General features: G+C 41.4%; 1 protein-coding gene across 2 annotated transcripts; it reads right to left on the minus strand.

The window, feature by feature from the left end:
- Window positions 1–14,766: 14,766 nt before the first annotated feature.
- Window positions 14,767–48,972, minus strand: LOC136767578 (NLR family CARD domain-containing protein 3-like). 2 transcript variants are annotated; one of them, XM_066721460.1, is made up of 4 exons: window positions 47,270–48,968; window positions 32,153–32,326; window positions 22,272–22,445; window positions 14,767–14,960 (listed from the first exon to the last, which is right to left on the minus strand). In XM_066721460.1, the coding sequence occupies exons 1-4, from the start codon at window positions 48,925–48,927 to the stop codon at window positions 14,783–14,785; spliced, it is 2,184 nt and encodes a 727-aa protein (XP_066577557.1). In that variant the 5' UTR covers window positions 48,928–48,968; the 3' UTR covers window positions 14,767–14,782. The 2 variants fall into 2 exon arrangements, with proteins under 2 accessions (XP_066577557.1, XP_066577558.1); XM_066721461.1 differs by lacking the exon at window positions 32,153–32,326 and having other exon boundaries at window positions 47,270–48,972.
- Window positions 48,973–72,089: the final 23,117 nt, after the last annotated feature.

Here is a 72,089-nt window from a genome sequence, read left to right on the forward strand (position 1 = left end):
ATATATTCCTGTTATTTCCCATGGAATATTTCCACCTTTGAATATTCTCAAAATTGTACAACCCTAATCATTATGCATGCGTAGTAAAAGCTTTACACCCTTTAGAAAACTATATTGCTAATATAATAACTATCACAATATTTAATCAGTGCCATGTAGATTGCATCCAACTTTCAATAACTACCTTCTACAATGAAAAGGACATGATTCAGACATACCTGAAGCTGTTCAGAGCCCACATTATTACAGGTTCCGGTCCCCGATCAGTGAGCCTACTTTTCTTTTCAGATAACTATTTAAATCCAGTAATGTTTAAAGTATATTCAGTATTATTATATATATGTATGAGTATCTTACACTTTCTGTGAAAACTCAAAGTCAAGAGTAGAGAGACTCAGGGCCGAACATATTGTCTGACCTCATGTATGATACTGAAGGCTAATTGATAACATGTCAAAATGTGTTGTAGGTTAATAACAAACTAAATTTGGATAGAAATTAATTCCATGTAAATATTCAAAATAGTCTTGAGGATATATTGTTTTTTCCAGCTGTCTAGCTGTATCTGTAGGAGAGTAAAGCTCAGCAGAGAGAGGCCTGGATTGACCATATTTTAAAGATGCGTCTCTTTCCAGGGCAGAAATGCTCACGGCTCAAGGGCAACAGTTACTTGTTTTGTCAGAACATTATAATTTATAAATTATACTGAAGTATGCACAGAGTGGGTTCTAACAATGACATCTTTAGTGTATTTTCTTGCTCCTCAGTGCTCAGCTCAGTGTTCCTTACCCCAGTCTCTGCAGTTTACAGTTGGGATCCCCCAGCCCAGCAGAGAGCAGCTTCACTCCTGAGTCCCCCAGGTCATTGTGTCCCAGATCCAGCTCTCTCAGCTGGGAGTGGTCTGCCCTGAATGCTGAGGCCAGAGCTGCACACGACCCCTCTGAGAGATCACACCAGCCCATCCTGTGTAGAGAGAGAACATAATCAGATATATTTACAAAACACCAGAATCAGAAAAAACACAACTAATTCTATAATTACATCACAAATTAGATCAATTGGTAGTTCAAATATGGATTTTATTTGCTGTTAATTTATGTACCAAAAACATCCCAGTAATTTCCAACCAGAAAACACCCCAAAAATCACCACAGATGGCAGTTTTTGGTTAACTTAAAACACAATGAAAATACTACATTAACAACATGTTTGTTCACCCATGTGTAATTATTCTAAAAATAATTTAGAATAATAAGAAACAGAACAGACACAGGACAGTACAGGTTAGAGGCAGCTATCTTGTTGTGTTCCTAGTTTCAGACAGTATTCGCATTCCTGATTTTATTTGACCTTTGCCTTAATTGAAGTCAGGGGACAAAATTATCTTTTTTGGCCACTAGCCACTGTGTCTGGTAGAAGGAAAAAACTTACCAGCCACTTGTTATTTTTACCAGCCGAAGGCTAACATCACCAAAAATGCATGAGGGTGCGTACATGTGTGGTGAACATGTTAAAACGTGGCATTTATTCAGGTAATTAATCAATCACTATAACAAAAGCTAATTGTACGATGGAAAAGGATTTGGATAGAAAAACATGCTCCCACACAGTTTCTACTTGAAAGTGTTATAAGGTCTTTGATCAAAACATTGCATTCTGTTGAATTATAACACTTGCTAGTAGAGACAGTGTGGGAGCATCTTTTTCAAATTAATCAATCACATATGCAATAACATGGCAGCTAATGGGGATCTGTATAAACACACTAACACATGAGAAGGGGTGTTATATGGTGACACATTATTGCTCTTCTTACTCCTCTTCCTCTTCAGTGCTACTCCCTTCTCTGGGTTTTTGCACATCATTAAAAGGATTTCCTTGGATTAGCTAGATATTCATAGAGTCACGGTCTATGATTGGGTAAAAAATACATAATCTCTAGAAATGATGACAGACAGTAACATCCTTTCCATTGGTCAATACCATGCACGCCAGCAAAGACTCAATGTAAACAAACCTCACGTTTCTCTTCAGCAGAATTTGTGCTGCGCAAATCGTTTCCATCAATTGCATAAATTCGGAACATGTATCTAACACACTGTGGCATGGTGATTAGCACTGCTGCCCTACAGCTCTAGGGGTCCTGGGTTTGAGTCCTGGCTCTGGGTGCCTGTGTGTGTGGAGTTTGCATGTTCTCCCCATGTCCGCGTGGGTTTCCTCTGGGCACTCTGGTTTCCTCCACCAAAGACGTGTGTTAGGATAATTGGCTATGCTAAATTGCCCTGTAGGTGTGTGTTGCCCAGCGATGGCCTGGCATCCCATCCTGGGTGTTTTCCTACCTTGCTCTGGTTTCCCGTGACCCTCACCATGATAAGTGGTTTTGAAGATGGATGGATTATCTAACACAACAACTTTGTTAAATCAATCTCTAGGTAAAATTAAATTATTAGAAGACATATGGAAATGGCATAATAACATCAGACCTGTCAACTCTCACACATCTCGTGTCAGACTCTTGTATTATTGTCCCGACATTATCACAACTGTTTATTGTCACAATTTCAAATTAACTATAAAGGTTGTGACTGTTTATTTAATAAAGGAATATTTTGCAATTACACCTGTAATTGACCGACCAATATGTGTTTCTTTTTCATTTTTTATACATTTTAGCAGTTTAGCAATGTGAGCTGCAATGAAAATGCCTTACATTAGTGTCCTTGTGACCATGTTTTCCAGTCACAACAGCAAAATAAAAAATGTATAAGACCTATCTAGCTAACTGATACAATCTGCCTGACTAAATGATTTACTTGTCCTGTCCAAACCACACATGGACTACTGCTCTGCGTACAACTGTGCGTTCGAATTACAGCGAATACAAAATAAATAGCAATAGTTGGCTCTGTATGTATTAATGTGTTTGTTGCGGTCCTTTCCTTTTCTGACATAATTCTGAAACACTTTGATCCAGGCAAATAAAAAGTTAGTAATTAGGACTATGAAAAGAAATTAAAGTAATTATTTTTCCACATCTTTAACCACCTTACTTCTGCTTCATTGCTCTTCATGAAATATGTCCTCCTGGACTGAAGACGGAGCCGGATGAAATCAAAACTTTGACCCACCCGCTAATAGAAAACTACAGAATTGTACTTAGTTGCAGCTACATTTTTAGTAAGATGCCACTTTCTTCTAATCATAAATGTAACCACTATGATGAGCAGGTTTGCAGTTTGCTATTAGTGGGTGGGTCAAAGTTTTGATTTAATCTGGCCTATGATATTGCCAAATCAACAAACATACCAACACTACAACTTCAACAGATTAATTCAAATTTTAAAACATACCGACAAATACTCTATCAGAAACTAAAAGTTGAGTTCCCGTACACTTGTTGACTACCACCAAAGTGGCTGGTAAAATTGTCAGATTTATCCACCACTGACTAAATCTACCCACATTTGGTGGGTGGCGGGTGTTAATTTTATTCCCTGATTGAGGTTAATCTTATCTCTAGTTTGCCTTAATTGACGTCAGTTCAGTACAGCTGCTGAGTTGGTGAAAGTAAATAGTTAGGTCCACAAATATTTGGACAGTGACACAATTGTCATCATTTTGGCTCCGTACAACACCACAATGGATTTGAAAAGAAACAAGTGGAAATAAGATGTGCTTTAAGTGTAGACTTATCTTTAATTTGAGGGTAGTTACATCCAAATTGGGTGAACGATGTAGGAATTACACAAATTTTTATATGTGGTCCCCACAATTTTAGGGGCTCAAAAGTATTTGGACAAAGTAACATCATCATGAATTAAATTGTGAGTTTCAATACTTGGTTGCAAATCCTTTGCTGTCAATGACTGCCTGAAGTCTGGAACCCATAGACATCATCAGATGCTGTGTTTCTTCCCTGGTGATGCTCTGCCAGGCCTGCACTGCAGCTGTCTTTAGTTCCTGGTTGTTCTTGGGGCGTTCTGCCTTCAGTTTTGCCTTCAGCAAGTGAAATGCTGCTCAGTTGGATTCAGGTCAGGTGATTGACTTGGCCATTGCAGAACATTCCACTGCTTTGCCTTGAAAAAGCTTTGGTTTCTTTCACAGTATGCTTCAGGTCATTGTCCATCTGCACTGTGAAGCACCATCCAGTGACTTTTAAAGCATTTGGCTGAATCTGAGCCGATGATAGAGCCCTGAACACTTCAGAATTCATCCTGCTGCTTTTGTCAGCAGTCACATCATCAATAAAAACAAGTGAACCAGTTCGCTTGGCAGCCATACATGCCCATGCCATAACATGCTTCACAGATGAGGTTATGTACTTCAGATCATGAGTAGTTTCTTCACTTCTCCATACTCTTCTCTTCTCATCATTCTGGTACAAGTTGATCTTCGTCTCATCTGTCCATAGGATGTTGTTCCAGAACTGTACAGGGTTCTTTAGATGTTTTTTGGCAAACTAATCTGGTCTTCCTGTTTTGGGGGCTTACCAATGGTTTATATATCTGTATTTAGTCTTCTTGCTTCACTTTGGACTTCATATTGAGGGTTAACAGTGACAGATTCCAAATGCAAATGCCACACTTAAAATCAAATCTAGACCTTTTATCTGCTTACCTGTAATTGAACTAATGAGGGAATAACACACACCTGGCCATGGGACAGATGAGACAGCTGAGCAGCAAATTGTCCAATTTCTTTTGATACCCTAAAATTGGGGGAACCACAGATACAAATGGGTGTAATTCCTTTGGATTTAACTACCCTCAAATTAAAGATGAAATTCTATAGTTAAAACACATCTTGATTGTTTCCTTTCAGATCCATTGTGGTGCAATACCTAACTGTAGTAACAGGACAGTACAGGTGAGAGGCAGCTATCTTGTTGTGTTTCTAGTTTCAGACAGTCTTAGCATTCCTGATTTTGTTTTAACTGTGCCTTTATTGAAGTTAATCTTGTTTGTAGTTTGCCTTAATCTAAGTCAATTCAGTACAGCTGCTGAGTAGGTGAAATTAAATAGGTTGAAGGAAAGGTGATTGAGTCTAGGACTAGCAGGAATTCTATTAAGTGAGTTGTGCCATTTGGAGCCCTTTGGAGCCAGTTAGGTGTGAATTGGCAGCAGGTAGACAAAACAGTACTTAATGCTGCTGTTGAGAGACAAAAAAATGATGCAGGTGAGCAGGGGACAGAAACCAAGAGACCAAAAGAAAATAATAATAATAATAATAATAATAATAATAATAATAATAATAATAATAATAATAATAAAAAATTGAAGCATGTGGCTTCCAGAGCACCATGATGTCCACTCCCCCTCAGAACAGGGAGGTAGTTGTAGTAGGAAACTCGATTCTTAAAGGCGTAGATCACACAGTGTGTTCTAGTGATAAAGAGACCCGCATGGTATCTTGCCTGCCTGGTGCTCAGTTTGCAGATCTCCCTAAACTAGTAGACTGACTACTGGCCAAAGCCGGGGGAATCCAGAGGTAGTGCAGAGGTTTTGCAAGAATTTAAAGAGTTAGGAAAGAAATTAAAGAGCAGAATCTCCATGGTAGTTTTCTCCAAAATACTTCCAGTACCACGTATCAGGACAGGGAGACAGGCAGAGATTAGAAAGTTCAACATGTGGTTGAAATCCTGGTGTAGGGAAGAGGTCTTTAGGTTTATGGAGCATTGGTCTTTCTTCTGGGATAGATGGGACCTGTGCAAACCAGATGGTCTACATCTAAACAGAAGGGGGGCTGATGCATTGGGAGAGCGTATGTGCAGAGAAATTGAGAATCTTTTAAACTAGGGACCAGGGGGCAGGGAGTTCTGACAATGGGAGATGTTCCACTAACAAAAGAAACAAAGGGAAACTGCTAGTAGGAAAGTCCTGAAATGTGTGTACCTCAATGCCAAGAGTATAAGGATCAAGATGTTAGACCTAGAAGCTACAGTGCTGGCATGTGACTATGATGTTGTAGAAGTGACAGAAACATGGCTTACAGAAAATGATGGGGATGAATACAAATTGAAAGGATACACAAAGTTTAGGAGGGACAGGCAAAATTGAAGAGGTGGCGGGTTAGCATTATCCGTCAGAAATTACATTAAAGCAGAAGAACTCAAATTAGATCCTGATTGCGAAACAGAACCATTGTGGGTTAAACTTTTGAATAAAATATCTGGATGATTAGTGGTAGTAGCGTTACAGACCACCCAACTCAGATATTCAGAAAGATGCTGCATTGTCAGAGGGACACTAGTAGAGAACCAATGGCAAACTGTGATCACAATATGGTTAGCTTTGAGGCATTCTTTCAAAAATAAAGGACCAAGTCTAAAACAATGGTCTAAAATTTTAGAAAAGCAAACCTTGAAGGTATGAGGCGGCACTTAGAAGAGATAGACTGGAGCACACTGGATACAGATTCAGTTGAAAATGGATGGGTATATTTTAAGAGAATACTACTTGAGGCTCAGGAGAAATTTACACCAAAACTCAGCAAATTGAGGACCAAAAAACACTGGCCAAAATGAATTAATTGAAGTATGCAAAAAAATGCAAGGGAAAGAAAATGTTGTATAGTGCATAAAAAAGGGATAGAGACTAAACAAAATACAAAGAATATGTTGAACTGCAAAGAGATCTTAAGAAAGGGATCAAGAAAGCAAAGAGGGAAATAGAAAGAAACATAGCTCTTGGAGCTAAGAGTTGTTTTCAATACTACAACAGCAAAAGGTCAATAAAGGAGGAAATGAAACAGATAAATGGCAAAAAATGAATTATCTTGGATGTGCCAAATGTTCTAAATGAATATTTCACAGAGGTGTTTAACAAAAGAAAAAACGGATTACATGCCACAGGCTAACAATCAGTCAGGTCAAACCCTGAGAGATCAGGATACAGTGAGGGAAAAAAGTATTTGATCCCCTGCTGATTTTGTACGTTTGCCCACTGACAAAGAAATGATCAGTCTATCATTTTAATGGTAGGTGTATTTTAACAGTGAGAGACAGAATAACAACAAACAAATCCAGAAAAACGCATTTCAAAAAAGTTATAAATTGATTTGCATGTAAATGAGGGAAAAAAGTATTTGATCCCCTATCAATCAGCAAGATTTCTGGTTCCCAGGTGTCTTTTATATAGGTAATGAGCTGAGATTAGGAGCACTCTCTTAAAGGGAGTGCTCCTAATCTCAGCTCGTTACCTGTATAAAAGACACCTGTCCACAGAAGCAATCAATCAATCAGATTCCAAACTCTCCACCATGGCCAAGACCAAAGAGCTGTCCAAGGATGTCAGGGACAAGATTGTAGACCTACACAAGGCTGGAATGAGCTACAAGACCATCGCCAAGCAGCTTGGTGAGAAGGTGACAACAGTTGGTGCGATTATTCGCAAATGGAAGAAACACAAAATAACTGTCAGTCTCCCTCGGTCTGGGGCTCCATGCAAGATCTCACATCGTGGAGTTTCAATGATCATGAGAATGGTGAGGAATCAGCCCAGAACTATATGGGAGGATCTTGTTAATGATCTCAAGGCAGCTGGGACCATAGTCACCAAGAAAACAATTGGTAACACACTACGCTGTGAAGGACTGAAATCCTGCAGCGCCCGCAAGGTCCCCCTGCTCAAGAAAGCACATGTACAGGCCCGTCTGAAGTTTGCCATTTTTGGAGGAGGAGGAATGCTGCCTATGACCCCAAGAACACCATCCACACCGTCAAACATGGAGGTGGAAACATTATGCTTTGGGGGTGTTTTTCTGCTAAGGGGACAGGACAACTGCACCGCATCAAAGGGACGATGGACGGGGCCATGTACCGTCAAATCTTGGGTGAGAACCTCCTTCCCTCAGCCAGGGCATTGAAAATGGGTCGTGGATGGGTATTCCAGCATGACAATGACCCAAAACACACAGCCACGGCAACAAAGGAGTGGCTCAAGAAGAAGCACATTAAGGTCCTGGAGTGGCCTAGCCAGTCTCCAGACCTTAATCCCATAGAAAATCTGTGGAGGGAGCTGAAGGTTCGAGTTGCCAAACGTCAGCCTCGAAACCTTAATGACTTGGAGAGGATCTGCAAAGAGGAGTGGGACAAAATCCCTCCTGAGATGTGTGCAAACCTGGTGGCCAACTACAAGAAACGTCTGACCTCTGTGATTGCCAACAAGGGTTTTGCCACCAAGTACTAAGTCGAAGGGGTCAAATACTTATTTCACTCATAACATGCAAATCAATTTATAACTTTTTTGAAATGCGTTTTTCTGGATTTTTTTGTTGTTATTCTGTCTCTCACTGTTAAAATACACCTACCATTAAAATTATAGACTGATCATTTCTTTGTCAGTGGGCAAACGTACAAAATCAGCAGGGGATCAAATACTTTTTTCCCTCACTGTAAATGAGGAGGAGGTACTAAAGGGACTAGTGGAATTAAAAACAAACAAATCACCTGGACCAGATGGTATATTTCCAACAGTACTTAAAGAAATTTGATAATTTTTTTATAGGCCGCTAAGTCAAATATTCCAAATGACACTTAGAACAGGGGATGTGCCAACTGACTGGAAGACAGCAAATGTCATACCAATCCACAAGAAAGGGGACAAAACTAAGCCAGGAAATTACAGACCAATCAGTCTCACCTGCATTACTTTAAAATGTTGGAAAAAATGATTAGACAGAAAATAGAGGAGCATCTTAATGAAAACCATATTCTTGGAGATAGTCAACATGGGGTTAGATGAGGCAGATCATGTCTCACTAATTTATTAGAGGTCTTTGAACATGCAACTGCAGCTGTAGATCACGTGAAAACATATGATATGATATACTTAGATTTTCAGAAAGCTTTTGATAAGGTTCCACACCAAAGACTGATCCTCAAATTGGAAGCTGTAGGTAGTAGGGGTAATGTAAGTAGATGGATTATGAACTGGTTGATGTATAGGAAACAGAGGTTGTTAGTGGAGTTCCACAGGGATCAGTACTAGGGCCTTTGCTTTTTCTAATTTATATTAATGATCTGGACTCTGGGATAGTTAGAAAACTTGTCAAATTTGCAGATGATACTAAAATAGGTGGCTCAGCAGATACAATCTTGGCAGCACAGGCTATTCAATGGGACTTAGATAATATTCAGTTGTGGGTCGACACCTGGCAGATGAAATTCAATGTGGACAAGTGCAAGGTAATACATGCAGGTAACAAGAATTTCCTCTATAATTACACTATGGGAGGAACAGAACTAGAATAAGTAAAGAATGAGAAAGACCTAGGAGTCTATGTGGACTCCTCACTCTCCCCAGCCAAACAATGTGGGGAAGCAATAAAAAAGGCAAACAGGATGTTAGGGTATATTGTCAAAAGTGTAGAATTTAAAACAAGGGCAGTAATGTTCAGACTGTACAATGTGCTAGTTAGAGCTCATCTGGAATACTGTGTACAGTTCTGGGCTCCACTCTTCAAGAAAGATATCGCTGCTCTAGAGGGAGTTCAGAGGAGACTACGTGGGGACATGATTCCAGTCTACAAAATCATGAACATTTCAAAATAGACTGGATAGGATCCTTGGATCACTTAGTTATTAATGGACACCAAACGAGCACGATGCATTGAATGGTCTCCTCTTGTCTGTAAACTTTCTTATGTTCTAATATGAAAATTCAGATTAACATATATATATTAATATCAGTTAGCACCAGCATCAGCAGCACTGTGGAGTAGTTGCTAGGGCTATAGATTCAGAACTAGAACGTTGTGAGTTCAAATCCCTTGTTGTACCCTTAGATTGTTGCAGCAAAAAATACCCATAAATAAATGGGTACAAATGTAAGTTGCCCTGGATAAGGGTGTCTGCTAAGTGTTGATAATGTAATGTAGTTAGGGTGTGTGGAACCTAAAATGAATGAATCTGAAAACCCTCATCTAGAATACAATTTGCAATTAATAAAATAATCTCAAGTCTTCCTCTGCCTCTAACTATGTCAGCTGTTGCTGGGAACCCTGGATAGAAGTCAGCTGTGGAGAACTTGGGTCTCTGAATACAAGTGACTGTGGTTCAGGGTTAAATCTTCCTATTTGTGTGACAGAGACACTGTGGGGATTAGCTGGCCATGAGAGTCATTTGCTTTCATTAATTGTGCTATGTTAACAAAACAATAAATTCAAAGTGGAATTAATAAAGGTTCACATGGATTCATATGACTCTGGGTGAGTAAGCAATCAGGCTAATATGCCAAAATACTGAGGTATCTCTAAAGTCAGGGGTGTCAAACTCATACGGCCCTCCAATGGTTTTCCGGCCCCTGGGAAGGTGGTGTTTCATTAAGTAATTAGGCCCGTGACAGCTTGTGAATGCAGCCATTGGCGAGAGGTAGGGTTTTAACTGCCAATCATAGGCTGAGTCACTGTCCGCGCTCCTGTTCTTTCAGTCATCTGCAATAAACTCAACTCAAAATGTCCGGAAAGAAAATTTGACAAGGGAGGTAGAGTGTTTCAGGAAAGGTGGCAGTGGGAAGATCTGTTTGTGGAGCAGAGTTTAAAACCTGCATGCCTCATTTGTAAGGAGAGTTTAGCCGGGATTAAATAATTCAATATACGGCAGCACTACGAGACTAAACACAAAGAGAAGCACTATGGGTGTTTGGAGAGAGAGTAAAGGCTGTACAAAGTAGCTGAATTAAAAAATAAATAAACTACAGCAAACCATGTATAGCAGGTGGCTACGATTTAAGACTAATAGGGTTTCTCAGTTTGATGCATTGTTCCCTAATTTCAACCGGTGTCCTAATTCACTAATTGTCAAGTTATTGCTATTTAAACTTGCTGTTATTTTAAGCAAGAGATGCTATTTCACAGACATGGGGCCATTCTAGCAGTGTTGATTTCTGCTGTTGTTGGTAAGCCTGGCTGCATCGCCTAAGTATTGTATTATATTCTGTTAAATCACATCTATATACTAGTATCGTAATGTTGTCTATTTATAGGGCAAGATTTGGTGGCGCATTTCGCAGCCCTGCTGTGTCTGCCCGAGGTATATGTTTTTATTCTCTTTAGTGATGATAAGCAGTTGCATTTGAGATCTGAATGTATTCAATTGTTAATTGCATGTGTTTTTATTCTAGCCAGCATCAGTCGCTGTTTTCACTATTGGGTTTAGAGCCCTGCATTTCAGTCCGAGCCCGATGGGCCCCGACTTATTTACGCCCCTAGGGCCGGGCTTCGGGCCAATTTTCACGTCATATTTCACACGTGGGCCGGGCATTGGGCATGTTTTAGGCTCCTCCTCCTATTTATATTTTAGACATTAATTAATTAAAAGAAACTATGAGAAGTTGATGATGGTAAAACAAACATAGAAAGACGTTTTATAACCTATCACACTGACATGCATGACACAGTCTGCTCATGCACACACACGAACACAGATTTTCCACGGACAACACGAGAGCATGCTACCGCCACTGTCCACACTGGCTCGCACAATGTTAGTGTCCCCGCCAGCGGCAGCAGCAGCAGCGCGTCTTCAGTGCAGCTGGAAGAGGACAGAAGAAACAGGACTGGACTGAAACCTTCCACTGTGGATGCTGTGCTTTTTCTCCACAATGCTCTGTAAGAGACTGTTCTTCTGGCTGTTCCATGTTAAGACTAGGAGGCTGTCTTCTTTTTCGTTTGATTGGACTTTATTGTCATTAGTCTAACTGTTGGAAACTATTGGAAATAAGAATGGCCATGTTCTGTGGTGACGCCTTGATTTTTGAGGTAAGGTAAGATAACCTGTGCGTTTTATTTTATTTGTTTAGATCATATAGCCCGTTCATTGGTTTTTTCCGCAGCAGAGCAGCCTGCCTCAGCTTGTCAAAAATGCCTTTTTACTGTGGTGGTGATAATGAACATTTAAACTAACATTGTGTGATATGCTTGAAGTGTTTTATATCTATGGATTTTATTGTAGGCAAGTCAAGTGCTGATTTGACAGGCTAAATTGATCAAACGTGATAAACTCACTGTCGGCCGCTGTCCGCTTGGTCGTCACTTTAAAAAACTAAAACTTTAACAAACAAAAAATGCTCCAAACATTTTTCTAAATTAACTTCATAAAGAAACTAAAATAAATAACTATTTTGCCATTAAAAACAAAACTGAACTATTTTAATGGCTGTAACAGTAGTATAGGCTGTGTAAAAAAAAAAAAAAAATACATTGACAAGCTAATCTCACGAAAATAGTGTTGGGTCTCCTCCACAAACGAACTCCCTCAGAGCAGCAATTAGGTCAGATTTGTGTTTTGAATTATCGTAAATGTTAAAAAAATAAGTATAATTCTAACTAACTATTTTAAATTGAGTGTTGCCAATTTTTTTTTCCAATTGACAGTGAAATAGGGATGAGCAAATATTTATGCGGCCCACGAATGAAACTTTAAATTATCATATGGCCGAAGGCAAAATTGAGTTTGAGTATCTTAAGTAATAAAATGTGCCAAGATTCAATCTAAAATCTCTCACTAGGAGTAAGGAAACAGTCAGTGCAGGAACAGCAGCTTTGGGCTTCTGTGCAAATACTTCAAACACTCCTGGAGTGCAGAAGTGCTCTCAAAGACATGCACATGTAAGACAAACACAAGACATCCAGCTTTGGAAAAGCCCAAAAATCAACACTCTTGTCAGTCCACCACAGGAACTACTGCTTCACAAGAACACATCTGACAGTCCTGTTATATATTCAGGGGTTCAATATTAATTAACCATCGCACACTTCGTTACGTCTGAATAACCATTTTATTGTTACAAACCACTTCTTCCTTAAACATGCACAGGTGCTGTACTGCTAAACACTGCTGTCCCACAACAATTCTACTGGTTCATAAGGTTCCTACCTAGAACTATATTACACAACAAGTCCCATTGTGATTACCCAGCAATTTGCATAAAAAGCTAATTCCTTATTTCTGTTTCAATACAGTCTACAGCTAAAGATATTAAGAGCAGACTGAGCAAGGCCAGAGTAGACTTCAAAAGACTTCAGAACATCTGGAAGTCTAAACAACACCAGCTCAAAACCAAGATCAGACTATGCAACAGTATTGTTAAATCGGTGCTGGTGTATGGTAGTGAATGCTGGAGAGTGACTCAGTGTGATATGAAATCACTCCCTGCCTTCCATAATGCATGTCTGAGATGAATCTGTCATATTTTGGCCAAATAAGATATCTAACACTGACCTGATCAGATGGTTAGGACACGTCTTGAGGACAGAGCAAAGTTCTGTGGCTAGGACCGCAAAAGACCTAGAGACCGCCCACGGAACACCTGGCACCGCACAGTTGAAAAGGAGCTGAAGCAGATGAATTTGAAGTCGAAGTAAAGATGAAAGACAGAAAAGCACGGAAGTTTCTTGTTTCGACCTTATGCTCCTTATGCGAAGAGGATAAGTAAAGTAAGTAACAGTCTACAGCACTCACACACAGATGAGAGGGGGAATATCTTTGCCAGTCTGTGTCTTGCAACGTAGTTGGGGTTTTGTTTAGATATTTACAGTTCCAGCAAAACAAAGCCACAGACCCCTACCACAGTGTAATTGCACTGATTAATGCCAAGAACAAAACAACTTGGCTTCTTATCTGAACAGTGTGAATCCCCTGGTGCTCCTCCTGCTGCTCGACATGCAGACTCCAGAATCCACATATGACAGACGACAATAATGCTGTCCAACACGAGCTCAGCCAGCCCAGCCGCTCTGACTTATTCAGTGTGAATGTCTCAACCATTATATAAAACAAACTCAAACATTTTTTCAAGTTGCTTTGCAGAGAAAATAAGAAACCTCCTGCCACAGATGTAGTCAACCTGCTCACCACGCTGTGTGTGACTGGGCTGTTTGACTCGTATGAGCACAACCCCGCCAAACACACACACATTCAAGGGATCTTCTGTCTGCACAACTTCACCAGCAACATCTCTGCCTGGAGCAGAGCTTTCTGATGGTTCACACAGAGGACCTTCAGCTACTAATCCCTGCCTGTAAATAGGTCAATGACACTATCGATTCCCTAATGTAAATACATACACATACATACATACTGTGAATACAATTGCAGTTAAGGAAGCGGTAGACTTTATGGCGAAAGAATCCGAAATACAGAGCCAAGGGGATAAAGCAATAGTCGTAGTCTGGGTTACAGGCAGAGTGTCAAATGATTGAGCCAACAGTGCAAACCAGACAATCCAAAAGGCGTAGAACAAAGCAGGTGTAGGTCAAAACACAAGGAAGCAGAAGAGACAAAGCTTGGTAATGCTGCAATGGGGCAAACAATACTTTGCATCGTGGGAAGGGAACAATGGAGTATATATTAAGGCTAATGACCAGGGGTACATGGATACAGGTGGAGGCAATGAAACAATCAGATGGGGATTAAGATATAATAAGATATAATATAATAAGAATAATGAAAAGCGGGAATACGGGAACAGAGTCTGATGAAAGGGAGACTCTGGTGGCTGACTTTGGGAATGCTCAAGAAGTAGACGTGACAGATACACACATGAATACAATAATCTGTTTCAATAGATAAATCCATAAATCAACAGTCTCGTCCTACCTGCCCTGTGTAGGGTGAGGAGGACACATTATAATCAGGGAATGAAAGATGAATAAGGGACAGCAGGTTTGACAGAGACACAGTACAGGGAGAGACGGGGTTAGAGCAGCGAAGAGGAGGTGAGCTCAGAAACCACAGTCTCTCCCTGTCAGTGACTGAATATTCACACAGTCACGCAGCCTCTACTTACCGCAGTGTCTCTAGTTTACAGTTGGGATCCTCCAGTACAGCGGAGAGCTTTGTCACTGCTGAGTCCCCTGGGTGATTGTAGCTCAGATCCAGCACTCTCAGAGTTGAGGGGTTTGAACGCAGAGCTGAGGTCAGGGCTGCACAGCCTTCCTCTGTGATCCCACAGTCTGACAGCCTGGAGAGGAAAGGAGACACGTTAGTGATGTATTTATTCGTCCCAGACCTTTAGAAACAGTCATGCTGTTGTCTGTACTAACAGAAGTGGAGGCTCCACACAGAAGAGCAGCTGAGCGTCACACTGTTGATGTCATTCATCTCACATGAGACACACATCCAGCATGACAAGCAGGACAACATGTGAGTCTGAATAAATCTGTCAGTTACAGCCTCATCACAAGTGAAGGTCCATGTAGTTCTACTGTCACATACGTGACTCAGAAGTGCTGATTCAAGACAATGTTTGACTCTTCCTTTAAAAAGCATACCAAGTATAGGGTCCAGGGATCCAGGGATCTGCAGCTGCCCCTGGTCCCTGTACCCCCACTTCTACCCCAGAGTCTGATTCTGCCAACAGCTTGTCCGCCACTGCCAGGGCTGGACTTAGGGGGGTGGGAGCCCCTGGGCTTGAGTCATTTTCGGGCCCTACCTACTCTACAAATGACTTTAATTAGAATAACATGTATCATAGAGTTATGTATCATAGCTCTAAAGCAGGTACATAAGGCCAGTCAAAAACGGAATAATTTATTTATATGACAACTGATTGAAGCTCCCCCTCTCCCCCTCTCCCCCCTTGTGGCTTGTCAGCCTTCTCTACAAACACTGCACCTGGGTCCTAACTCCCTTGCCCTGCGGTCCTCTCCTGAGACCGTGACAATTGTGGATCTCAGTCTATTTTTTACTAATCCCAGTTTGGAGAAACTGCGCTCCCCACTTGCATTTGTGACTGGTAATGTCAGGTAAAGTCTGAGAGCAACATCCACATTTGGGAAGATGGTCTGTAGTTTTCTTTTTCTAATGGACAATAAAAGTTCCCTTGTAGATGATGGCTCATCATAGTAGATGAAGTCTTTGAACTGTATGATTTCTTCACAAAATTAATTTTCCAGGTCAGTGTGGTAACTCCTCTGTAGATCTGCTGAATTTTTCTCTTCCTGACAAGTGAACCTCCAGTGTTGCAGACTCGCCCACATGAGTCTTGCGTTTTCTTTGTGTGTCTTGTTTGTATGTTGCTGAAACCGTGGGTGACATTGCTTTTGCTTGGGCCTCAAACATAAAATTCCTCTCTCAAACCAACAATATATTCCTGCAGTGACCTCACCAAATCAACAGCATTGCACAGGTCCAGCTCCACAGCTTGTAGTACAACACTTGTCCCCTGAAAGCGATGGAGGACATGATTCCACATAGTGCAAAGAAAAGCAGTCTCAAGCTTGTTAATTTTTTTTTATGCAGTGACCTTGCATCATTTTGTGTTGTCAGGTTCTGTTTGCTGCAATGTTCATCATTGACTCTTGAATATTGGTTTCATTTCTGCACAGTACCTTGGTGGCCTGTGCATGTGCAGCCCACCTGGTGTCAGAGAGAGATTTCAGTGTCTCAATGCGGTGGTTTTCATTAGGCTGCAATCCTGCAGTTACCATCTTCCATCTAGCTGTGGATTTGGAGCAGAAGTTGAACAAAGTTTGCATGAAGTTAAAGAAATCAGCGGTCTCTGTGCAGCAGTTTACACTATTAATATGGAGCGAATTCACTGTCAAAATTAGCGAGCACAGAAATACAACTTGTAAGTTCAAAACTATTATTTTACGCTTACAATTAAATTCTGCACTCGTTCAATCTCGTTTTCACATTTGCAGTTCTCGCTGCTCGCTCACACTTCTCTCTACATGCTCGCAGTTCTTTTTGACAGTGTTTTCACACCGACTCAAAAAACAACACGTAAAGCAGGCATCCTAGATGATCATCGCACTATCGATCTCCATTCTCATCACACGTGGCTAAAAGTTAAAAGTTAAAGTTAGGCACGTCCTACTATGAATAAAGGATGGATATGTTTTTGCTAACATATCCAATATGATTATGACCTTACTCTGTATATAATAATTCACTTAGGTGAATATCACTTAGAAAACGCTCAACGTGACTTACTGTACTAAAACATAGCTGTTTACATCCCATCTATAAATGACAAGACTGACACTTTCCAAAGTGTTACACAAAAGATTGGATGTTTAAAATGACATTGAAATCATAACTGTCTTGTCTTTTCTAAGCCCTATTGTATTGTAGCCAAGCTGCATTGTGCTTAATGTCGTTTACTGTACTTAAAACTTAACCATTGATATCCAAATTTAATAAATGACAAGACTGACGTGATGTTGATATTGACTGTGTTAAGTTAAAAGCCTCTTCATTTGTATAGGCCTGGTAGGTGGTGGTCTTGTCGTTAGTAAAGCTAGGATCTAAGTGCTTTACTTAAGTACAATCACCACATACAGTGAGGGAAAAAAGTATTTGATCCCCTGCTGATTTTGTACGTTTGCCCACTGACAAAGAAATTATCAGTCTATAATTTTAATGGTAGGTATATTTTAACAGTGAAAGACAGAATAACAACAAAAAAATCCAGAAAAACGATTTCAAAAAAGTTATAAATTGATTTGCATGTTAATGAGGGAAATAAGTATTCGATCCCCTATCAATCAGCAAGATTTCTGGCTCCCAGGTGTCTTTTATACAGGTAACGAGCTGAGATTAGGAGCACTCTCTTAAAGGAGTGCTCCTAATCTCAGCTCGTTACCTGTATAAAAGACACCTGTCCACAGAAGCAATCAATCAATCAGATTCCAAACTCTGCACCATGGCCAAGACCAAAGAGCTGTCCAAGGATGTCAGGGACAAGATTGTAGACCTACACAAAACTGGAATGGGCTACAAGACCATCGCCAAGCAGCTTGGTGAGAAGGTGACAACAATTGGTGCGATTATTCGCAAATGGAAGAAACACAAAATAACTGTCAGTCTCCCTCGGTCTGGGGCTCCATGCAAGATCTCACATCGTGGAGTTTCAATGATCATGAGAACGGTGAGGAATCAGCCCAGAACTATATGGGAGGATCTTGTTAATGATCTCAAGGCAGCTGGGACCATAGTCACCAAGAAAACAATTGGTAACACACTACGCCGTGAAGGACTGAAATCCTGCAGCGCCCGCAAGTCCCCCTGCTCAAGAAAGCACATGTACAGGCCCGTCTGAAGTTTGCCAATGAACATCTGAATGATTCAGAGGAGAACTGGGTGAAAGTGTTGTGGTCAGACGAGACCAAATTCGAGCTCTTTGGCATCAACTCAATTCGCCGTGTTTGGAGGAGGAGGAATGACCCCAAGAACACCATCCCCACCGTCAAACATGGAGGTGGAAACATTATGCTTTGGGGGTGTTTTTCTGCTAAGGGGACAGGACAACTGCACCGCATCAAAGGGACGATGGACGGGGCCATGTACCGTCAAATCTTGGGTGAGAACCTCCTTCCCTCAGCCAGGGCATTGAAAATGGGTCGTGGATGGGTATTCCAGCATGACAATGACCCAAAACACACACAAGGCAACAAAGGAGTGGCTCAAGAAGAAGCACATTAAGGTCCTGGAGTGGCCTAGCCAGTCTCCAGACCTTAATCCCATAGAAAATCTGGGATCTGAAGGTTCGAGTTGCCAAACGTCAGCCTCGAAACCTTAATGACTTGGAGAGGATCTGCAAAGAGGAGAGGGACAAAATCCCTCCTGAGATGTGTGCAAACCTGGTGGCCAACTACAAGAAACGTCTGACCTCTGTGATTGCCAACAAGGGTTTTGCCACCAAGTACTAAGTCAAAGGGGTCAAATACTTATTTGAAATGCATTTTTCTGGATTTTTTTGTTGTTATTCTGTCTCTCACTGCTAAAATACACCTACCATTAAAATTATAGACTGATCATTTCTTTGTCAGTGGGCAAATGTACAAAATCAGCAGGGGATCAAATACTTTTTTCCCCCACTGTATTAACTCCAACCAGATTCAGCGTGTGCACGGCGCACGGCACCCACTCTACTAGTGGATTAATATTTTTGATGTGAGCTTGCAGCCCGTTGTACGCTCCTGACGTGTTTGCAGCATTATCATAGCACTTTCCTCGGCAGTTACACATGTTTATGCCCATCTCATGTAAAACTGTGAGCACTGCATCACACAGTGCCTTCCCTGTGTGGCTAGCTATAGGGAGGAATTGTAAGAATCGCTCTTCAACGAGGCCCTTGGATGAAATATACCTTATGATGAATGTAAGCCGGTCGATGTGCGTCATATGGGTAGTTGAAACAATGATAATAGAAAAGTACTTGGCCACTTTTACTTTACTTTTACTTTTTACTTTGTTTTCGATGACAGATATGAGGGGGTTCCTACCCCAGCATTGACATACATCTGTATGTGTGATTTCAAGAATGGGTCAAATTCACTGATCAGTTCCAGGATGCCCATGTAATTACCATGGTCAGCTCTACCAAATATATCACTAGAGCCTTGGAAAGCCAATCCCCACTCTGACAGAGATTTTACAACCGCAACCACTCTTCGCAAAACTTCACTCCAATAATTGCATTGTGACTCAAGTTGAGATTCTGTAACTCCATCAGCCACTGCTCCGTTGATGTAATTAAACATGGCCTTTCTTTGACTGTCACTATTCTCGTGCTCGGCAAAACGTCTGGTAGCATGTTTCCAGTCATTATAGCCAGACTCAAAAAGGGATTGACCTTTGTCAAAAAGGCGGCAAGCAAAACAAAATACACAACCGGTGGAAGGTGAGTATAACAACCATTCTCTGGGCAAGTACTCACCATTCAAATGCTTGTGTGAATGACCAGCCAGAATGACTTTGCACTCTTATTACATATCCAAGATGTTAACCAAGTGCACCGCAAGGCATTATTTTAATGCTTGTTTATTGTTGATTTTTTTAACAATATCCTTATTTTTTTAAACACTGTATTCAATGTAATTTCATGGAGTTCCCAAAGGGCAGCACACAATTAACCAAGTGCCACCAGGGGTTGGGATGGCTGAAAGTCATCCAGGGTTTCTTGGACCTGAAACAAATATGGCCTTTATTTCAGGTATGCATGCTGTCAGCAACTGGTGGTGATGACATTAAGAAAACTGTATGTAGACTGATGGGTGCCAAAATTGCAAACTGTCAGTGCAAACAGCCAGAGAAGTGGAGGACTCAAGTGCAGGAAGAAGCAGGTGTGTAACAGTCCAGATCAAAGAGCCAGCAAACAAGGCAATAGAGGCAAGGCAAAGGCAGTAGTTGGGGTCACAGGCACTAGGTCGATCAGTCAGGCGTACCAACAGTCAGAGGGCAATCGAGGGGTCAAAACATAAGGCTTAAACCAGTGGTCTCAAACTTAATTCCTGGAGGGCCGTGTGTATGCTGGTTTTCGATCCAACAAAGTCCTCAATTACTTAATTTGTCAAATTCATTTTTCAATTTGGCATATTTAAAAAATATATTGTGAGGTATTTTCAGTTGATGGTCTAAAAGTGCATTTGATTCAAGGTACAGTTGCTTATAAAATGTCCCAGGGCCTGCATAGGTGTTTAAATCCATGTAGCTAATTAAACAATTAGATCAATTAAGTCTGTTGGAATGAAAACCAGCATACATACGGCCCTCCAGGTAGAGTTTGAGACCACTGGCTTAAACAAAGGTCAGGCACACATGCAATCAGAAAACAGGAGGCACACTTAGAAATGCAGGTCAACTGACAAGACTTAGCATTATGTGTAGCTAACAGGGGGTTTAAGTATAGATCAGAGGGGAGTGGGGGACAGGGATGTGCAGTGCTGGTCCAATGGGAGTAGAGGGTTGATGGTGCTGAGGAATGTTAATTGGGTGATTGCTCATTGTGTTGGGAATGTTAATTGGGTGATTGCTCATTGTGCTGTGCAGAGACAGGGTTAGAATTCAGGTGATGAGGACATATGTAGGCCAACTGGGGAAGTGTGGAGAGCTGATGTAACAACTAGCTACCAGGCCCATGTGATCTACACGAAATACTGACAAGGGTGTGTAAGCATTTAATCATGTCAAAGTAAGGGGATTAGTTACTTTGCGATGCATGTAAGGAGCTGTAAGAGCAAACCCACTGACAAAGGATGCCACACAAAAGGACATTTCTGCAGTGGCCATGAACTGGCTCTGCTACGCTAAGGATAGGCTTGGTGGGAGAAGACAGAAATCGAATGCTGAAGACAGCAGAACAGGGGTGGCTAACCCTGGTCCTGGAGAGCCGCAATCCTGCAGGATTTCCAGGTATCTCAATTACCAATCAATGGATATCTTGAAAACAGGGACATTTTGCCTAATTAAGACCCATAATTGGTTCATTTAAGCAGTTAACGATCTGGATAAAACAAAACCCTGCAGACCCTGTGTCTCTCCAGGACCAGGGTTAGCCACCCCTGCAGTAGAAACTGTAGTGTTTCTATGGAGTGTTTATATGTTGGTTTTGATGCTCAGTATAGTTTGTGTAATGGAAAACAATAGTTTACATTTATGTGTGAGCAGCATCAGCTACAATAGTGATACAAATAATAATATTACCTGGTTTTATTTTGTAAATCCACATGTTGGTAACAAATCTGCATTGCACATTCTTCTGTTCCTCACTTATTTGGTTCTATATTTAACTTATTTAAACTTACCCAGGGTGAGTTTGTTTACCTTCTGAAACTTTCTGTACAATCCACACGCAGTATTGCAGAGTAAAGGGGAAAGGGGAAAATGTGGTACAAGATTTAAACTATAGTAGTGCAGGTTTTATATATATATATATATATGTGTGTGCTGCATATAAAGTGGCTCAAACTTGACCTAATACATGTCTACAATAAAATAGACACTTCAATAATCCAAATGTTTTTGTTTTCATTTTGTATCTGTAATGTATTGTTGTTAGGCCAACAATTAGTTAGTATATTGGGCCAATTAGCAAAATTATGTTGGACCAATGTTGGGTTCTAAAATAGAGCCAATATTGATATTTAATGGTGTGCCAACATTGGGCCAATGGGCAAAAATTACATTGGGCTGCAACATAGGACCAACAATCTGTCTAACATTTGGCCAATGCTGGGCCAATATTTGCATGTTTACTGGGGAGACACTTTTCCCTAATGTAAATACATACATACACACATGCATACAGTAATCTGTTTCAATAGATAAATCCATAAATCAACCATCTCTTCCTACCTGCCCTGTGTAGGGTGAGGAGGACACAATATAATCAGGGAATGAAAGATGAATAAGGGACAGCAGGTTTGACAGAGACACAGTACAGGGAGAGACGGGGTTAGAGCAGCGAAGAGGAGGTGAGCTCAGAAACCACAGTCTCTCCCTGTCAGTGACTGAATATTCACACAGTCACGCAGCCTCTACTTACCGCAGTGTCTCTAGTTTACAGTTGGGATCCTCCAGTACAGCGGAGAGCTTTGTCAATCCTGAGTCCCCTGGGTGATTGGAGCTCAGATCCAGCTCTCTCAGAGTTGAGGGGTTTGAACGCAGAGCTGAGGCCAGGGCTGCACAGCCTTCCTCTGTGATCCCACAGTCTGACAGCCTGGAGAGGAAAGGAGACAAGTTGGTTAAGTATTTATTTGTCCCAGACCTTTAGAAACAGTCATGGTGTTGTCTGTACTAACAGAAGTGGAGGCTCCACACAGAAGAGCAGCAGCTGAGCGTCACACTGTTGATGCCATTCATCTTAGAGCAGAGCAGAGCCCCCCTTCAATACACAGGCTTATCTCTGCGAGTCACCACAGACTGCCTGCACTATTAACATGTTCTTACTGGACAGCATAGACATGTAACATTATTACCAAATAAAACTACCATTTGGAACGAACATCAGATTAATCTAATTCAAGCTATCCTCTAATTCAAGACTAATTCTAGACCAGGGTTCTCAATCTTTGTCAAAATGAGCCTCCCCCGAGCAATGACAAAATTACTGCGCCTCCTCATAATTTACTAAAACAATATGTTGTTGCAAAATCATGAATAAAAAAGCATGGATCTGATGAATACAGAGAGTATGAGTTGCAGAAGTATACATTTTGAGATCAGAAACAGCAGAAATGGAAACATCTAAAATAAAAATGTACAACCATTTAAGAAACATGACACAAACCAATGACAGATTAACAGATTAATATTCATTATTCCTACCTTATCAATGGGAGGGGTGTGTTTGTTTCCTCAATGCGCATAGTAGTGGGATTCGGGGTTGTAATTTAGATGCATACAGTGAGGGGAAAAAAGTATTTGATCCCCTGCTGATTTTGTACGTTTGCCCACTGACAAAGAAATGATCAGTCTATAATTTTAATGGTAGGTGTATTTTAACAGTGAGAGACAGAATAACAACAAAAAAATCCAGAAAAACGCATTTCAAGTTATAAAGTTATAAATTGATTTGCATATTAATGAGGGAAATAAGTATTTGATCCCCTATCAATCAGCAAGATTTCTGGCTCCCAGGTGTCTTTTATGTGAAATAAGTATTTGACCCCTTCGACTTAGTACTTGGTGGCAAAACCCTTGTTGGCAATCACAGAGGTCAGACGTTTCTTGTAGTTGGCCACCAGGTTTGCACACATCTCAGGAGGGATTTTGTCCCACTCCTCTTTGCAGATCCTCTCCAAGTCATTAAGGTTTCGAGGCTGACGTTTTGCAACTCGAACCTTCAGCTCCCTCCACAGATTTTCTATGGGATTAAGGTCTGGAGACTGGCTAGGCCACTCCAGGACCTTAATGTGCTTCTTCTTGAGACACTCCTTTGTTGCCTTGGCTGTGTGTTTTGGGTCATTGTCATGCTGGAATACCCATCCACCACCCATTTTCAATGCCCTGGCTGAGGGAAGGAGGTTCTCACCCAAGATTTGACGGTACATGGCCCCGTCCATCGTCCCTTTGATGCGGTGCAGTTGTCCTGTCCCCTTAGCAGAAAAACACCCCCAAAGCATAATGTTTCCACCTCCATGTTTGACGGTGGGGATGGTGTTCTTGGGGTCATTCCTCCTCCTCCAAACACGGCGAGTTGAGTTGATGCCAAAGAGCTCGATTTTGGTCTCATCTGACCACAACATTTTCACCCAGTTCTCCTCTGAATCATTCAGATGTTCATTGGCAAACTTCAGACGGGCCTGTACATGTGCTTTCTTGAGCAGGGGGACCTTGCGGGCACTGCAGGATTTCAGTCCTTCACAGCGTAGTGTGTTACCAATTGTTTTCTTGGTGACTATGGTCCCAGCTGCCTTGAGATCATTAACAAGATCCTCCCGTGTAGTTCTGGGCTGATTCCTCACCGTTCTCATGATCATTGAAACTCCACGAGGTGAGATCTTGCATGGAGCCCCAGACCGAGGGAGACTGACAGTTATTTTGTGTTTCTTCCATTTGCGAATAATCGCACCAACTGTTGTCACCTTCTCACCAAGCTGCTTGGCGATGGTCTTGTAGCCCATTCCAGCCTTGTGTAGGTCTACAATCTTGTCCCTGACATCCTTGGACAGCTCTTTGGTCTTGGCCATGGTGGAGAGTTTGGAATCTGATTGATTGATTGCTTCTGTGGACAGGTGTCTTTTATACAGGTAACGAGCTGAGATTAGGAGCACTGCCTTTAAGAGAGTGCTCCTAATCTCAGCTCGTTACCTGTATAAAAGACACCTGGGAGCCAGAAATCTTGCTGATTGATAGGGGATCAAAAACTTATTTCCCTCATTTACATGCAAATCAATTTATAACTTTTTTGAAATGCGTTTTTCTGGATTTGTTTATTGTTATTCTGTCTCTCACTGTTAAAATACACCTACCATTAAAATTATAGACTGATCATTTCTTTGTCAGTGGGCAAACGTACAAAATCAGCAGGGGATCAAATACTTTTTTCCCTCACTATAAGTCATTTTCCAAAGAAAGCCGGAAGTCATATTGTTTTAATTGTCAAGTCAAGTCAAGTCAACCTTTAGTTAAAGAGCACATTTCAAAACAACAAAAGTTGAGCCAAAGTGCTTTACAGATCAAACAAACAAAATAACAGTTATATAAAAACAAATTAATTTGAAATTAAATATAAAAAAAGAAAAATGGAATACAGCATCATAAAATGTAATCCATTTCGAAATATTCAATCATCTATTCAAAAGCTACAATAAATTTTTAAAGAAGATTTAAAAATGGCTAATGGTGAAGCTGACCTCACATGTAAAGGGAGACTGTTCCAGAGATTAGGACCTATCACAGAAAAAGCATGATTGCCCTTAGATCTATAGCGACGAAAGACCCTTAATACAATTTGATCAGAAGACCTATGCACTCTGATAGGGGAATAAGGGTGTAGAAGATCATTGATATATTGTGGCGCAAGACCAGATAGTGCCTTTTAGACATAAATCAAAATTTAAAAATCAACCCTAAATTTCACTGGAAGCCAGTGTAGAGATGCTAAAACAGAGGAAATGTGATCCCTCTTTCTAGACCCTATTAAAAGCCTAGCTGCCACATTTTGAACGAGCTGTAGGCGGGATAACACAGTTTGGGGCAGACCAATGTACAATGATTTGCAATAGTATAACCTTGATGTAATAAGTGAGTGAATCACAATTGGAGTTAATGCTGAGAAGCCGCTCCATGTAAAGCCCAGTTTTATATAAGCTTCATCATATTTTCAGCTTTTGCGTTTTGGTAGAACCTCCGCACTTCAGCTACTGGACGTTTTCCTCCCTTTCTCACAAAACAATCAATTTCTCACAACTACGTCTCTCTCAGCACGGTACTGGATTTATTTGTCGGAGAACCTACACAATGTACGTATAATAATAATAATAATAATAATAATATGAATAATAATAATAATAATAATAATAATAATAATAATAATAATAATAATAATAATAATTTATGTAGGAGCGCCTTTCAGGATACCCAAAGTCAGTGTACAAAAAACATCACTGTTGCTTTGGAACAGTAGAACATTAAAAAATTATTTAGTATATTAGTTATTTTTGAATATGTTTAATATATATATTATATTATATATATATATATATATATATATATATATATATTAATAAGATAATGGATAAGGGCGTCTGCCATGAAATAGTAATAATAATAATAATAATTAAAACACTATAGTTGTTGATGATTCCGAAAAGTGGTACAGAGATATATTGTCGTTTTGGATATTTTTTCAGGACATTAACCCCTACATGTAGTGTTTTGGTACACTTTGAGACATACATTAACACAAAATAACTGTTATATCAATGTTTTGCCTTCTACTTTGTTGTTTAGATACAGAAAGCCAAATGACACCTATAGCACATTTAGGGGGGCAAAATGCATATCAACCACACATATTTTCCACTCAAATACTGCCTTATAAGTATATTATACATGCATACTGCTTTCAGCTGTGGAGAACTTGGGTCTCTGAACACAAGCAACTGTGGCTGCTCTGGTGCTGCAGGTTCAGGGTTTGAGCTCCTCCATCTGGATTAAATCCTCCTATTGGTGTGACAGAGGCCCTGTGGGAATTCTGGGCTGGCTGTGCTGGACACTGTCTTTGACAGCATGTGTAGGATGCATCTGTTGTGCCTTTGTCCCTCCTGAAGAGGCACAGAAGGCAATGCAGTGAGATGAGTTCAGTATTTTGTCAAGATCAAATTGGAGTGAAAAAAGGAGAATAATGATAAATGTAATTGAGCATTTCCTCTAGTTTGGTGTCTCCTTTGGGTAGTTCAGCTTCATTATCAATGTGCTCATCAGCAGCCTGACTCCCGACTGTATAACACAATGTATCTCTAGTTGTAGTGTAACACTGTTCAGGTGCTACTTACATACCTTTTACACTGCAGTTCACAGATTGTTACTGCAGCTGGTATGAAACCCCACAAGACTGACCATACAATGAAAAACAAAAATGTCAATAAACAAAGGCTGAATACAGAAAGTCAAGATTCTCATACTTTTTCATTTCCCTTGTCCTGACACACAATAATAGCAAATACATCAAGATATTTAAATGCAAAGTTATACAGCCATTTCTGACTTCCTCGCATTTGTGCAAATATGTAAGTAATGAACTGTGCCAAGTTTCAATCTAAAAGCTCACAGTAGAAGTGAGGAATCAACAGTCAGTGCAGGAACAGCAGCTTTGGGCTTCTGTGCAAATACTTCAAACACTCCTGGAGTGCAGAAGTGCTCTCAAAGACATGCACATGTAAGACAAACACAAGACATCCAGCTTTGGAAAAGCCCAAAAAATCAACACTCATGTCAGTCCACCACAGGAACTACATCTTCACGAGGACACAGTAGACAGTCCTGTTATATATTCAGGGGTTCAATATTAATTAACTATTGCACACTTTGTTACATCTGAATAACTCTTATTGTTACAAACTTCTTCTTTAAACATACACAGGTGCTGTACTGCTAAACACTGCTGTCCCACAACAATTCTACCTGTTCATAAGGTTTCTACCTAGAACTATATTACACAACAAGTCCTATTGTGATTGCCCAGCAATTAGCATAAAAGCTAATTCCTTAGTTCTGTTTCGCTACAGTCTACACCCATATGGAAAGAAAATATATTGCAATACATTATAAAAATATGTGGACATATCATGCAATATAATGTAAAATATATTTAGTTCAAAATACATTTTCCTAAATTATATCTAAAATGCATTTAAGAATATATTTACATTAATAATTTCACTAAATATATTTGTAATTTTTACAAAATATATTTCCCATTTCAATAAAACATATTTAACATTGCAGTGTAGTGAAATGCCCAAGTCTCAAACTCAGTTATTGGAGGTTTGTATTGTCTACTAGCCATTTTCTAATTTGACAGGACAAAGTTGGGGCCCAAGTGTGTAGTAGCTGGTTAGGCTGGGCTCAGCTGGACTTGGGCATTATGGCCAATATCTGCAACTCTACATACCTGAATCTAATTTAACTCAGTTCAATCAACTGGAATCTTCACTGCAGCTCAGTTTGAAATAATGAAATACATATTAAACTCAATTAGTGAATAATGCTTTTAATAATTAAGGGTGCCAAAACTTCAGTCTCAACTGTATATGTATATATTTTTAAATAGTGTGTACATTAGTAAAAAAATATGTATTCCTAATATATGACCTCTAGTGATCTATCCATTTATCCATCTATTAATCTATAATGAGTTTGAGCCGTAGTCTCCGAGCTGACGTGATATGCTCTGTGTCAATCAAGTTTGAAACCCTTGATACTCGGAGCTGATTGGAGGAGAGAGAGAGACGCGACAGAGGGAGGCGGGGAGATGAATGAGTCGAGCAGGAAGATGCAGATGAGGATAAATGTGCGAACAACGGACTGTTTTCCTTTTTGCTTTATGTCAGTTCTTTAAAATGTTTTCCTGAGCGTTTAAGAGATTTCAGACAGACAAGGAATAAAGACTTGTAGCTGACTTGTGTTTTTTGGGATTGGGTCGCCAGTGCCAGTCTTTGTTTTGTTGAGTTTTAACCAATGGCGATCAGGACCACAGTTTCCACTGAAACCAGAGCAAGATGCCGATGGAGATTTCAGACGGATAAGACATGAAATCCAGTGTTTTCTCTGTGTTTGTCACTCTGGACTGTTTTTGTTTTGCGCTTACAGTTATTCTAATGATGTGTAAATTGTACAGGTGATCAATCGTTCAAAAACAGATATATTCTGATGAGGATGGCATGTCTATCAAACATTATTATTATTGTTGTTGTTTTCTTTGTTTTCATCCCTAGTGATTTTTCTGTGAACCAAATCCAGGTAAAAACAAAGTTGTGATTTCTCAATACCTGATTTGTGTAAACATCACGTACATTATTTTATATATATTGATAATAATAATGATAATTTAATTCTCTCCTTACTAATTTATTTACTTTCACAGATACAACCAAAGAAATGTCCGGGCAATAAACAAGGGGACATCAGGAAGACTCAACATAGTTTTTAGCAAAAGCTATACAGTGCTGGGACGAGATGCGTTCAGAAAACAGTGCTGAAGACAAGGCAGTGAAGCAGCGTTTGCGGCGCCAGATCCGTCACAATGTGCGCCCTGTAGTGTATTAACATAAACATTTCAATAAGTGGCACAGATTTTGATTGTGATTGTGATTGAGTTTTAGTTGATAGTTATAGTTCATTGCTTATTATTATTATTATTATTATTATTATTATTATTATTATTATTATTAGTAGTAGTAGTAGTAGTAGTAGTATAGCGTTTCAGTGTTTTGCATTTTAGTGTAATGTTTTTTTGTTTTTACACAAACAATCGTTATTATAAAGTATACTATCGTAAACTAAAAAGTTATGTATCGCATTTGTATTTCACAATATACAAAAACTGCAATTTACATATTTTAAAGTATATTATAAGATATTGTAATATATTTTCCAGAAAAGACAATATATTGTAATATATATGAAACTATATTTTGCTGTTTTGATAATGTGTTTCTTATATATTGCTTAATTCTGTGTTTGTATTTTCACATCCCTGTTTATATTATGATGTTGTATTATACATTCTCTTCTGTATTGTAGAAGACTGGTTATGCCAATAAACACATTTTAACTTTAATGTTGTATTGAATGTTTTGCCAAATATATCTCAATATACAAACACAGCAATAATTTATGTATTTTAAAATATTGTATTATATTATAAGCTATTATATGATCCGGGACGATTGGACAATATATTGTAACATATATGTTAAAACATATTTTAATGTTTTCATAATATATTTAAAATATATTCATATTTTGAAAAATATATCACAATATCCATATATTGTAATATATTTTCCAGGAATATATGACAGTGTATTGAAACAGATATATTAAAATATATCGTTTTTTTTCCAATAACATATTTTGAAAAATATATTCTGCATATATTACATTTCTGTAAGAGCAGCACTCACACACAGATGAAAGAGGGAAAATATGGGGTTTTGTTAAAACATTCACAGCTCCAGCAACACAATACCGCAGACTCCTACCACAGCATAATTGCATTGATTAATGCCAAGACCAAAAACACTTCCCAAAACTCTACTACCACTTCCTCACTGTGTTAGCTCAGTAGGATCAGACTTTACTCATCAGACTATATTGGCTTCAAGCATTTAGCAAAAAAAAAAGGTAAATCCTTAATTCTGTTTCAATACAGTCTACAGCTAAAGATATTAAGAGCAGACTGAGCAAGGCCAGAGTAGACTTCAAAAGACTTCAGAACATCTGGAAGTCTAAACAACACCAGCTCAAAACCAAGATCAGACTATGCAACAGTATTGTTAAATCGGTGCTGGTGTATGGTAGTGAATGCTGGAGAGTGACTCAGTGTGATATGAAATCACTCCCTGCCTTCCATAATGCATGTCTGAGATGAATCTGTCAGATATTTTGGCCAAATAAGATATCTAACACTGACCTGTTCAAACGCACAAACACCTGCTGCATTACAATAGAGATAAAGAGGAGGAGACTCAGATGGTTGGGACACGTCTTGAGGATGGAGCAAAGTTCTGTTGCTAGGACTGCACTTCACTGGACACCATAAGGCAGACCTAGAGACCGCCCACGTAACACCTGGCATCGCACAATTGAAAAGGAGCTGAAGCGGATGGATTTGACCTGGGGCGAAGTCGAAGTAAAGGCGAAAGACAGAAAAGCATGGAAGTTTCTTGCTTCAACCTTAGGCGAAGAAGATAAGTAAAGTAAGTAACAGTCTACAGCACTCACACACAGATGAGAGGGAGAATATCTTTGCCAGTCTGTGTCTTGCAATGTAGTTGGGGTTTTGTTTAGATATTCACAGTTCCAGCAAAACATCCACAGACCCCTACCACAGTGTAATTGCACTGATTAATGCCAAGAACAAAACATTTGGCTTCTTATCTGTACACTGTGAATCCCCTGGTGAAAATAAGAAACCTCCTTCCACAAATGCAGTCCACCCTGCTGTGTCTCTATTGCTCACCAATAGATTGGTCACACAGAGGATCTTCAGCTGCTTAATCCCTGCCTGTAAATAGGTCACGGACACTATCTATTCCCTAATGTAAATACATACACTACCAGCCAAAGAACACCTCAATTGTTCCAGTTTTTATTGAGATTTATGCAGTTTAATGTCTCAATGTACTCTGAAATTAAAGCACAGAACAAATAAACATTTGGAGATAAAAAAGAAATCATTGAATAATTTTGCTTTTGCTTTGCATTTAACCCCTTAAACTGATAACCCCCTCTGGTACCCTTAAAAGTGTTTGGTATCCCACAAAAGCTGAGTGTTTTTATACCCCCCCCCTGCATTATGAAATGGGGGGTGGGGGGATACTTAGTCTCAGTAGGAATACAAAATCTCAGAAAATGTTGACAATCATGACATATTCTGGAACCAGACAGTCTACTGATCAAAACAAGACCATCCACGTTTTGGTAGAAGCAACACACACCTGTAGAGAGCTCAACATGTCAAGAAGGAAAACACATAATTGGATCTGAACTTCTCTGTGTTTTATAGAATATCAAATAATATATACTTATTATTACTATATACTTATGATTAATCGATAAGTTGTTATGAACAAAACAAGCCTATTTGCAAAGAAATCCGATCGAAACTAAGAGATCTGTGACCGTCTGAATGAGACCCCCCCAGAGCAGACCCCCCGGGCTCTGAATGACGGCGGGTGACATGGAATCTGTAAATTGGATGTTTGAGAATGAAATGCGCTGGTAGTCAAGAGAATAAGCTTTCAAACGATGTGCACAGTGTAGGAATACAGTGTAACTTCTATGCACAGGAGCTACGCATAACATTGTCAAATAATGCTTAACGAGGGTGTAGTGATACAGTATATAACTCTGAAATGTACAGTATTTTTTTTATAACCTAAACTTTTCAGGTTATTCACTGGACTGGAAAAATGAGGGTGTTCTAAAACTTTTGACCAGTAGTGTACATACACACAGTAATCTGTTAAAGTAGATACATCCATAAATTAACCATCTCTTCCTACCTGCCCTGTGTAGGGTGAGGAGGACACAATATAATCAGGGAATGAAAGATGAATAAGGGACAGCAGGTTTGACAGAGACACAGTACAGGGAGAGACGGGGTTAGAGCAGCGAAGAGGAGGTGAGCTCAGAAACCACAGTCTCTTCCTGTCAGTGACTGAATATTCACACAGTCACACAGCCTCTACTTACCGCAGTGTCTCTAGTTTACAGTTGGGATCCTCCAGTCCAGCGGAGAGCTTTGTCACTCCTGAGTCCCCTGGGCGATTGCGGCTCAGATCCAGCTCTCTCAGAGTTGAGGGGTTTGAACGCAGAGCTGAGGCCAGGGCTGCACAGCCTTTCTCTGTGATCCCACAGCCTGACAGCCTGGAGAGGAAAGGAGACACGTTGGTGATGTATTTGTTTGTCCCAGACCTTTAGAAACAGTCATGCTGTTGTCTGTACTAACAGAAGTGGAGGCTCCACACTGAAGAGCAGCAGCTGAGCGTCACACTGTTGTTGTCATTCATCTCACATGAGACACACATCCAGCATGAGAAGCAGGACAACATGCGAGTCTGAATAAATCTGTCAGTTACAGCCTCATCACAAGTGAAGGTCCATGTAGTTCTACTGTCACATACGTGACTCAGAAGTGCTGATTCAAGACAATGTTTGACTCTTCCTTTAAAAAGTGATTTTAAAAACAGACTCTGATTGTGGAGCGCTTACTCAGATCAAGTTCTGGATCTAATTATGAGGACTGATAAAGTCATAAAATGTCCACTGTGTCTCTGAAGACTTGCCAGCTCTGCCTGAACTCTGCTGGTGTCTCATCACACACAGGGAGCAGAGCAGAGCCCATCATTACACTGGCTTATCTCTGTGAGTCACCACAGACTGCCTGCACTGTTAACATGGTCTTACTGGACAGCATAGACATGTAACATTAATACCAAATAAACTAACATTTAATACCAATATCAGATTAATCTAATTCAACCTATCCTGTGCAGTTTACTCTGTAGATTAATAATAAGGAACAAACCTGGTTGTACCTCTAACAGGCAGCATGCAAGTATGAACACATACTGCTGCTTTTCTGCCACTGTGTGCAGTCTTTTAAATGCATTACAGTCTGATGCAAAACCAATAGTAATAACAACAATGGGGAGTAACGATTTTTTTGCCACAATAGTAAAGGTTACATAAATAAAATATAATTTTCCATTTTACCACTCGTTTTGGCATATATGCAAATTAAAGTGTTACTAAAAAATCACATTTCTTTAATTATCAGCCCTTAGTTCACAAATACATTACTGTGTAGCAGCATAAGGTATACAATGAAATAAAAATATGGGTGTGGTAAAGACCCTTGGGAGCTAATTGTATATTTTAATAGTCTAAAGCATTAACAAAAGAAAAGTAAAAACATGCCTTGCGCCCTATGCTTGCTGGGATCGTCTCCCCGGTCTTCCCTGCGACCCTCACCAGAAAAAGTGGTTTTGAAAATGGATGGATGGATGGAAGTTAAAACATACACTACCATTCAAAAGTTTGGGGTCACTTAGAAATGTCCTTGTTTTCAAAAGGAAAGCATCAAATTGATCAGAAATACAGTGTAGACATTGTTAATGTTGTAAATGACTATTGTAGCTGGAAACGGCTGATTTGTAATGGAATATCTACATAGGCGTACAGAGGCCCATTATCAGCAACCATCAATCCTGTGTTCCATTGGCACATTGTGTTTGCTAGTCCAAGTTTATCATTTTAAAAGGCTAATTGATTATTAGAAAACCCTTTTGCAATTATGTTAGCACAGCTGAAAACTGTTGTGCTGATTAAAGAAGCAATAAAACTGCCCTTCTTTAGACTAGTTGAGTATCTGGAGCATCAGTGTGGGTTCGATTGCAGGCTCAAAATGGCCAGAAACAAAGAACTTTCTTCTGAAACTTGTCAGTATATTCTTGTTCTGAGAGATGAAGGCTATTCCATGAGAGAAATTGCCAAGAAACTGAAGATTTCGTACAACGCTGTGTACTACTCCCTTCACAGAACAGCGCAAACTTGCTCTAACCAGAATAGAAAGAAGAGTGGGAGGCCCCGGTGCACAACTGAGCAAGAGGATGAATACATTAGTATAGTTTGAGAAACAGATGCCTCACAGGTCTTCAACTGGAAGCTTCATTAAATAGTACCAGCAAAACACCAGTCTCAACGTCAACAGTGAAGAGGCAGCTCCAGGATGCTGGCCTTCTAGGCAGAGTTGCAAAGAAAAGGCCATATCTCAGACTGGCCAATAAAAAGAAAAGATTAAGATGGGCAAAAGAACAGAGACACTGGACAGAGGAAAATTGGAAAAAAGTATTATGGACAGACAAATCTAAGTTTGAGGTGTTTGGATCAAAAGAAGAACATTCATGAGACACAGACCAAATGAAAAGATGATGGAGGAGTGCTTGATGCCATCTGTCAAGCATGGTGGAGGCAATGTGATGGTCTGGGGGTGCTTTGTGGTGGTAAATTGGGAGATTTGTACAGGGTAAAAGGGATCTTGAAGAAGGAAGGCTATCACTCCATTTTGCAACACCATGCCATACCCTGTGGACGGCACTTGATTGGAGCCAATTTCCTCCTACAACAGGACAATGACACAAAGCACAGCTCAAAACTATGCAAGAACTATTTAGTGAAGAAGCAGTCAGCTGGTATTCTGTCTGTAATGGAGTGGCCAGCACAGCCATTGGATCTAAACCCTATTGAGCTGTTGTGGGAGCAGCTTGACCATATGGTACGTAAGAAGTGCCCATCAAGCCAATCCAACTTGTGGGAGGTGCTTCAGGAAGCATGGGGTGAAATCTCTTCAGATTACCTCAACAATCTGACAACTAGAATGCCAAAGGTCTGCAAGGCTGCAATTTCTGCAAATGGAGGATTCTTTGGTGAAAGCTAAATTTGAAGGACACAATTATTATTTAAATTAAAAATCATTATTTCTAACCTTGTGAATTACTATATTTTCCATTCATTTTGCTATATTTCCTATTCAGACTCATTTCATGTATGTTTTCATGGAAAACAAGGACATGTCTAAGTGACCCCAAACTTTTGAATGGTAGTGTATATACAGAGGTGGAAAGAGTACTGAAAAATCCTACTCAAGTAGAAGTACTGTTACTTTGATGAAATTTTACTCAAGTAGAAGTAAAAGTACTGGTATAAAAAACTACTCAAGTTAAAGTAAAAAATAGCTAATTTAAAAAGTACTTGGAGTACAAGTTACATAGTTACTTTTAACAAAGCCTTGTCACATGATCTTCAAGCAAACACTAACACTAATTTATATAATTTCCTCAGTGCAGAGATGTGTAACAATAAAGTAACGGTTGCATTGATTTAAAAGTTTGTTATTGTTATTGTTTCTAAATGGCTGTAGCTGATACTTAAAAAAAATACAAATAAAAATCACAATACCAACTTACCTAGAACACAAAGACATGTTGATTTAAGTTTACTGTTACTTTATTGTGGGGAACATCACTGGTCAGGACAGGAGGCCGTATTTGGGACAGACTAAAATGAATGACAAAACTGAATGCCCATTGACTATAATAGGGGAATGCCCATAGACTACAATGGGGAAAACAGAAGGATCTATTGTCTATATCTCCAAATCTCACATAGGAATCCTAAAATCCTGAATACGCTTTCTTTAAATTAACCTCATATAAATCATAAAAGTGGAATGACATGGAATGACAGCTGCTTTCTATGGAAAACAGAACAAATTAGGATTGACTGCCTAAACATTCATATATTCTGTCATCTACATTTATGTACACTGCAAGTTCAACCTTATCTGAAAAAATAAATGGTCAACTGTATGTAAAATAATGTGATATCTTGAAACAATTGTAAATCACCCTTAATAAAGTATCTGCATAGAAATATTAAATAATAAAGAATATTAATGAGCAACTAACAGCAATAAAGACATCAGCATTATGATTAACTATTTGCTTTGCATACTAAAGAAAATTATATTCTGTGTGTGTGCACAGGTTTTCGTGATATATGGGGACTTTTTTTTAGGTTACAAACTGGTAATTACAATGTTATTATGCTATAACTGTGAAATGTGGGGATTTTGTCTAGAGTCCCCATGAGTCAAATTGCTTAAAAAACATACTAAATGATGTTTTATTGAAAATGTAAAAATGCAGAAAGGGTTAGGGTTAGGGTTAGGGGATAGAATCTATAGTTTGTACAGTATAAAAATCATTATGTCTATGGAGAGTCCTCATAATGATAGTGGCACCAACATGTGTGTGTGTGTGTGTGTGTGTGTGTGTGTGTGTGTGTGTGTGAAAACAATCGTATTGTATTTAGTGTGTTTTCAGTTTTCCATGTCTGTCATTCCATGGGAATCAGCTGTCATTCCACTTTTGTTTTATATTAGGTTATTTTAAAGAAAGAGTGTTCAGGATATTAGGATAACAGGCTAGGATTAAATCAAAAGTTTGACCCCGCTAATAGAAAACTGTAGAAAACTAGTTGCGGCTTAATTTTTTATAAGATGCCACTTTCTTCGTGAAAGCACTTTGAAATGGCTCCGTCTCTATTACAGCTGTGTACATCAATGCAGAAAATGCGCTTTTCAACACTGCCCTATAATATAAAATATATAAAACTGATCAAAACTGAATTCCACAGGAAAGACAGAAACTTGCTGAGCTGATCACAGGGCAGGTAGACGAGCACTAATGATAATGATATATGACTATATGACTTGTAGATAATCAGGTTTCAGGAATGAACATGATTATAACTCTTTCACAATGACTAATTTTCATTACAAAGCCCACATTGTCGGCTATATTGTATTCAGTATATCCTACCGCATGAACTGCAGGTTCCAGTTAGACGTGTTTATAACTAATTACATTTGAGGAGTTCACAGCTGAAACGCCCTATAGGTATTTAATTAAAATATTTAGTGACATATAAGAACAGGTAAGTGGGAAAAATTCACACATACAGAGATATTTACTGTCTGCTGTCGTTTTGTTTTTCTGATACTTGAATTAATATTGGTTTGGCGAAGCCAAAAATATAAATAAATCAACCATCTTTAAATTTGATGGTCGAAATGAAATGCTCATTTCAATCAATCTTCGAATTTGATTATAAAATATACACCAATACTGACTAATACTGGTGGCTAGATAGTTAGTTAACTCACCTCACTGCTGCTGGACTGATGACTGACCTCAAATCTCTATTGACTGACCAGCCGTAACATCACACACACACACTGTGATTGGCCTGTTGAGTGTCCTGAGTGTTGGGATGATATCAATGTATTGCTCCTTCATTTATTTGTCTATTTGTCTGTCATGCACATTTTTTACTCATGACAGCCTACAAAATTTGTACTCTGTAATGATTGCCTTTATAAAAGTAGTGAAGTACAATACTTACCTCAAAACATACTTAAGTAAAAGTAAAATTACAAATTTAGAAAAATATTCAAAAAAGTACAAGTATGTGAAAAAGTGACTCAATTAAGGGATGAGAGTAGCTGTTATTCGTTACTGAAGACGCTGTATAGGAACGTTGAAGAAAGTGTTTTGTGATAATTATATAATGTTTTATATTAACACTAGCATTAGAAGTAGCTTGTATACAGACTGAGCAGATTAGCTTTAGCAGGCTAAGCAATAGGTCAACAAGGTTAATTTGTTAGAAACTCCTGTCAGTAATAAAAGATCACACAGTGCCGAAATAGCCTACAGCTGTTTGCTGAAAATTTGTTTATGACTTAATCGTTTCTCCAGATAGGCAGGAATTGTTTCTGTTACTGAGCGATTGACACTAGGTAATTGACGACCGTGGGATCGCATCTTCTTAGTGCACATCAAAGACAGACATCTGCTTTTTGGATCCTTCACCTCTCCACGGGAGGACAGATTGTAAACGGACCTGGACCTGTATCTTCTGATTGGATGAACGGCCATAAGATGTTACGTCATTTTCCTATAAAGTTGCACTCATGTTTGTAAACATTAAGTCCTCACTTTAGGTATTTCCTGACGTGGGGCTTCCGAGCCGGCTTGATTAAAGTTCTATTTGCTTTATCTCGACGACTTCTCCACTTACTTCCGAGACGGGTTCGACAACTTGGTGTCACGAACGAGGATCTGAACTTGCCTCCACTCCCGGGACCAAAACAAGGGTGAGTATCTTTAAAAATTACCACCCTGTATATTTAGCTTTGATCTCTGGATTGTGTGAGGCTCTCAGATTGTAATTTAAAGAGAACCTGTGGAGAGGCAGAGGTAAAACAAATGGAAAGGTTGACTGTACAGCGGAGGTTCACAGTAGGGTGAACTCCAGGTAAGACAGATCTGCGGGGAGAGATACCAAGGGAACCGAAAGGTACGACGAGGCCTACTGAGCTCCAAGTTAAGCAAGGAAATCCTTGTACGTTAGTGGCAGTCAATAACCAGATGGAACCGGAGGTACTGTAAAGTCCAACGATATAGCCCCATCGTTGGCAAAGATAGGGTTGGTATAATGGCATTACAAGACGTTTCTATATGTGAATATCTACAAGAGTAGTTTAAAAAACTTGAACTTAAGATGGAAAAGGCAGGATGGGATCCTAATTGGATCCAAAACAGCATAGAAAATGGTGGAATAAGGGAAAGAGAGAAAACCAATAAAGCTTCCGTAATTCTTTGCCAATATAGTGCGAAATTAGAGAAGAAACTAATCACAAAATACAGAAATAATAAAATAATTAAAAGAGAAAGTCGCTGAGATGCAAATAGAGATAGATAATGCTAAAATAATTAGAAATGAGGAAGAGAAAATTAAAGAACGAACTAATAATGTAGGGAAACGATGCGCAAGCGCCCTGGGGGCACATATAGAAGGCGATGAACCCGACTGGGACGATTTAGACCGAAAAGCCTGGGAACATGAATGCGAAAAATATGGGGGATGTGGATTTGGTGCCTCTGCCCCTCCACCGTATAAACATTCAGACAACCACAACAGAGTCTAAACTTTACCCAGATTTGATTTCACTCAAGTCAGAAAAAATAAAATTAGCACCCATAGAGACTAGGCGCAATAGGCAACACCGCGATGCCGACGGAAATGTATACACATTAACAACGTCGGTGCATCGTCCCTTTACACCCGGAGAGAAACACACAATCTTAAGTGACCTTCCAAAACTTCCCAATCATGGGAATCTAGACTTTTGGGAAAAACTAAATGAGATGTTAGATGTACACCAAATGGACGCTAAAGACATACACATAATAATTAAAACGTCCAAGGCCAATCTGGGACGGGTTAACTGCCACCCAACAGGATGGTACCTGGACAACAGTTGGAAATTATAATAATAATCTAAGGATCACTAACTTCATCACGGCTGTAAAGACAGCTCTCGGAGCAGGACAGGGAAATTGGAGTATAGTCTGTGGCCTCGTACAGAAGCCAGGAAAGACTTGCTACGATTATGCGGAACGAAAGTACACTACTTTTAGAGAACACTCCGGACTGCCGGACGCCGAACGTGATAATGCGATATATTTAAAATTATTAAAGGAAGGGTTTAGTAAAGCACACCAAGACATCCTCAATATGGGTGTGCCTGTAGGAAACACATATCAGCAGATTGTGCAATGGGCTTCAGAGGTAGAAAACAAGCAGTCAAAAGCTAAAATAAATCCTGTGGCAGCTATATCTGCCATAACACAAAACGGAGGTAAATGTTACAATTGCGGAAAAATAGGACATGTCGCTAAAGACTGTCGGTCCAAATCAACCCGCCCTAAGTGCACTTTCTGTGGGAGGACAGGCCACACGGGGGACAAGTGCTGGAAGGCAGGCGCTCCGGGCGACACCAAGCGCCCTGGAATCAGACCAAGATTAACCCCGATCAGCCCAGAGGAAACGCGGAGCTTCTGCACATCATCCGAGATCTGACAGAGAAACTCAATAGGAAATATGTCGCCTATGTATCACAGCCACAATCAGCACACCTCAACTTCTAGAAATAGGCGATCTCCTAATACCAGTGTCTTTTTGGGTTTGTAAAAACCCAGAGGGGACAATATTAGGCATAGATATCCTTAGAGAAGCTGGCGCACTAGTGGATTCTAATAATAATCGCATAATATGGACCAGTACACACGGGAATAAAAAGGATACACAAAGATACGCAACGAATTGCGCTAGTATCTCACTCACACCGTCAACACCTCATATATGGCCAGACACATCACTTGGACACGTATGTCAGGCATTCCCTGATGTTTGGGCAACACACAAACAAGATTGTGGTCTGGCACAAATTGAACCTATAGTTATACCAGGTCCAGTACACAAAGCACACAAACAGTATCCTATTAAACCAGAAGCTTTTACGGCAGTTCAGACAATTATTCAAACATTGCAAAATGAAGGAATAATAAGTGAAACGCATTCAACCACTAATTCTCCAATCTGGCCTTTGGCCAAACCAGACAGCTCATGGCGACTTACAATTGATTACACACAATTGAAGAAAATTACACCTCGGTTACACCCGATTGTAGCCAATCCCAACACTATATTAAACTATTTGAAACCCGAACATTCCATTTTCACGGTCCTAGATATTAGCAATGGATTTTGGAGCCTGCCACTCCACTCTGATTCCCAAGATAATTTTGCGTTTACTGTATGCGACAAACAGTACACATGGACTAGAGTGCCACAGGGATTTCGCAACAGCCCGACACTCTTTCACCAGGACAAAAATCTATGATGCATAATAGGCGAGAAGCCATTCTAAATATGCCAAAACCACATAATGTTAGGGCTGTGCATAAAGTTATGGGGCTCCTTAATTATTGCCGCACTTTCATCCCTAATTTCACACAAGCCACAGGTCCGATACAGGCGTTAATCAAAGGAAGCCCGGCTCCCTTGGACCCCATAGACTGGGGACATGAACAGGAAATAGCCTATCGTATAATAAAACAGGCTCTCAGCAATGCCCCCGCCCTCGGGTTACCAGATCATACTAAACCATTTCACCTCTACTGTTCCCAAGATGGGATCTATTATACAGCAGTTCTGACACAGGAACATGGGGATAGGCAACGTCCCGTCGCCTATTACTCCACAAAGCAACCTACGGTAGCAGCAGGCATGCATCGCTGTATGGCAGCAGTAGACTGTGCCTCTTGGGCAGTGCAGGCATGCGAGCTGATTGTAATCAACACACAGTTGATTCTGCACACAGGACACACATTAGTTGAATTATTACACACCGGCAAATTGCGTTCAGTCTCCGATAGTAGACGAGCTAGATGGGAAGCCGTTGTGCTCCCCAGAGATAAATCCATACAAATATAAAAGACACACGAGTAAACCCAGCAGATGGGATATTAGGGGAGGGAGAAGAGCATACATGCTCTGAGCTGGTACTCCAGGAGGACCACAGTCGGTTACTAGAAAACCCCCTCACAGACCTTGACTTGGAACTATATGTTGATGGATTTATGAAAATAATAGATGGAGTCCCCCACACTGGGTGGGCGGTGGTATTGGATGATAGCACTGTGGTAAAATCTGGATGCCTGCCAGGACACTGTTCAGCCCAGGTGGCAGAACTTGTGGCGCTGACAGAGTCATTAAAAATAGCGAAAGACATTAAAGTTAACATTTTCACTGACAGTCGCTATGCATTTGGAGTAGTACACAACTATATGGCAACCTGGGAACGTAGAGGGTTTATAACAACAGCAGGAGAAGTAATCAAAAATTATGAATATGTTATAGCCCTAGCTCAGGCAGCACATCTTCTAAAAAAGGTAGCAGTAGTTAAAGTGAAAGCTCATCAGAGTCTTTCTGATGATGGATGCCCGTGCAGCTGTGGGAATCACTTTGCAGACCTAGCTGTGAAAAAGGCAGCAGAGACAGGCAGTCATGTGGTGACTGTGCTCTAGTAAACTTGCGAGCATTCTAGAACCAGAAACTACTGACCTCGCACAGCTACAGAAAGACTGTGAGGAGGATGAAGTAAAAGAGTGGGTTAGGGGAGGTGGAGTGCACTCAGACGGTTTGTGGCGAAGTCCTAACTTACAATGTGTATTAGCACCCCAGTGTATTAGGTCAACGCTTCTGGACCAGTAACATTGGCCCAGTTCACACGGGTCGCAAGGCCATGTTAACTCAATTGCGTGAACACTGGTGGTGGCCTGGCATAGGCAGGGACACTGTGAAGTGGTGTCAACAGTGTATCCCTTGCGCACAAGTAAACCCAGGTAAACCGATCAAAGTCACTAAATCACACCAGCCCCATTCCAATGATCCCCATTCCAATTCCAGTATTTTCTGATTATTCACAATTTCGAGTTGCCTCTAATGTACGGTATGCATATGATTATGCCCTAGGCATCACAGGAGAATGGTACTTTAGACCGAAGATGGATCAGAATAGAAAAGATTTTAAGATGCCATATATTGACTTGGCTCACAGTAACATAGGATCTGTGTGTGTTTCATACTATAACCAAACCATGCAATCCCAATTTATAAGTAATAGTCCTTGTAATCACACTGTGGCTACGCCCATGGAATGGGACCTATTGGATATGTGGCATGCGGGCAAATAGGGAACTTCCTTGTAAATTCATTGGTTCTTGTTATTTAAGATTTGTGGTACCAGCTTTGCACCACATTGAAGTTAAATACCTTCCAGATATAAAACAATTTACTCACCATAAACGTGACATAGAGGAAGGAGACAGGTTTACTTCCATACTATTTCCTATGTATGGAGTCGGAAGAGCGATAAAGGGAATCAGATTAGTAGCTGGTATAATAGGAAAAATTCCAGCAATTTAACAACTGAAATAGTGGCTACGCGAACTGTTGCCCTCCAGAACAGGCTAGCTCTAGACTTCCTGCTAGCAGCACAGGGAGGGACATGTGCCATTATAGGGCAGGAATGCTATACTTACATACCAGATAACTCAGAACACATTGATAATCTTATAGAGCACATTAGGAAAGCAACTACAAAGATACACCAATCCTCCCGAGGAAAAACCCTCTGGGGATGGCTTGCTGATACCTTTGGTAATCTGGATATGATTTTGTTACAAGGATTGATATCAGTAGTTACTATTCTGCTATGTCTGTATGTTTCTTTTTTATAGTGAGGGAAAAAGCATTTGATCCCCTGCTGATTTTGTACATTTGCCCACTGACAAAGAAATGATCAGTCTATAATTTTAATGGTAGGTGTATTTTAACAGTGAGAGACAGAATAACAACAAAAAAATCCAGAAAAACACATTGATTTGCATGTTGATGAGGGAAATACGTATTTGATCCCCTATCAATCAGCAAGATTTCTGGCTCCCAGGTGTCTTTTATACAGGTAATGAGCTGAGATTAGGAGCACTCTCTTAAAGGCAGTGCTCCTAATCTCAGCTCGTTACCTGTATAAAAGACACCTGTCCACAGAAGCAATCAATCAATCAGATTCCAAACTCTCCACCATGACCAAAGAGCTGTCCAAGGATGTCAGGGACAAGATTGTAGACCTACACAAGGCTGGAATGGGCTACAAGACCATCGCCAAGCAGCTTGGTGAGAAGGTGACAACAGCTGGTGCGATTATTCGCAAATGGAAGAAACACAAAATAACTGTCAGTCTCCCTCGGTCTGGGGCTCCATGCAAGATCTCACATCGTGGAGTTTCAATGATCATGAGAATGGTGAGGAATCAGCCCAGAACTACAAAGGAGGATCTTGTTAATGATCTCAAGGCAGCTGGGACCATAGTCACCAAGAAAACAATTGGTAACACACTACGCCGTGAAGGACTGAAACCCTGCAGCACCCACAAGGTCCCCCAAGAAAGCACATGTACAGGCCCATCTGAAGTTTGCCAATGAACAACTGAATGATTCAGAGGAGAACTGGGTGAAAGTGTTGTGGTCAGATGAGACCAAAATCGAGCTCTTTGGCTCAACTCAACTCGCCGTGTTTGGAGGAGGAGGAATGACCCCAAGAACACCATCCCCACCGTCAAACATGGAGGTGGAAACATTATGCTTTGGGGCTGTTTTTCTGCTAAGGGGACAGGACAACTGCACTGCATCAAAGGGACGATGGATGGTGCCATGTACCGTCAAATCTTGGGTGAGAACATCCTTCCCTCAGCCAGGGCATTGAAAATGGGTCGTGGATGGGTATTCCAGCATGACAATGACCCAAAACACACAGCCAAGGCAACAAAGGAGTAGCTCAAGAAGAAGCACATTAAGGTCCTGGAGTGGCCTAGCCAGTCTCCAGACCTTAATCCCATAGAAAATCTTTGGAGAGAGCTGAAGGTTCGAGTTGCCAAACGTCAGCCTCAAAACCTTAATAACTTGGAGAGGATCTGCAAAGAGGAGTGGGACAAAATCCCTCCTGAGATGTGTGCAAACCTGGTGGCCAACTACAAGAAACGTCTGACCTCTGTGATTGCAAACAAGGGTCTTGCCACCAAGTACTAAGTTGAAGGGGTCAAATACTTATTTCCCTTTATGCAAATCAATTTATAACTTTTTTGAAAAGCTTTTTTCTGGATTTGTTTGTTGTTATTCTGTCTCTCACTGTTAAAATACACCTACCATTAAAATTATAGACTGATCTTTTTTTTTTCAGTGGGCAAACGTACAAAATCAGCAGGGGATCAAATACTTTTTTCCCTCACTGTACGCTCTCCCAATGCATTAGCCCCCCCTCTGTTTAGATGTAGACTGTCCAGTTTGTACAGGTCCCATCTATCCCAGAAGAAAAAACAATGCTCCAGAAACCTAAACCCCTCTTCCCTACACCAAGATTTCAACCACGTGTTAAACTTTCTGATGTCTGCCTGTCTCCCTGGCCATGCATGTGATACCAGAAGTATTTCAGAGAAAACTACCGTGGCGGTTCTGCTTTTTAATTTTGTAACTCTTTAAATTTGTCTTGCAGAACCTCTACCCTACATTTTCCTATGCCATTGGTTCCAATTTGAACCATGACCAGTAGATTACCCCCAGCTTTGGCCAGTAGCCCGTATACTAGTTTAGGAAGATCTGCAACCTGAGCACCAGGCAAGCAAGATACCATGCAGGTCTCCTTATCACTAGAACACACTGTGTGATCTACACCTCTAAGAATTGAGTCTCCTACTATAACTACCTAACTCTTCTGGGGGGAGTGGGAACCAAGGTGCTCTGGTGCTCAACTGTGCCCCCATCACCCTCTGAGCTGTTCAACTTGGTGTCCAGCAGTTGGAACCTGTTGGTCAATTCTAGCTCTTGGGGTGTCTCTAGGGGTTGTGCACGCCTTTTTCTGTAGTTAGAGGGGAGGAGAGTGAGTGGGGGGGTGTGAAGAGTAAATAGATTAATTCTGCTAGCTCCCCGCCCCCCGCCAGCTCCTCCCCTGCAGCTGAGACCTCTCCCCCTCAGTTTTATACGCCCCTCTTCGAGTCTGGAGCGGAGAGTGGTGGGCCTTCTCCACTTCCCCCTGTGGGCAGCCTGGTGGAGGACCGCCCCCCTAATAGTAACATCCCTCCTGCCCCACTCCCTTGACTCTCTCAGGGGAGGGGACAGGTCTGCCCTCTCGGTGGCAGTGTGAGAGCCACAGGTCCTCAGGAGAGGAGAAACAGTGTCAGCGTCTTCGACCATAAAGACCTTAGGGCCGCAATGGCGGGCTGTAGCCCAACCAAGCCATACCCTGCCGCCGCCCCTGCAGACAACTGAACTTTTTAGGTTTCTTTCCTGCAGAGGAACTTGTTGCTGTTCACCTTCCACTGTTTTTAAAATATGGCGAATACTCGACAATTGTTTTTTTACAGTCAACTAATTTTATTCCTCGATTATTCAAATAATTCGAATAATCGTTGCAGCACTTGTCTTGGAGATGCTCTGACCCAGTCGTCTAGCCATCACAATTTGGCCCTTGTCAAAGTCGCTCAGATCCTTACACTTGCCATTTTACATCAACTTTGAGGACAAAATGTTCACTTGCTGCCTAATATATCCCACCCACTGACATGTGCCATGATAACGAGATTATCAATGTTATTCACTTCACCTGTCAGTGGTCATAATGTTATGGCTGATCGGTGTATATAGACATATACATTATACTCTAGTGAAATACAAAGAACAATAACAGAGGTAAATTAATAATATTTACATTCCATAGAAACTCGGAATTAAAACTTGTAATGTAAAGCCAATGTAAACCTACAGATCAGCAAATTGCTTAAAACGTGAGGTGTAAATACACATTTGGGCTGTGCGATATGACGATATGTATCGTATGATGATAGAAAAATGTCTATCATTTCATATTATGCTATATCGTTTATATCGTGGTGTTGCAAATTGCAATCTTTACGGCAGTATTTTTCGTCATTAGGACGGTTTGCGTTCTTCCCGGTTCTTCCACACCTGCTGGATGCGGCATGAAATGTGCATCAAAAACGCAAACAGACCTGGAGGAGAGTGAACTGACAGAATAACTAACATAACCAAGAGATACTTTAATGCGCAAGCGCACACGCTGCGACCCGCTCTCGTCGCCGGGCTGAACTCGATCTGCAAACAGCCCCGACAATACGCGATTGCACCCCCCACCCCCGCTAATTTAGATGTGTATAATTTGTATAAAATTAAAGAATAATATATATTGTTTGCATTTTAATACATTTGAAATCAATGCATTACATTCACCATCTAAAATTGCATTAGATGGTGAAGTGGTACAATAGTTTTATGATTATGATTATTATTATTATTATTATTATTATTATTATTAATAATAATGATAATAATAATGATAATAATAATAATAATAATAATAATAATAATAATAATAATAATAATAATAATATAAGTATTTAGTATTAACACGTGCTGTACCGGTAAGCAGAATTGAAACGCCACAGTCAGAGAAGAAATGTCTCGGTCTAGCAGATGTTATAAACCACTATAAACCTGGCTGTGGTAAATCTTCCTGAATGTATAGCATTTTACAGCTACTTGTGTTGTTGTTATGCGACAGTATATCATAATGTGTGTGTGTGTATATATATATATATATATAGAGAGAGAGAGAGAGAGAGAGAAAGAGAGAGAGAGAGAGAGAGAGAGGTAATGGATTTGTAAACTAATTTGAGTCTGTCACCCGACCTGTTAAATTGGGTTTTAAATTTGGAGGAAAAAAATAATCTATGGGGTGAAAAACAGTTGAGTATGAAATACTTACAGAGCTCTCTTAGTTCTCTTGATGACTGGCAGCAGCTTCACACAGCCTTCTTCTGTTCCGCTGAACTTCTTCAAGTCAAACTCATCTAAGGACTCTTCTGACGTCAGCAGCACAAACACCAGTGCTGACCACTGCTCAGATGAGAGCTTTCTTCCTGATTGACGTCCTGAGCTCAGGAAGCTCTTGATTTCCTCCACTAGAGAATTATCATTCAGTTCATTTAAACAGTGGAACAGATTGATGCATCTCTCTGGAGAGGGATTGTCCCTAATCAACTGTTTAATGTAGTCAGTTGTTTTCTGAATGCTCTGTGAAACACTCTCTGGCTGTGTGAATAATCCTCTCCACCTGATGATCTGTCCTCTCCATGAGCTGCTGTGTGTCTGTGTCATGAGGCCTCGTAAGAGAGTCTGATTGGACTCCATTGAGATGCCCAGAAGGAAACGGAGGAAAAGGTCCAGGTGTCCATTCTTACTCTGTAAAGCCTCATCCACTGCAATCTTGTACAACTCTGACAATTTCACTGTATTGCTATATGTATGTATCCCGTTAAGTAGATTTTTATTTTCATTTTTATATACAAAAAAGACATGCAAAGCAGCAAGATATTCCTGAATGCTCAGATGTACAAAGCAATACACTTTTTGCTTGAATATTGTTGATTCTTCTTTAAATATCTGTGTACACACCCCAGAGTACACTGAAGCTTCACTGACATCGATGTTGCACTTTCTTAAGTCTTTTGTATAAAAAATAAGATTGCCATTTTCAAGATGTTTAAAGCCTAATTTTGCCAGTTTCAGGATATTTTCCTTTTCTGAATTTAACAGATATTCTGTTTCTGTCTCAGTTCTACGACAATACTTCTCATTCTTCATATTTGTCAGAATCAGCAGGAAGTGTGTGTACATCCCTGTCAGAGTTGTTGGGATGACTCCACCACTCGCCTCACCCAACATTCGCTCCAGAACTGTGGCTGAGATCCAGCAGAAGACGGGTATGTGGCACATGATGTGGAGGCTCCTTGATGACTTGATGTGTTTGATAATGGCAGAGGCCAGGTCCTGATCACTGACTCTCTTTCTAAAGTACTCCTCTTTCTGCTCATCATTGAACCCTCGTACCTCCGTCACCTGGTGGACGCACTCAGCAGGGATCTGACTGGTCGCTGCTGGGCGAGAGGTTATCCAGAGGAGAGCAGAGGGAAGCAGATTCCCCCTGATGAGGTTTGTCAGCAACACATCCACAGTCAATGATTGTGTCACATCACGGCACATCTGATTGTTCTGGAAATCCAGGGAAAGCCGACTTTCATCCAGGCCATCAAAGATGATCAAAACTGTGTATTTACCAGACTTGAGATTTCCAACCTCCTTCAGTTCAGGGTGGTAGTGGTAAAGAAGGTCCAGCAGACTGTATCTCTCTTCCTTCATCAAATTCAGCTCACGGAAAGGCAGAAGGACTATGAAATGAATATCCTGATTAGCTTCTCCAGTTGCCCAGTCCAGAATGAACTTTTGCACAGAGACAGTTTTTCCAATGCCAGCAATCCCCTTCATCAGCACAGTTCTGATAGGTTTTTCTTGCCCAGGTAAAGGTTTAAAAATGTCACTGCATTTGATTGGAGTCTCTTGTGTGTGTTTCTTCTTGGCTGCCATCTCAATCTGACTCACCTCATGTTCATTATTGACCTCTCCACTGTCACCCTCTGTGATGTAGAGCTCAGTGTAAATATTATTGAGGAGGACATGCTTCCCTGGCTCAGCAATGCCTTCAAAGACACATTCAAACCGCTTCTTCAGGATGGATTTATGGTTCACCTGGACTGTTTTAAGCGGTCCACCTGCAAAAGAATAAGCAAAGAATACATATAGAACTGAAATTCTGTGATTGTTTTATTAAATTAAATTAAATTATAAAATTGAAAGTTTGAATGGGTTATGCTTAAGACTTAAGTATTTCAGTTTTTAGTTTTTTCAGTTTTTTTGGTCTCATTAAACCATCCTGATAAACAGAAGAATGGAGTTTAAATGCACATTGTCCGTATTCTGCACAGAAATAGATAAAGCAAATCAATGAACAATCATACAGACAATGGAAAAAATTACAAAAGTGAAAAGAAGACCTGAAGAAAAAAATAATATACTTATGGACTTACACTAAGCAAAATTATGTATTTGATGCTTTATTGTACAATTAGTCTGTGTAGAGATATGGGTCCATGACAATTCGTCCCCGTAAATCAGTCCCGTGAAAAATCACCCCAGTCTGGAATCTAAACCACAATGCCCCTCTCACAGCGGTGTTCCTTAACCACTATGCCAGCAGAGATACAAACTATAGTCTGAAATTAATTAATACATTAAGAACAACATCAAATAAAATAAAAAATAAATAAATGTGTGTGTATATATACATACAGTAGGGGAAAAAAGTATTTGATCCCCTGCTGATTTTGTACGTTTGTCCACTGACAAAGAAATGATCAGTCTATGATTTTAATGGTAGGTGTATTTTAACAGTGAGAGACAGAATAACAACAAAAAAATCCAGAAAAACGCATTTCAAAAAAGTTATAAATTGATTTGCATGTTAATGAGGGAAATAAGTATTTGACCCCTTCGACTTAGTACTTGGTGGCAAAATCCTTGTTGGCAATCACAGAGGTCAGACATTTCTTGTAGTTGGCCACCAGGTTTGCACACATCTCAGGAGGGATTTTGTCCCACTCCTCTTTGCAGATCCTCTCCAAGTCATTAAGGTTTCGAGGCTGACGTTTGGCAACTCGAACCTTCAGATCCCAGATTTTCTATGGGATTAAGGTCTGGAGACTGGCTAGGCCACTCCAGGACCTTAATGTGCTTCTTCTTGAGCCACTCCTTTGTTGCCTTGGCTGTGTGTTTTGGGTCATTGTCATGCTGGAATACCCATCCACGACCCATTTTCAATGCCCTGGCTGAGGGAAGGAGGTTCTCACCCAAGATTTGATGGTACATGGCCCCGTCCATCGTCCCTTTGATGCGGTGCAGTTGTCCTGTCCCCTTAGCAGAAAAACAGCCCCAAAGCATAATGTTTCCACCTCCATGTTTGACGGTGGGGATGGTGTTCTTGGGGTCATTCCTCCTCCACCAAACATGGCGAGTTGAGTTGATGCCAAAGAGCTCGATTTTGGTCTCATCTGACCACAACACTTTCACCCAGTTCTCCTCTGAATCATTCAGATGTTCATTGGCAAACTTCATGTACATGTACATGTGCTTTCTTGAGCAGGGGGGCCTTGCGGGCGCTGCACGATTTCAGTCCTTCACGGCGTAGTGTGTTACCAATTGTTTTCTTGGTGACTATGGTCCCAGCTGCCTTGAGATCATTAACAAGATCCTCCCGTGTAGTTCTGGGCTGATTCCTCACCGTTCTCATGATCATTGAAACTCCACGAGGTGAGATCTTGCATGGAGCCCCAGACCGAGGGAGACTGACAGTTATTTTGTGTTTCTTCCATTTGCGAATAATTGCACCAACTGTTGTCACCTTCTCACCAAGCTGCTTGGCGATGGTCTTGTAGCCCATTCCAGCCTTGTGTAGGTCTACAATCTTGTCCCTGACATCCTTGGACAGCTCTTTGGTCTTGGCCATGGTGGAGAGATTGGAATCTGATTGATTGATTGCTTCTGTGGACAGGTGTCTTTTATACAGGTAACGGGCTGAGATTAGGAGCACTCCCTTTAAGAGAGTGCTCCTAATCTCAGCTCGTTACCTGTATAAAAGACACCTGGGAGCCAGAAATCTTGCTGATTGATAGGGGATCAAATACTTATTTCCCTCATTAACATGCAAATCAATTTATAACTTTTTGGAAAAAAAATTCTGGATTTTGTTGTTGTTATTCTGTCTCTCACTGTTAAAATACACCTACCATTAAAATTATAGACTGATCATTTCTTTGTCAGTGGGCAAACGTACAAAATCAGCAGGGGATCAAATACTTTTTTCCCTCACTGTATATACAGACAGGTGACAAATTAGAGGAAAAACCTGAATAAAGTGAATGAGTGGAGGAACATAACGAATGCTGATGCCTCCAAACAGGTGTACTGCATGATACAATTAAGCAACTAACATCCTATCATGGTCTGTGGCATGTATTTAAATGCTGAGCAGACCCAGCTGACTTCGATTTTGGATAAAGATGGCAATAGGAAAGGATCTCAGTGACTTTATAAGTGACATTATTGGGGCACGAATGGCAGGTGTCAACTCCAGCTCCGGATGTGGTACAAGACCCAGGTGCAGAGATCAGGCGGTGTCTTACAAACAAAGGGTCTAGGGCCAGCAAACAAGAACAAAGAAGGTCTGGCAAGAGGTGTGGTCAGAAGGCAAGTAGGGGTCAAGCGATCAAGCAAACAAACTATACTGGGAAACCCAAAAAGACAGGGTTGTAGAAACTAGTAAGTGGCCATAGGTACTGGTCTACAGAGATATGACTCCGAAGATTTTTCTATTTTTTCCAGATATACGTAAAATGATCACATTCACTGAAGGACAGTCTAGGTGAACTGTAACCCCGATTTGTTTGTAAGATAAGAGACATAAACAGGCAAAGGGAACTATAGCTACTAATGCTACTGAACCAGACCACACACCTGCATTCCCCGAAACACAACGTTCTGCACTTTCTCTGCAGGAACAAAGCCTGTCCTTCACAAGCTAGACAATCTCAGTGACTCTCACCTGTTCTGGGCGTCTCTGTGTTCAGGAATCCTGCTGGGTGGAAATCCTCAGGATGATCTGACAGCTCAGCCACAGCTTTCCTCACAGCCTGGACAAGACAGCAGGGCTATTATAATGTTTGATAAAGCACTGTGGAGTAGTGGTTAGGGCTCTAGACTTGTAACTGGAAGGTTGTGGGTTTAAATCCTGCTTAGAGCAGTGCTGTTGTACCCTTGAGCAAGGTACTTCACTTAGATTGCTCTAGTGCTCTAGCTACCCCGGTGTACCCTGGATAAGGACGTCAGCTAAATGATGACAATGTAATGTAATCATAAAGGAAATTAATGCTTGTGTCGAGTTCATTAACTCTACTGACAAACACACTGAAGCAAATATATACTTTCTATAAGTCTCATTGTATAATGCACTCAAAGATAGTTTCAGTCCCACTAAAGCCTGGATGTTTTTGGTGATCTGTAATTCTTGAATTAGAATTGGTTACTTATACTTATACTATACTTATTTCCCTCATTAACATGCAAATCAATTTATAACTTTTTTGAAATGCGTTTTTCTGGATTTTTTTGTTGTTATTCTATCTCTCACTGTTAAAATACACCTACCATTAAAATTATAGACTGATCATTTCTTTGTCAGTGGGCAAACGTACAAAATCAGCAGGGGATCAAATACTTTTTTCCCTCATTGTAGGTCCTGTCTATATCTAAAGTGATAGTAACCAATTCTAATTCAGTGTGTTTGTCAGTAGAGTTAATGAACTCGACACAAGCATTAATTTCCTTTACAAAATTAGCAGGGGATCAAATACTTTTTTCCCTCACTGTATATGCAAATCAATCTACTATTAACTCACATTAAAACTACACACAAAAATTCTCATTAAAGTCAAATATAAAAAAAGGGATAATAGTCTAATAGATTAAAATACTCATAAACATATGTGAGTTTAGCTTATTTTTCATAATATGCTCTATGACAACAAATGGGCATCCCCTAGCCCCAGGTGTATCCCCTAGCCTGGCAGACAGTCAAGTTAAATCCAGGGGACAAACACACAGAGACAGGGAGAGGAATTTTGGCTTTAGATTGATCCCAGTCTTGAATTTCTGCTATTTGTTAACAGCACTTGGACTCGGGTTCCTATTCATTGCAGAGGAATCTTTGTCTAGCAGGGGGCAATGAACTGTTGCTTTATTTTGACAGTCTTTTCTTTTGTTTGCAGGGAGCTGAACCACCAGGTCAGACCGGACGAGATGGGGAGATTACGGTTGACAGAGCTGCAGAGCCTTGGATCCTTGGAGCGGTCTGGAAGTCGAGGCAAGCAGAGATCGGGATGGACCGGGACTGAAAGGGGACCTAGCCAGAGGAGTCGGCGGACTCCTTACGGAGTGGGTCCCAGCCAGAAGCCCGGCTGACCATCTACTCGGAGTCCAACCTGACCGGGACTGCTCCCCGCTAACAACAACAGCCAGGATCCAGGAGAGGCCTCAGATCCCAGGGACCAACCAGGCTGGAACGGCGAAACATCCCTGAGGGAGGTCTCCTGCAGCTAGAGCCCAGACTACTCCCCGCGAGGCCCGCTACCTGCAAGAGCCCCGGAGGTGAAGCAGCTCCCCAGCCAGGTGGATCTTGCCCCGATCTCCAGATTGAGAGCCTCTGGATCCCTTTCCCAGGTAGGAACGCAGCATGGCCCAGTGAGGTGCAACAATGCGGTCCGTTTCAGCCGGGAGGCTGGAGGCGAGACCGTGGCCCTCACCCAGCTGGAATTCAGCAGGTCCATGCTACAGAGGGGCCTGAGCTTTGCTCCTTCTGAACTGAACTGCTTGGTGAAACTGCCTGGACCTGGAGACATGTTTGAGGTGAGTTTTAAAAACCCTTAAGTGCTGGAGAGCTTCTGGAGCATTTGCAAGAATTAAAGCTTGCATGCCCCTGAGTGACTTTGTAGTCGAGGCTCTGACCGATAGGGAAGTTAAAATTATAACTGTTCATTTTTTTAATGAAGCAGTGGCAGAGAATGATGTGGAGGTATGGCTGAGGAGACATTGTGAAATCCTATCAGACAGGAAAAGAGTCATGAATGAGGATGGGGTTTGGACCAGTGCTTGACAGTGGCAGGTACGCCTTAAGGTGGAAGTGGCCACCATCGACGGGGTACGCCACCTGCCGGGCACCGTAGTTTTAGGAGCAAACAGAGTCATGCCCAAGCTTTGCAGGAACTGCAGGGTCCTGGGTCATTGAACCGTAGCTTGCACTGTTATTAAGCGCTAGATCTGCAGTAGAGAACATCTGACCAGTGCCTGTAAGCAGGAGAGGGCCTCCAACCTGTGCGGTGGGGGAGGGCACCTTTTTAGGAATTGTCCCTCCTCCTGTGCCAATAGGGCGTGGGCCCTCGGGGGGAGTGGAGAGGAAGAAAAAATAATTGAGGCTCCTGTAAAGGAGACACCCCAAGAAGTGGGTAGTGAGGAAACAGTCCTCAGGAGTCTCATAGTCTACCTCTTGGACTCCGGGTTGGAAGTGGAGGCGGAGGGGGAGGGGAAATGGACCGTAGTCATAGGGAAAAGAAGAAGGTCAGAGAGGAGGAGAGTGAGTGAGGGGGGGTGATGATAGTATAGTAACATCCCTCCTGCTGGGGAGGGGACAAAAAGAAGTCTACCCTCTCAGTGGTAGTGTGACAGCCACAGGTTCTCAGGAGAGGAGAGCTAGCTTCGGTGGCTACGACCATGAAGGCCTCCGGGCCTTGTTGGCAGAGTCACTGGCGCAAGGGGCGGAGGCCTGTGGCAACAGACAGCTGAGAAGGGAGAAACCGTCCCCGTCCCCAGCAATAAGAATAGAATCAAGCAGGGTCTATCCGGTTGTCTCCTCGGTCACACACAGGGCCTCTGCTCAACCACCTGCTTGTCAGGCCTCGGCTGCAAAGGAACCAAGGAGAAATCCCAGCACCACGTGCTCTGGGCCCAGTGGAGTTTCACCAGCCTTACAAAGTGGATGGACCCAAGCTCCCCTCATGGGTTTTCTAGAGTATCGTGCGGTGAGGCAAATGGTTGAAGTTATGGGTGTGAGTGCTAAGCTAGGTGAGGGAGAAGAGAGAAGTGGGGAAGAGGAAGGTTTCTTTACATGATTGTTATGGAGCGGGTAATTGCTCTCACTGCCATTATGGCCTTAATTATCTCACATTAACTATTAATGTGAAAAGCATCGCTGAGGTGTAAAAGAGGGACGATGTTTTAAACTCTCTGGCTAGCATGAAGGTGGATGTTATCTGTCTGCAGGAGTGCAGCATCCCATTCCAAAAAGAATATAAAGATCTTCGGGACAGTTGGACCCTGGGTGAGTCTTTCTGGTCAAAATCCAACATGTCCCAAGCGGATTGCTGTACTCCTGAAAAACCCCTTCAAAGAACCAAAAAAATGTAAAGTAATAGAGGCGGGCAGGTTGGCATCGACTACCAGTTATCATTTCAGGTGATTTCAACTGTGCCCTGAGGGATGTAGACCAGAGTAAGCCCTGCAACGATAGATCCAGCAGGGATCTCACTGCGTTTGTGGGGGACTTTGAACTCTGTGACGCAGGCCGGGACCTGGTGCCCACCTGGGTGAGTTCTTCTGTCTCCTACTTCTCCAGGTTAGATCTTGTCCTCCTCACTAAGCCACTGGAGAAGACCACCATGTCCTCAGAGGGGGTCTTCTTTTCAGACCACAGGCTCCTGAAGACAGAGGTGCTCATCCCGAGCACACGGGAGTCGGGGCCTGGGGTTTGGAAGTTCAACACCTGTCTGCTCGATGACCCTCATGTTGTAAAGATCTTTGGTGGATCTTGCCTCGCCACGAGGATTGGAGGACCCTGAAGGACCTTTTAGATTCTCTCATAGAGTGGTGGGAGATGGTGAAGAACAGAACCAAGGGCTACTTCATTCAGTTAGGGAAACAGAAAACTCGCTAGAGGCGGGCAAGATATTCCCATCTAAACGCCAGCCTCCAGAACTGGAATCTATTACAGCTCAGAGGCTTCAACCTAGCTGATGAAGTGGCCTGGGTGAAACTGAGCCTTTCCATCCTCTATAGGGAATAACAGGAAATGATCAAGGTCCTTTCCAGGGTCCATATCATGGAGGACGATGAGGAATGCAGCTGCTTCTTCTTCAAGAAAATGAAGAAGAGGCGGCCTGCAATGTCCCCCATGATCGACTCCATGGGGCAGAAGGTGGAGGGCAGAGAGGCTGTCAAGACAGTGGTGCAGGACTTCTACAGGGAGTTTAGATCAAAATCTGAACCATCATTTTCTATCCCTGTTGGAGTCCCGCTAGGAGGGGGGTGAGGAGGAGGAGAAGGATCCAGAGATCACCACCACTGAACTCTCCCAGGTGATAAAAAGTCTTAACTCTGGAAGGACACCGGGTCCCGCTGGGATCCCTGCCGAATTCTATGAGATCTTTTTGGAGGTGCTTAAGAAAGATCTGGCACAGGTCTTGGGGTCGGTGTACAGAGATGGTAGACTGGCCCCTTCTATGGAGTGGAGTATACTTATTAATCTCCATAAGAAGGGAGATCCCAAGGATCTGAAGAACTGGAGGCTGGTCAGCCTCCTGTGCACCGATTACAAGATACTGGCTAAAGCACTTACGTTCCGGCTACAGCAGCCACACCGTCAAGTCGTGGGTCCCAACCAGGTCTGTGGTGCCTGGGAGTTGATCGACAGCCAACAATGCCATTCTGCTCAGGGATGTCGTGCCCTACTCGAACAAGAGAAGGTTTCCCCTGGTCCTGATCAGCTTGGACCAGGAGTGGGCCATGAATACCTGCAGCTTTTCATGGAGAGGATGGGCCTTGTTCTTGGCTTGAGGAGGTGGGTGAAGATTATTTACAGCAGCCTAAGCAGCAGGGTCCTCCTGAACCGCCACCTGACTGAACCATTTCCGGTCAGATCGGGGGTTCGACAGGGTTGTCCCATCGACCCTGCTGTACGTCCTCTGTTTGGAGCCGTTCGTGCAGGCGATCCGCCAGGACGCCCATCTGACAGGTTTCCATCTCTCGGGCGTGAACATTTTCCTCCTGAATCTGAGGCCAGAATATCTGACTCACAAATACACAGAAAGATGTCTCCTGGATGGCTGTGAGTCGGTGTACAGAAGGGGTTTGGCCCTGTTTGACACCTGCCCCTACAAGGGATGCCTGGGAAAGGAGACAGAGGCTCATATGTTTAGGGACTGCCCCTCTGCTTGCAGGGTCTGGCTCCTGTTTTCTCTGTTCCTCCGCATGTTTGCCATTCCCGTCCTGTATGGACCAGCCAGGGGCCTAACTTCATCAACCCTGAGGTGCTGGTGGTGTGTCGTCTGCATGGTGAAACAGGCCCTGTGGGAGGGACGGAACACCTATCTTTTCAACAAGCAGGAGCTGGACCCAAAAGTCACCACGAGTAGTGGTATGGTCATAGTGAGAGACCATATCAATCTGGAGATCCACCAGAGGGGCAAGGTGAAGCCTTCAAGAACTGGCATGTTCAAAATCTGGGGGAGCTCAGGATCCCATGATGGGACCCCACCTCCGGGGACAGATACTCCCCCTGCTGATGCCCAAGTCCAAGAGGTTTTATTCTCTTATTAATGAAAATGGTAGTTTTTTTTAATGATTTTAATTGCTTTTAAAATATTGCACTTTGATTTAGTTGATGGTTTTGGTGATTTGTGTTTGTTGCTTTCTCTGGTGCATTGGCCATCTATTTTTCTTTAAATGCATGAGTTCATTTTTCACTGTTTTGAATTATTTATTTTAGAATTTTAATGATTTTAAAATTGAGTAAGACAAAAAAATGTAATCAAGATTTTTTTTTGTATTGTTTTTAAGTTTGTAATGTAAAATACTAAACAATAAAACAGTATGTTAACAGCAATGGTATGACATTAGCATGATTCTACAGCAATGACATTTTAAATGTGTGTGTGGAGAGGTTTCTTTACATCATATACTAAAACAATAATCTTCACAGTTTATTTTTAACTGACTTTATACTGATTTCATGCATTCATAATTGTAAGCTTATTCAATACTAGTGACTAATTGAATTCACCTGCTACAAGGTATATCTCTGTATGGTCTCAGATCCATTACATCGTGATGGAGGCTTCCTAGCTGAAACATTGGTGGGTTTCTTTTTGCCTAATAAAATTAACTGTTTTTAATTTTGGAGTGCTTGAAGAGTGTGTGGCTTCTGTTGACTTTTGGGTGTACATCCTCTTCAAATTCATCATGACTTCAACATTTGAGGAAGCAAAAACGAGAGTCCAAGGTGTTTTTTTTTTTTTTTTTTTTTTTACAGCAAATTTAAATTAAATCTGCTTCAAACTGGGAAAAAATGCATTTTCCTGTTTAATGGGCTATGTAAAGTCACCATAGCGGGATTCGAAACCGGATCTCCTGAGCCACAGTGGATACTCCTAATAAATACTGTAATTGGAGTCAGAGAGAAGCTCCCAACCAGCATGATTGAACATTAAATCGATACACCTAGTAGACAGAAACAATAAATACTCAGTGGAGTTCTGATCTCCTATTGCAGGTGAGTGACTGCAGCTGCCTACCTGATCCACATCAGTGTCATGGCCATTGTGCTCCTGTACAGCGGACAGGCTGCAGATCCAGCTCTGCTCAGTCTGACAGAACACCTCCAGAGCTCGGCGGTGCTGCTGGCACAGTCTGTGCTCCAGGTCTCCAGTCGTGTCCTCCAGTCTGTGTGTCTGCAGGGCTGGCGCTGTGTAGTGCTGCCGGACGTGAGTTTCACAGTAGGACGCAGCGCAGGTCAGACAGGATTTCACAGCTCTGCTCTTCCTCCCAGTGCACAGATCACAGGCTACGAGTCCAGGCCTGGTGTAGCTGCGAGCAGGCATTTCCACATTGCTGAGTGAATTGAAGATATGTGGTAAGTCAGTAATCTGTCAGTAACATAACTGTATAGGGGCACAACGATAGCTTGGTTCCTATAGGCCTATAAGTCCATGTGTGTGTCACACAAACAGTCCCTTCTTGTTTCCTGTTTCTATATATGGTGACGCACACACTGGAATTTTCTCTTTGCCGTAGGACAAAACTCACGTGACACTAACTAAATGTCAGCTGGTTGCAGTGGCTCAAATGGGGCCTTGGAAAGTTCTTCCAGCACTACATCAAGGCGCCAAGCAGGCAGGGAAAGGTCACAAGAAGACTAAAACTGTCAACACTCAGGTCAATGAAACAACTCCAGCCATCTCATTAAGCAAGTTATAATTATAAATATGTATATAAATAGGCTGTGTTCTCCCACATGTACTGCTATGATCTGCATGTATGATGTATTTGTTGAGGTAATGGATATGAACGTCATATAATTTAAGGTGTTTACATTACAGTTACTGAGTTCATATTTATTAATTGTTAGATTGACATATACAATACTAGGCATTGTTTTGCACAGATTGTCACAATTATAAACAGGAAAACATTTAAAGTATAACATTAGCCATTATATAAGAATGTAAGCGACCTACAATAGTCAATCTCTGTTGTGTTTTCATACTAATGTGAGAATGTATTGTATTGATGGGACAACTATATTGAAATTATATTTAATAATTACATTTTGTTAATACAAACCCTGTGAGTTCTTTCTGTCATCAAAAGTCTGTAGCAGTATGTAAAACCTCAGTGTTTTTCCTGGATAACCTCCACACAAATTTAATAAATTACAATAAGTGTCACTAAATATATTAATCACATATGGTTAACATTGTGTGCAGCATCAATTTGTATTTAGTTTTTTGTATGTGATTCTTTACCTTGTCCTGACAGCACTATCAATGGATCAGGTACTGACTGTATTTATCGCTACTGTTTTAAGAATACTTGATCTGTGTGTCATTTGTCAAATCTGCATTGGTTTCACAGGCCACTGGAAATCTCAAGGGGCTCACAATACTAGCATTATTGCAAACACTGGAGAAAACACTCTCTTCCATCTTCATTATTGTACTTTTAGAACTTTAACCTTTTTTCTGGTTCTCTCAAATCACCCTTCAGACCTGACTGGACCCCTCGGTGGGCCATATGTTTGACACCCAACATCTACAGTATTCCATTACCGTTATCTAATAAACATCTTATTGATTCACTGCCATCCTATGGAATCCTTACAAAATAGATTTTTACATACTGGTTAAATGTAACCAGTTTTTATCATTGTAACAATGAAGCAGTTTTTATTTTTAAATACTGATAATTCTATGCACAGAATGACATTTTAAAACAAGATAATATTGGAAAATGCTGCTCTGTGACCGTCTGATTTCACATATCTGATTTATAATACCAACAAAGTGTTTAGTATTGTGCGTATAGTTCTTGAAGATCTTTTCTACACTAAAGTCATTATTCATTTAAATTTGAATATGTAAGTTAATAAATACTCTTAACTATATTCATTTAAAGTAATGTATTTCAATTATTGGGACCTTGGTAACACTGTAATGCATTTTACATAATTTCTTATGGGATAATATGCTTTGCTGTTTCGCATTGGCTCTATATTCACAGAATTAATTAAAAGGGCTAACCCCTGTAATAATAATAATAATAATAATAATAATAATAATAATAATAATAATAATAATAATTGTATAACTGCATGTATTAATATTGCATGTTTCTTTGATTTGAATGTTGACAGACACGTTATGTGGTGACGAGTGAAGCTGCTCTGAGGAACAGACACTGCGCTGTTACCCATTCTGCTGAGCAGCCCTGAGCCACCCCTTCCAACACTGCCATGCTTTCCCTTATGGAACAGCAGTAAAGATAAGCACACTAGAAGTATATTGCAGTACACACAATACATATTTACACTATACATGGGTACTCTTATGGTGGACATTACTGTACTTTTATTTCATTAGGACTCAGCACATTCATGAACATTTCAACAAGATTAATTTTTAATCATATCACCAAACCAAAACAATAACAGTGTAGTGCTGGAGATTTCTATATCTGGTCACTGTTAAATCTTCAAAGGGGACATTGTCCGAACATCATGATTACCCCTCTTTCAGAAAGTGCCACAGGATCATCAGTGACAACACTGTTAGAAATGGATGTACAATATACACTCACCTAAAGGATTATTAGGAACACCTGTTCAATTTCTCATTAATGCAATTATCTAATCAACCAATCACATGGCAGTTGCTTCAATGCATTTAGGGGTGTGGTCCTGGTCAAGACAATCTCCTGAACTCCAAACTGAATGTCTGAATGGGAAAGAAAGGTGATTTAAGCAATTTTGAGCGTGGCATGGTTGTTGGTGCCAGACGGGCCGGTCTGAGTATTTCACAATCTGCTCAGTTACTGGGATTTTCACGCACAACCATTTCTAGGGTTTACAAAGAATGGTGTGAAAAGGGAAAAACATCCAGTATGCGGCAGTCCTGTGGGCGAAAATGCCTTGTTGATGCTATAGGTCAGAGGAGAATGGGCCGACTGATTCAAGCTGATAGAAGAGCAACTTTGACTGAAATAACCACTCGTTACAACCGAGGTATGCAGCAAAGCATTTGTGAAGCCACAACACGTACAACCTTGAGGCGGATGGGCTACAACAGCAGATGACCCCATCGGGTACCACTCATCTCCACTACAAATAGGAAAAAGAGGCTACAATTTGCACAAGCTCACCAAAATTGGACAGTTGAAGACTGGAAAAATGTTGCCTGGTCTGATGAGTCTCGATTTCTGTTGAGACATTCAGATGGTAGAGTCAGAATTTGGCATAAACAGAATGAGAACATGGATCCATCATGCCTTGTTACCACTGTGCAGGCTGGTGGTGGTGGTGTAATGGTGTGGGGGATGTTTTCTTGGCACACTTTAGGCCCCTTAGTGCCAATTGGGCATCGTTTAAATGCCACGGCCTACCTGAGCATTGTTTCTGACCATGTCCATCCCTTTATGACCACCATGTACCCATCCTCTGATGGCTACTTCCAGCAGGATAATGCACCATGTCACAAAGGTCGAATCATTTCAAATTGGTTTCTTGAACATGACAATGAGTTCACTGTACTAAACTGGCCCCCACAGTCACCAGATCTCAACCCAATAGAGCATCTTTGGGATGTGGTGGAACGGGAGCTTCGTGCCCTGGATGTGCATCCCACAAATCTCCATCAACTGCAAGATGCTATCCTATCAATATGGGCCAACATTTCTAAAGAATGCTTTCAGCACCTTGTTGAATCAATGCCACGTAGAATTAAGGCAGTTCTGAAGGTGAAAGGGGGTCAAACACAGTATTAGTATGGTGTTCCTAATAATCCTTTAGGTGAGTGTAAACTGTAACCTCACCTTGGGTCGGGATCTTGTCTGAAGTTAATTGGGTGATGTATTGAGTTTTCACTCCTCATGGACAGACAGCTGGGCACCGGTGACTCTGCTCTCAGCAGTAAGACGCTGTGAACACACATGGACACAGGCCTTCATTTAACCTCTGTCTACACAGCTGGACAATCGGTTCAAATCAGAGGATAGCAATGCAGAGCCTCAATAATACAGCAAGCCCACCGTGATGACAATGTGAAGCACTGCTGCTGTAAACCAGCCTGACCACTTCAATCTGGCACTTAAAGCACAACATTGGGCTCTGCTGACACTCTCACATCAACACAGACATACAGGACTATTTACATTTCTGATATGGCTTAAAAAAGCTGAACAAGATACCTAGGAATACATTCTCATTTAACTAAATACCCAGCACATTAAAGCAGATTGAAGACTATTTTTTTATATATCCATTCAAATAAAACACAGACTTACATGTTTATCAATCTGGTGTTTTTGAAAAAGAAAGGTTGTGTTATTATACATGCACATGTGACGGGGCTCACAGTACAGAGACAAGTCTGTTACAGTCATGACATCCTCTCTAAGCCTAATAGGGCATTCAACCCCCCCATTCCCACATTTTCTGCTTGATGCCTCTCTGTGTGAAGAAGTGTCTCCTTTTTTCTGTCTTGAATGCCTTGAAGCCCAATTTCCATTTGTGTCCCCGGGTGCGTGTGTCCCTGCTGATCTGGAAAAGCTCCTCTGGTTTGATGTGGTCAAATCCTTTCATGATTTTGAAGACGTGAATCAAGTCCCCACGTAGTCTCCTCTGTTCCAGGGTGAAAAGGTTCAGTTCCCTCAGTCTCTCAGTAGGACATTCCCTTTAGACCTGGAATAAGTCTGTTTGCTCTGCTCTGAACTGCCTATAGAGCAGCGATATCTTTCTTGAAGTGTGGAGCCCAGAACTGCACACAGTATCCAGATGAGCTCTAACTAGTGCATTGTACAGTCTGAACATTACTGCCCTTGTTCTCAATTCTACACTTTTGACAATATACCCTAACATTGTGTTTGCCTTTTTTATTGCTTCCACACATTGTTTGGATGGAGAAAGTGATGAGTCCACATAGACTCCTAGGTCTTTCTCATGCATTACTTCATCTAGTTCTATTCCTCCCACAGTGTAATTATAGTGGACATTTTTGTTACCTGCATGTATTACCTTGCACTTGTCCACATTGAATTTCATCTGCCAGGTGTCGGCCCACAACTGAATATTATCTAAGTCCCATTGAATAGCCTGTGCTGCCGAGATTGTATCTGCTGAGCCACCTAGTGTAGTATCATCTGCAAATTTGAAACAACTACTGATCCCTGTGGAACTCCACTAACAACCTCACTCCAGTTAGATGCAACTCCTCTAATCAACACCCTCTGTTTCCTATACATCAACCAGTTCATAATCCATCTACTTACATTACCCTGAATGCCTACAGCTTCCAATCTGAGGATCAATCTTTGGTGCGGGACCTTATCAAAAGCTTTCTGGAAACCTAAGTATATAATATTATATGCTTTCACATGATCTACAGCTGCAGTTGCATGTTCAATAAATTCTAATAAATTAGTAAGACATGATCTGCCTCGTCTAAACCCACATTGACTATCTCCAAGAATATGGTTCTCATTAAGATGCTCCTCTATTTTCTGTCTAATAATAATATTTTACAAGTAAAGCAGGTAGACTGATTGGTCTGTAATTTCCTGGCTCAGTTTTGTCCCCTTTCTTGTGGATTGCTATGACATTTGCTGTCTTCCAATCAGTTGGCACATCCCCTGTTCTAAGTGTCATTTGTAATATTATACTTAGCAACCTATAAATATATTCCCTAATTTCTTTAAGTACTGTTGGAAATATACCATCTGGCCCAGGTGATTAGTTTCATTGTTGTTTAATTCTGCTAGTCCCTTTAGTACCTCCTCCTAATTTATTTTGATCTCTCTTAGAGTTTGCCTGAGCTGGTTGTTAACCTGTGGCATGTTATCTGTTTTTTCTTTTGTAAAAACCTCCATTTGCCACATCTTGTTCATTTTCTAAGATACTTCCATTTTTGCCCTTTATCTGTTTCACTTCCTCCTTTATTGACCTCTTGCTGTTGTAATATTGAAAAAAGCTTTTTGCATTAATTTTAGCTCCAAGAGCTGTTTCTTTCCATTTCCCTTTGATTTCCTGATCCCTTTCTTAAGATCTCTTTCCAGTCCACTTTGTATTTTTGTTTCGTCTCCATCCCTTTTGTATGTGCTATATAGCATTTTCTTTCTCTTGCATTTTTTTTACATAGTTCTATTAAACCATTTTGGCCAATGTTTTCTGGTGCTCAATTTGCAAAGTTTTGGTACAAATTTCTCCTGAGCATCAAGTAGTATATTCTTAAAATATAACCATCCATTTTCAACTGAATCTGTATCCAGTGTGCCCCAGTGCCTCCTCATATCTTCAAGGTTTGATTTTCTAAAATTATAGACCATTGTTTTAGACTTGGTCCTTGTTTTTTGAAAGAATGCCTCAAAGCTAACTATATTGTGATCACAGTTTGCCATTGGTTCTCTAACTAGTGTCCCTCTGACTCTGTCTTGGTCATTTGAAAATATCAAATCAATACATGCACACTCTCTGGTTCGTTCCCTGACAAACTGAGTTAGAAAGCAGTCATTTACCATCTCAACCATTTCTATTTCTGCTTCTGTAGTCCCAACCGGGCTTTCCCAGTCTATGTTTGGGAAATTGAAATCCCCCATTATAACAGCCAACATCCTGCTACATGCAGTCCTGATTACACTGTACAGTGCACCATCTTTCTGAATATCTGAGTTGGGTGGCCTGTAACACACTCCTACCACTAATCCTCCAGATCTTTTATTCAAAGGTTTAACCCACAAAGATTCTGTTTCATTACTAGGATCTAATTTGAGTTCTTCTGCCTCAACGTCATTTCTGACATATAAATGCTACCCCACCCCCTCTTCGATTTTGCCTGTCTCTCCTAAACTGTGTGTATCCTTCAACTTGTATTCATCCCCATCATTTTCTGTAAGCCATGTTTCCGTCACTCCTGCAACATCATAGTAAAACACCAGCACTGTGGCTTTTAGGTCTAACACCTTGTTCCTTATACTCCTGGCATTGAGGTACAAACACTTTAGGACTTTCCTACTAGCAGTTTCCCTTGGTTTTCTTTCCTTAGTGGAACATAGTGCTCCCATTGTCAGAGCTCCCTGCCCCCCTGGTCTGTAGTTTAGAAGATTCTCAATTACTCTGCACATATGCTCTCCCAATGCATCAGCCCCCCTTCTGTTTAGATGGAGACCGTCCAGTTTGTACAGGTCCCATCTATCCCAGAAGAAAGACCAATGCTCCATAAACCTAAAGCCTTCTTCCCTACACCAGGATTTCAACCACATGTTGAACTTTCTAATCTTTGACTATCTCCCTGGCCTGGCACGTTGTACCAGAAGTATTTTGGAGAAAACTATCATGGAGGTTCTGCTCTTTAGTTTCTTTCCTCTTAACTCTTAAAATTTGTCTTACAGAACCTCTGTCCTACATTTTCCTATGCCATTGGTTCCAGTGTAGACCATGACCAGTGGATTCCCCCTGACTTTGGCCAGTAGCCCGTCTACTAGTTTATGGAGATCTGCAACCTGAGCACCAGGTAGGCAAGATACCATGCGGGTCTCCTTTGGCTCCAACTGGCTCCACCTGGCACAACTCACTTACTGTAGGAGCGGGGCCAATACCAAGACCACACCATATAAGCACAGGGCGCAGTCTCGCACCCCGTGCTCAACATACAGCGGGTTAACCAGACTAGATAGCCACTGCTGAATAGTTCAATTATTAATAATGGAACTATATACACAGCGGACCAACAAGAACCAACTCAAGTGCCTTCTGCTGGACACAGCAGCAGTGGCCTCCAGCACATCTAGCATAGCTAGGGCGGGGCCACAGACTGCTGGCAAAGGAACTATATACATAGCGAGGCACGTGTGCCCTCGCTAACAACAGGAGCAGCTGTCCACGCTCAACTTCATAAGGAGCGGAAAAGCTCAACTGTCTATTCCAAAGAACTATATACACTGCGGGGTGCAGAAGCCAGTTCATGCACCACACGCAGGATACAGGAGCAAGTTACACACTGCCTACCAGCAGCTAGCGGCAACAGATGCTGTACTGATGTCAATAAATTAACTATATACACAGCGGGGCACAAGAGAAAACTCAAAGCCTACCACTAAATACAGCAGCAGCGGCCCTCAGCACAGCTAGTATAGCTTGGGTGGGGCCACAGGCCTGCTGACAAAGGAACTATGTACAATGGCGGGGTACAGGTGCAAAAAACACATGCAGCCCCGCCTACAGAATTAACTATATACAAGTCACAGTCCAGTAGGAAGGGATAACGGTTCTGCGATGCTTTCCCAAGCACGCTCAACAGGGGCAGACAGGGATAGGAAAGCCAGGAGCCAGTGCCTGACAGGCTACTGAAGCTCAACTGAAGCCAACACCAGATTCCCAATAGAAGGAACCGGACCCATCACATCCAGTCTGTAGAACCGAACTAAGGTGTGCGGAGAGAACAAACTCGCAGCCGCACAGATGTCTCCCAGTGGGGCACCTTGAAAAAGGGCCCACGACGTGGCTACACTTCGAGTCGAGTGGGCCACCAGGTGTTCAGGCACTGGGGCTCCAGTTGACTTGTAAGCCGTGGTAATGGTGTCCACAATCCAGTGCGAGAGGCGCTGCTTTGAAAGCGCCTGGCCCCGCATCCGTGCTCTGTAGGACACAAACAATTGGTCCAAGTGCTGAATGTCCTTGGTGTGCACCAATAGCACCTGAGAGCCCGCAATGGGGAAAATAGGTGTAGCCTACTCTCCTCCTCCGAAGAGGAGGGAGGAGGATGGAAAGCCATCAACTCAATAGGCCTGTTGATACGGAAAGGAGACAGCATTTTCAGGAGGAACACAGGATTAGGCTAAAGCGTGACGCTGGATCTCCCGCAAAACAGACACACGCAGGGTGAACAGACAGGGCGTGTAACTCGCTCACGTGTTTTGCTGACATAATTGCCAATAAAAACGCCATTTTCAGTGACGCTAATCTTAAGTCAACTGACTGCAAGGGCTCAAATGGGGCCTTGGAAAGCACGTCCAGCACTACATAAAGGCGCCAGGGTTGCAGAGAAGGAGCGCGGGAAGGCCTCAGCCTGAGCGCACCTTTCAGAAACTGCACCACCAAAAAATTAGAGCCCGGAGGCTCACCATCAATCCTGACATGACATGAGGAGATGGCGGCCAAACAGGGACTTGCCCTGGTCCAACAGCTCCTGCAGGAATTGCAGCCTGGTGTTGAGAGCCAGGATAGTTGTTCCAATCCCCTGTTCCAGTCCTGGACAGAGGGGGCAGATTATGTCACCACTCCAAGCTGGTAATGTCCAGTGGCCACACGTGGCACAGCAGCGGGGATGGGAGGAGGAGGAACGGGGTCTCTCCATACCCTCAGTACCACACTCGTGCACTGTGACGTCCGCGCGCAGCAAGTGCTCCGGTCAGCGAGGGCACCAAAGGCAAACTAGCATCCGAGGAGCTCTCGCGACAGTGTAGCACCTAGCGGGACTTGCCGCTGTAAGCGTGTCTCCACTGGCAAAGCAACACAACACAGCGGGGCAGGGGCACTACACGCCGACCACACATTACTGCACTGGGGCACTGGCTTAAAAAACCAGGGAACACTTCTACCGAGTTGTGCCTTTTCTTTTGTGGCAACAACATGGGAGGTCCCGAGGAGTAACACCAAGCACCGCCGAAGTGCGCCGAACAAAGCACTGCACAATGCAAGCGCCGTGCGGGCTGTACAAGCCTAGTCGCACCAAGTGTGCCAGGGGGGGTACCGGGGAAACTGGGCACCACGCTATCATGATCTGGAGGGCACACGGTAGAAAAACCACCACCCGAAGCAGGGCTTAACACACCAGAACCATTACAAGGATGAGTGAGCGCAGTAGCAGCAATCCACAGTGAGACCTTCTACAGCAGGAGCCGCGTGCTGTAGTGCGAGCGCAAGCCGGCGGAGGAGCACCTCTCACGGGGGAGGTCTCTTATGACAGACAGGCTTAGGCTGGGTGGCCGGCCTCCGCTATTACTACTGCTGCGTTCCCTCTCGCTGTGGAGGAAGAAGTCCTGTAGACAAAAAACAACACAGCGATCTAGCCTGAATAATAACAATAATAATAATAATAATAATAATAATAATAATAATAATAATAATAATAATATTAAACGAATAGTAGTCGTGTAAAAGCCGAGATGAATCGAGGCGCCGAGGTAGCGAATCGGTGGGTGGATGGTACTATTTGTACTACCAGCCAGCCGAAAAACGCAGTATCTTTTTTTTATTCACAAACACAGAAGCTCTCACCTGTCTTCACGAACCAAGGCCAAAGGCAAAAAGAGGAAGTCTTTGTGCAGACGTCACCTTTTATACAAACAGGAAGCCGAAGGGTCCTGTTTGAGTGATGGGCACAAGGGCCAATGGCAGTTTTGGTAGACAAAAGTCTTCGATGCATTCCAGCGATGCGCGCTGAAAACCCCTCCTCCTTGGGCAGTGCTTCTAACTCAAAAGTGCAGTTTGTTTACATTATGTCTTTGCTGGCGTTTGCATAGGCATGGTATTGACCAATGAAAAGGACGTTTCTGTCTGTCATCATCCCTAGAGATTACATTTGTTACCCAATCCACAGGACCTCTCTCAGCCCTGGCACTCTCAGCTGATAAGGCAGGTGTCAGGTTATGCGCTGCTGAGAGAGCAGTGGTCAGAGTGCAGAAGAGAGAGAGAAACAGACTTTTACATTGTAGCTTATAAACAATGACCTTTAATGACAACATTCATTTAAATTACTTTTAAGGGCCTTAAGAAAATACTTAATGACCATGCGGAAACCCAGAGAAGGGAGTATCAGTGAAGAGGAAGAGGAGTATGAAAAGCGACAATATGTCACCATTTAACACCCTTTCTCATGTTTTAGTTTAGTGTGTTATTTCAGATCCCCATTAGCTGCCATGTTCTTTTCATATGTGATTGATTAATTTAAAAACAATGCTGCTGTACACTGTCTCTACTAGCAAGTGGTATAATTCAATAGAATGCAGTGTTTTGGTCAAAGACCTTGCACACACTTGCAAGTAGAAACAGTGTGTGGGAGCATGTTTTTTTCTACCCAGATCCTTTTCCCTCATATGCACCTGTCTAAGAGTATCTACAGGTGTGGGATTAGCTTTTGTTATTGTGACTGATTAATTACCTGAATAAATGTAATGTTTTAAAATGTTCATGACACATTTACGCACCCACATGTATTTCTGGTAGTGTTTGGCTCTTAAAAATACGAAGTGGTTATTTCCTTCTACCAGACACGGGGCTAGTGGCCAAAAAAGTTAATTTTATCCCTGGTCCACATTTGAAGAACGGACCCCAGGTCCACCCTGTGTATTATTGTTTGAGTACTGTGTATTTTTGTTTGTTTCATGTACCTTTTTGTTGGGCCCTCATGCCTGTTTCATTTGTGTGTTTCTAAAATAAAAGTATTGTCTTTGTACCCCCACGGTCTGACTCTGAATGTCCTTTCCATGCTACCCTGTCACAGTGCCACACCACAGACCAGTTCACCATTCTCACTGATTTCAGTCTGCACCCCAGCTCAGTCTGTGTAGATGCTTTGGTAGAGTAACTGCAGAGCAAATATGGGGACCTCATTGAGAGAAATTCTAATGGCTATTCTAAAAAGCACAGAAACACTAACACTCATCTGACTTCATAATAATGACTTGAGTTGCCACGTGAATAGAGCTGCAACTATTATTCTAATTATCTGTATATATAGGCACATTTATGAACATTTCAACAAGATTTATTTTAAATCATATCATCAATCAAGACAAGAACAATGTACTGCTGGAGATTTCTATATCAGGTCACTGTTTAATCTCCAAAGGGGACATTGTCATAGCATCATTATTACCACTCTTTCAGAAAGTGCCACAGGATCATCAGTGATAGCACTGTTAGGTATGGATGTACAATATAACCTGTAACCTCACCTTGGGTCGGGGGGGAAGGGCTCTTGTCTGAAGTGAATTGGGTGCAGCATTGAGTCCTCACTCCTCATGGACAGACAGCTGGGCACCGGTGACTCTGCTCTCTGCAGTGGGACCCTGTGAACACACATGGACACAGGCCTTCATTTAACCTCTGTCTACACAGCTGGACAATCGGTTCAAATCAGAGGATAACAATGCAGAGCCTCAATAATACAGCAAACCCCCCGTGATGACAATGTGAAGCACTGCTGCTGTAAACCAGCCTGACCACTTCAATCTGGCACTTAAAGCACAACATTGGGCTCTGCTGACACTCTCACATCATTACAGACATACAGGACCATTTGCATTTCTGATATGGCTAAAAAAAAGCTGAATAACAACTTACCTAGGAATACATTATCATTTAACTAAATACACAGCAAATTAAAGCAGTTTTAAGACTATTGTCTTGATCTATTCATATAAAATTAAAACACTTGAATAATCAAATTTAAATTCAATTGAATATTCAAAGACCTAAGTATCTGAGATTTGCAATCTTATGCAAGGAAGGCATATCCAGGGATGTTTTAGCTAGTTTAGTTATGACACAACTCATCCCAAAAGCCTGAAGGAGCACATGCTGGCATTTGACATCTGCCACTATTTGGCAAGATTCAAATTGTAAAGGTTGTCTACATGATTCAATTGATTTGGACAAATTGTTTCCATCTTACTAATATAGTATAGCAATACTGTGTTACACCTTAAACGTGCTGTAGAATTAGAGACTTCAATACATGGTCAATCTGAGTACTCATAACTCATAACTCATAAATAAGAAACTGCAAAACTGTAACAACATTCAGATTGAGTCATACTCCTTTTCCTTTTTATTACAAACTCATACTCACAGATTCTCACAAGTACAATATATGATTCCTGTTGACAGTGTAACTCTGTCTGTTTGTACGACTGTGTAGAAAACCACTTATCTATGAGGCTGTTACCAGTCAGTGTAAACTAACCAGGGCATACACACACAGACAGAAATGTGTCAAATGATGGTCAGCATGAAGAGACAGACCCTCACTTACACTGAATCACAGATAAACACTCATTCCACCACATTACAGTGCAGTGCCTTGAAGAAGTATTCAGCCCCTATTTGTGAGTCACACATTCTTCTAGAAAGAGTCCCCCCTCCCTCCCAAATGAAAATAATAAAAACTGTAATGTGATAATTTTTAAAGTATATATCCATCTAGGTCAATATTTAGTTGAATCGTCTCATCTACTACAGCCAGTAGTTTGTTCAGATGAATCTGTATTAACTTTGAACATCATGATGGAGCAATATTTGCTCATTCCTCCTTGCACAATGCTGTCACATTACTTGCAGAACAGTGATGGACAGCAATTAAAAGGTCTTGCCAGATATTTACGATTAGATTAAGGTCAGGACTGTGACTGGGCCATTCAAGGATATCTATAAGCCACTCCAGTGTTGCTCTGGCAGTGCACTTTGGATCATTGTCCTGTTGAAACTTCCTTAGCAGTTTGAGTTTGATGCTCCATCAGACTGACATCTCCTCTCACCTCTTGGTCTC

The sequence above is a fragment of the Amia ocellicauda genome, chromosome 14 (genome assembly GCF_036373705.1).
Source record: "Amia ocellicauda isolate fAmiCal2 chromosome 14, fAmiCal2.hap1, whole genome shotgun sequence".
Classification (NCBI taxonomy): Eukaryota; Metazoa; Chordata; class Actinopteri; order Amiiformes; family Amiidae; genus Amia; species Amia ocellicauda.

Coding starts and splice junctions, on each gene's coding strand:
- LOC136767578 (XM_066721460.1), bottom strand. CDS start 48,927: ATGGCAGCCAAGAAGAAACACACACAAGAGACTCCAATCAAATGCAGT. Junction 32,327..47,269: donor AAGAGAACTAAGAGAGCTCT/GTAAGTATTTCA, acceptor TTTCCTCTCCAG/GCTGTCAGGCTGTGGGATCA. Junction 14,961..22,271: donor TGTAAACTAGAGACACTGCG/GTAAGTAGAGGC, acceptor TTTCCTCTCCAG/GCTGTCAGACTGTGGGATCA.